Source organism: Daucus carota, chromosome 7, assembly GCF_001625215.2.
Source record: "Daucus carota subsp. sativus chromosome 7, DH1 v3.0, whole genome shotgun sequence".
Taxonomy (NCBI): Eukaryota; Viridiplantae; Streptophyta; class Magnoliopsida; order Apiales; family Apiaceae; genus Daucus; species Daucus carota.
The window spans coordinates 13,077,491-13,149,579 of record NC_030387.2 but is presented as its reverse complement, the minus strand read 5'-3'; the positions used below and the strand labels follow the sequence as shown (position 1 = coordinate 13,149,579).

The 72,089-nt window shown below is 35.9% G+C and overlaps 5 protein-coding genes across 5 annotated transcripts; 2 read left to right on the top strand and 3 right to left on the bottom strand.

Annotated features, from left to right (window-relative positions):
• Window positions 1-23,732: 23,732 nt before the first annotated feature.
• On the top strand, window positions 23,733-25,421 carry LOC135147857 (uncharacterized). Its single transcript, XM_064081841.1, has 5 exons — window positions 23,733-24,012; window positions 24,110-24,313; window positions 24,401-24,493; window positions 24,643-24,738; window positions 24,829-25,421. Exons 1-5 carry the CDS (start codon window positions 23,809-23,811, stop codon window positions 25,198-25,200), a joined length of 969 nt encoding a protein of 322 aa, XP_063937911.1. The 5' UTR covers window positions 23,733-23,808; the 3' UTR covers window positions 25,201-25,421.
• A 2,315-nt stretch (window positions 25,422-27,736) lies between these two features.
• Window positions 27,737-33,907, top strand: LOC108195170 (sulfate transporter 3.1). The gene is made up of 12 exons (XM_017362124.2): window positions 27,737-28,159; window positions 28,237-28,444; window positions 29,972-30,143; window positions 30,370-30,435; window positions 30,562-30,675; window positions 30,777-30,893; window positions 32,150-32,276; window positions 32,368-32,654; window positions 32,789-32,979; window positions 33,074-33,159; window positions 33,250-33,326; window positions 33,461-33,907. The coding sequence occupies exons 1-12, from the start codon at window positions 27,844-27,846 to the stop codon at window positions 33,647-33,649; spliced, it is 1,950 nt and encodes a 649-aa protein (XP_017217613.1). The 5' UTR covers window positions 27,737-27,843; the 3' UTR covers window positions 33,650-33,907.
• A 10,152-nt stretch (window positions 33,908-44,059) lies between these two features.
• On the bottom strand, window positions 44,060-44,935 carry LOC135147903 (leucine-rich repeat extensin-like protein 6). The gene has a single exon (XM_064081946.1). The coding sequence runs from the start codon at window positions 44,933-44,935 to the stop codon at window positions 44,060-44,062; it is 876 nt and encodes a 291-aa protein (XP_063938016.1).
• Window positions 44,936-46,786: 1,851 nt separating this feature from the next.
• On the bottom strand, window positions 46,787-55,341 carry LOC108195168 (protein NETWORKED 1A). The gene is made up of 4 exons (XM_017362122.2): window positions 55,119-55,341; window positions 54,382-54,573; window positions 48,633-52,831; window positions 46,787-48,225 (listed from the first exon to the last, which is right to left on the bottom strand). Exons 2-4 carry the CDS (start codon window positions 54,482-54,484, stop codon window positions 47,032-47,034), a joined length of 5,496 nt encoding a protein of 1,831 aa, XP_017217611.1. The 5' UTR covers window positions 54,485-54,573; window positions 55,119-55,341; the 3' UTR covers window positions 46,787-47,031.
• A 6,918-nt stretch (window positions 55,342-62,259) lies between these two features.
• Window positions 62,260-67,644, bottom strand: LOC108195169 (protein tesmin/TSO1-like CXC 3). Its single transcript, XM_017362123.2, has 10 exons — window positions 67,295-67,644; window positions 66,047-66,207; window positions 65,275-65,965; window positions 64,472-64,950; window positions 64,311-64,385; window positions 63,531-63,711; window positions 63,347-63,442; window positions 63,202-63,268; window positions 62,866-63,010; window positions 62,260-62,780 (listed from the first exon to the last, which is right to left on the bottom strand). The coding sequence occupies exons 1-10, from the start codon at window positions 67,391-67,393 to the stop codon at window positions 62,450-62,452; spliced, it is 2,325 nt and encodes a 774-aa protein (XP_017217612.1). The 5' UTR covers window positions 67,394-67,644; the 3' UTR covers window positions 62,260-62,449.
• Window positions 67,645-72,089: the final 4,445 nt, after the last annotated feature.

The window sequence follows — 72,089 nt, the reverse complement described above, 5'->3', positions numbered from 1 at the left end:
TTTGGACAGCAGGGTCTCTAAGGTTGAGTGTCAGCTCAATCAAGTTCTCCTTAATCAACACACTCAACAAAGATTACTTCTTACTCTCCTGGAAGCTCAAAACATTCCAATTCCCAGTGATGTGCTTGCTGATTCCAAAAAGGGGGAGAAGTCTTCAAAGTCTTCATCAAAAGCAATTACTTCTGTCTCTGCAACTGCTACCATCACACCTGCAACTGCTACCATCACACCTGCAACTGCTACCATCACACCTACAACTGCTGCTGCTATCTCCACTTCACCACCATCAACCACCATCTCTGAACATCCACCTGCTCTACCTTCCAAAGAACAACTGCCTACATCTAAGGGGGAGCCACTAACTAAGGGGGAGCCTCCTCCAGTTGAAAAGAAGAAGCCTCCAAAGAAAACCAGGACTGTCAAAGTCAAAAGCATAAAGTGTCAGGGTGAGGCATCCTCTGTAAATGAGTTCAAACCTTACCTGATTAATCCTCCATCCCCAACAAAGCCACATGGTAAGAACAAGCTAGCTCTAGACTTTCCCATGCCAAACTCAGATAAAGCTAAGCTACTTGGTCTTGCCATTCATATTGGTAAATTTGGCAAGAAGTGGGATGAAACTGAAGAAGAAAAGAAAGAAAGAGAAAGAGATGAAAAGGAGAGAGCTGAGCAAGAAGAGAAGGATCTTGCAGAAGGAAAGCCTATCAAGCCAAAGCAAGTTGTTGGCAGATTAGATCAAGACCCTGTGTGGAGATCTGAATTTGCTTACATTACAAGGAATAATCAAGTTATCTGTGTGCCCCCTGGACACCCCTTGTATGCTAAGGCCAAAGAAGAGCAAGTAAGAACTCAAGGGCCTTCTGCAGATGAAGATGCAGATATTGAAAGATTTGCTGCAGAATTACTGCAAGAATTTGGTGAAGAAGCTGGTGACTTGGCTGATGAATCCAACATTGCTATTCAGCAACAAATCCTGGATGAAGCCAAAAAGAACTTGGAGAAAAAGGCTAAAAAGAAGTCTAGGGCTGGTGTAAAGAAGAATGTACTAAACTTAACTGTGGTGCATGAAGAAGAAAAGACCAAATCTACAAGACAGGATTCACTCCCTACTTCAACTTCTCAGCCAGATCCACTATTCAATCCTGAAGAGCTGAAAGAGGAACCTATAGAGCTTGATCTCTCATCCATGGTCTTTCCAAAAATCTATGTGACTAAAGAGGATGAGCTGGCAGACTCTCTAAGGCCAAAGAGAACCAGAACTGGAGGAAAATCCAAGCACATGCCTAGTAATATCAAAAAGAAAGGAGGAAATCCAAAAAGGCATGATCCAGTTGGACCTGTCCAAATTAAGCCTCCCTCAAGAGAAGTGGTGATTCCTCCTGTGCCAGAAATTGTCAAGGTTCCTAAAACCTCTTATGCTTATGCATTTCATATCAGTGAACAGCCTCCTATCAATCTTTATCTGGATGAATTGCTAAGTGTGAAGGCCTTGACAAGAACCAAGAAGCTTCCAGAAAGGTTGGAATTCCACTACTCATCTCAAGCAAAAATTGCATGGCCACTGGAAAGGATCTTGGATCAGGATTACAATGATTTGAAGACAGTGTACATGAAGCTGGACAACAGAACCTCTTACTCAATGGGAATCAGAAGTGAAATTCTCAAAAGAATTGAAGATATAAGGAGAGAATGGAATAAACCTTCTGATCTTCCCTTAAGATTGTCTCTTCCTAATACTGGCAGCTGTATTCATGATCATCCCTCAAGACTGATGACTTTTAGAGATGATCAAGGCATTAAAAGATTCTTCAGACTAAAAGATCATAAAAGAAATGCTGATATAGATATCTTGAGGGCAATGCAGAACAAACTGAATCCCAAAATCACAGAAGAAGCCAAGTTCATTGAAGATCTAGAGAGGGAGATCAACAAGAAATTGTCTAGACAGAAGAAAAGGAATCATTGAATATCTGCTCAGTCTAGAGGAGCAAAAATCCAATCCTTGTAAAACTCTTATCTTTCAGCAACTTAATTTCTTCTCTTTAATGCAAAGATATATTTGTTTTCTTTACTTGTGTTTTGTAATCATCAAGCACCTCAAATTTATATCTGAAATTCCTACAGATATAAATAGGGGGAGATTGTTAGGAATATGTGATGCTTGATGATACAGGGTATTTTATTCTTACTTAGAATAAAATTAAATGTAGCTGATCAATTGATAGTATGCTAAGGCAGTATCAATTGATCAGATTAACCCATCAACGGATGATGAGGTACTGTAACAAAGCTGGAGCATTTTAGCAGTTGATGTAGAAATAATGCATACTTTTATATTAGTAGTTGATCTATCAATGGATGTTTAGATAGGGTGACATAATTGTAAATATGAGAAGTCATGTAATCTATTCAAGTGAAGTGAAGATCAATTGATGACATAAAGTATCAATGGCTGTTTGGAAAGAAGATTATCAATCGCTACATCAAAATCATGATCATCCCATAACTCAAAGGAGACAGTCGACTGCTATTTCAGTGCATCATCAATTGATGAAATTAGCAATTGATAATCAGCAATTGACAACTGAAAGTCAGGCAAAAGACAAAGGTCACATGGGTTGATGTGACAGGTGCTGCACCAGCTTTGGAAGCTAAACCAAAAGGAGTTTAGTCAAATATTGAGAACCTCGAAGCCTACCATTTCTGGCAAAGCAACAAGAATTTCAAGCTGCCAAATGCTGTATCAAGTCCAAGAAATTCTATATTTGTACCAGCTAGAAAATGTGTAGGAAAATACTTTTACAGACTAGTTTTGTTTGTAGTAGTATATATTCACTTTGTGATCTCACATTGCAAAGTATCAAACACCAAGAACTGAAGAGCAAAGCATTTTAGAGAAAATTAGCAAGCAACTGTAAGCTTCTGCTCTTCATTCTTTTGTAAGCAGCCAAGTATTCTTACTTGGAAGGTTCTTGATATAAAAATCTCTCAGGTGGATCAAACAATCCACCTGAAATTTTTAAGATCCTTGTTCTTTGGAATTTCTGTTTTAGTTTTTATATTCTCTTGTATTTTGAATATGATCTGTCATACAAAAAGAGTTTGAATTTTTGTAGATTGTATTCAACCCCCCCCTTCTACAATCTAACTTATTGTTTGAATTGTCTGATTAACAGTTTGGATCAAGAAATGATTGATAGTGTTATCAGCTGCACAAGTGCCAAAGAAGTTTGGGACACCATCAGGACCATCTGTGAAGGGAATGAGCAAGTGAGAGAGAACAAAATGCAGCTTCTGATTCAACAATATGAGTCATTCCATTTCAAGGCTGGTGAAAGTTTGAGTGATACATTTAACAGATTTCAAAAACTGTTAAATGGTCTAAAGCTCTTTGGAAGAGTATATCAAGTTAAGGATTCAAACTTGAAATTCTTAAGAGCTCTTCCCAAAGAATGGAAACCCATGACAGTTTCTCTCAGAAATACACAAGAATTTAAAGACTACACTCTAGAGAGACTGTATGGAACCTTAAAAACTTATGAGCTTGAAATGGAGCAAGATGAAGAAATTGAGAAAAGCCAAAAGAAAGGGCATTCATCTGTGGCTCTAGTTGCATCTCTAGAGGATACTGTCAAGGACAAGGGAAAGTCTCAAGTTGAAGAAACTGAGAAGTTGGTCAAAGAGCAGAGCTCAGAGTCAAGCAAAGGAAAAAGAAAAGAGAAAGATGTAGTTGATTCTGGTGAAGAAAGTGATGGAATTGATGAGCATCTAGCCTTCCTGTCAAGAAGATTCTCCAAACTAAAATTCAAAAAGAATTTTAATTCTGCAAAATCATTTAAAGGCAATCCCAAGTCTGATAGAAGCATGGTAGACAGATCAAAATTCAAGTGCTTCAACTGTGGGAATGCAGGTCACTTTGCAAATGAGTGCAGAAAGCCTAAAGTTGAGAAGAAGTCAAGTGAAAACATTGACTACAAAAAGAAATATTATGAACTTCTCAAACAAAAGGAAAGAGCATTCATCACAAAGGATGATTGGGCAGCTGGAGATGATTCTGATGAAGAAGAGGAGTTTGTCAATCTAGCTCTAATGGCCAACTCCACAGATCAAGAAGAAAACACTGGAAGCAGTAGTCAGGTATTCACTACAAACCTAATTGAGTTAACTAAAGATGAATGCAATGCTACCATAAATGAAATGTCTACAGAACTGTATCATTTGCATGTTTCTTTAAAATCTCTCACTAAGGAAAATAGTAGGATTAAGGAAGCTAACACCTTTCTTAGTGATAGAAACAGTGTCTTAGAAGCTCAATTTATTGAGTTTGAGAAGCTGAAAATTGAGTGTCAGACAGCCAAGGATGATCTCTTGGTTGTTCTGAAAAGAGAAGAGATCATAAGAAAGCAGCTTGATAAGGAACAAGAGATTATTGCCAAATGGAAATCTGGAAGAGATGCTTCCACCAATATCATTAACATGCAAGGTAGAGAGACTTTTGTAGAGAATGAATGGAAGAGGAATAAGAAAGTGCTTGAGGTATCTGAGAACAGTTCAAGTGATGAGAATACTGATGATGATTATCAGTTGAAAAGCAAAGTCTCAACTGATGAGAGTCATCAGTTGAACAAAAACTCATAAGTTGACAAGAATGTTCTCAAGAAGCTTAACAAGAAATATGGTCCTGTTAAAAAGAATTTTGTTAAAGGTGAGAATAGTTATTCTGAGACCAGTGATAGTGTTAATAACACTCTCAATTCCAGTAACAAGAACAAGAAGAAGTTGGATAATAGTGAGCATAAATCTGAGGAGACTAAAAAGAAGAAAGGAAATAGAAATGGCAAAATAGGAGTTAACAAGCACACCAATTACACTCCCAATGCTAGTGCTCTTAGGAAAACCTGCAGTAAGTGTGGTAGTGTAAATCATTTATCTGCTAATTGTAAAACTGTGATTGCTCCTAATTTATCTTTGCCTATTCCTATGACATCTGTCCCTCACATGAATTTATCTGCTATGAATATGATGCCTGGTTTATTGCCTCACAATCCTTATTCTCAGCCTAACATGCCATATATGTTCAATCCTTATTTTAATGCCTTTAACATGCCTCAATTTCATTCAAATTTGCATGGAATGAACAATGTATGCATGCCTCAAAGGCCTGTGTTTGAAAACAGAGTTGATATTCCAATTTCTCAACCAAAACCAAAGATTGAGCCAATTCAATCTAAGGAAAAGGTTGAGAAAGTGGAAAAGGCTGCTAAGACTAACAAATCTAGACCCAAAGCAATTTGGGTACCAAAATCAACTTGATCTGTTTGTGAAATGTGTGCAGGGAAACCACAAGAAGAATTTGTGGTACTTGGATAGTGGATGTTCCAGGCACATGACTGGTGATTCCTCCCTGCTCACAAAGTTTGTGGAGAAAGCTGGCCCTAGCATTACCTTTGGAGATGACAGCAAAGGATATACTATGGGATATGGCTTGATTGCAAAAGAGAATGTCATCATTGATGAAGTTACATTGGTGTCTGGTCTTAAGCAGAACTTGCTTAGCATCAGTCAGCTCTGTGACAAAGGTTACAAAGTTAATTTCACCCCTGCAGCCTGTGTTGTCACCAAAGGAGATGACAACAATGTGGTTCTGATTGGACAAAGGAAAGGAAATGTGTATGTAGCTGACTTCAATTCTGTAAAGTCTGAATCTATCACTTGCCTTCTCAGCAAAGCAAGCTCAGATGACAGTTGGCTATGGCATAAGAGATTGTCTCATCTAAATTTCAAAACCTTGAATGAGTTAGTAAAGAAGAACTTGGTAAGAGGTCTACCTAAGTTGGAATTCTCCAAAGATGGACTATGTGGAGCTTGTCAGCTAGGAAAGCAAAAGAGAAGCTCTTTCAAAAGCAAATCTCTTTCATCAATTGTGAAGCCCCATCAGCTCTTGCATATGGATTTATTTGGACCAGTCAACATAATGTCCATTTCAAAGAAGAAATATTGCTTAGTGATTGTTGATGATTTTTCAAAATTTACTTGGACTTTCTTCCTGCATTCTAAGGATGAAGCTGGGAAAATCATCATCAATCATATCAAGGCATTAAACAACAATCCAGATGTCAAAGTTGGAAGGATAATAAGTGACAATGGAACAGAATTCAAGAACTCTGTGATGAAAGAATTTTGTGAAGAAGAGGGAATTATTCATGAGTTCTCTGCACCAAGAACTCCACAACAAAATGGTGTTGTTGAAAGGAAGAATAGAACTCTTATTGAGGATGCAAGAACCATGATTAATGAAGCTCAACTTCCAACCTATTTTTGGGCTGAAGCTGTGAACACTGCTTGTTTCACTCAAAACATTTCACTAATTACCAAACCTCATAATCTAACTCCCTTCCAACTCTTCAAAGGAAAGAAGCCAACAATTAGCTTTCTTCATGTATTTGGATGCAGATGTTATGTTCTAAGAAATCAAGGTGAAAATCTTGGAAAATTTGAGGCCAAGGCAGATGAAGCTATTTTTGTTGGATACTCTGATGGAAAATCATTTAGAGTATATAATCTGAGAACCAACATTGTTATGGAATCAATCCATGTAGTTTTTGATGATAAGAAGATTCAAGGATTCTCAGATGAAGGATTTCATGATAATCTCAGATTTGAGAATGAAGGTGAAGGTGATCTGTATGATAGTGATGATGATTGTGATGACATTATTCAAAATGTTGGAATTAATCCTGGAATTAATGTTCCAACTGATGACTCTCTGGTGCAAGAAACAACTGCAATTGGAAATTCAACTGAAGCATCAGTTGAAACTACATTGGAGGGATTAGTTGAAACACCTCAAGGATCATCAGTTGAAAGAATGTCTCAAAGTTTCAATCAGTCTAGAAATAATGAGATGTCAAATTTAGGGGGAGCTTTCCAACATGGAAACCTGAACTTCAATAATGAAGCCACATCATCAAGACAATCACTTCCACCACAAAGAAAGTGGACAAGGGATCACCCTTTTGAGCTAATTATTGGAAATGCAAATGCATCTGTACAAACAAGAAGAGCAACTCAAGATGAGTGTTTGTACAGTGCATTCCTTTCACAGGATGAACCTAAAGTCATAGAAGATGCTCTCAAAGATGCTGATTGGGTTCTTGCTATGCAAGAAGAATTAAATCAATTTGAGAGAAACAATGTATGGAAGCTGGTACCCAAACCTAAAAACAGAACAATTGTAGGAACAAGGTGGGTATTCAGAAACAAGGTGGATGAGAATGGAGTTGTCACCAGAAACAAGGCAAGGCTTGTTGCTAAAGGATACTCTCAATCTGAAGGAATTGATTTTGATGAGACCTTTGCACCAGTTGCAAGACTGGAAGCAATAAGAATCTTCCTGGCCTATGCTGCTCATGCAAACTTTAAAGTTTATCAAATGGATGTCAAGAGTGCTTTTCTAAATGGTGAACTGGAAGAGGAGGTATATGTCAGTCAGCCTCCTGGTTTTGAAGATCCAGAATTTCCAGAGTATGTTTACTTCTTATTAAAAGCACTCTATGGACTAAAGCAAGCACCAAGGGCATGGTATGACACTCTGTCTCAATTCTTGTTAGATAATCATTTTTCCAGAGGAACTGTGGATAAAACACTATTTTACAGAAATGTAAATGGTGCCTTTATTCTGGTTCAAATTTATGTAGATGATATAATTTTTGGTTCTACAGATGAGAAACTTTGCAAGAAGTTTGCTAATCTAATGAAAAGTCAGTATGAAATGAGCATGATGGGAGAGCTCACCTACTTTCTTGGTTTACAAGTTAAACAAGTAAAGGAAGGTATATTCATAAATCAAACTAAGTACATCTATGATCTACTTAAAAAGTTTGATTTATTGGATTGCAAAGAAGCTAAGACTCCCATGCCAACAGCCACCAAATTAGAGTTAAGTTCTAATGAGAAATCTGTGGACATCTCTAATTATAGAGGCATGGTTGGTTCTCTTTTATATTTGACAGCTAGTAGACCAGATATTATGTTTTCTACATGCCTCTGTGCTAGATTTCAATCTGATCCTAAAGAATCACATCTTATTGCTATAAAAAGAATATTCAGATATCTTAAGGGAACACCAAATCTTGGTATTTGGTACCCTAAAGACTCTGGATTTGATCTAATTGGATATTCAGATGCTGATTTTGCAGGATGCAAAATTGATAGAAAAAGTACAACAGGCACCTGTCAATTTCTTGGTGACAGATTGATTTCTTGGTTTAGCAAAAAGCAAAATTCTGTATCAACCTCTACAGCTGAGGCTGAGTACATTGCAGCTGGAAGCTGTTGTGCACAATTATTGTGGATGAGAAATCAATTACTTGATTATGGATTAAATCTCTCAAAAATCCCAATATTTTGTGACAACACCAGTGCTATTGCTATAACTGAAAATCCAGTACAACACTCAAGAACTAAGCACATTGACATCAAATACCACTTCATAAGAGAACATGTGATGGCTGGTACTGTTGAAATGCATATTGTTCCAAGTGAAGAACAGATTGCAGATATTTTCACAAAGCCTCTTGATGAATCCACATTCACAAGGTTGGTAAGTAAATTAGGTATGTTAAATTTCTCCTAATTTAGAGTGAATTTTTCTGTAATTTGGCAGCCAGAATTTGATTAATTTTGATTTATCAAAATTGAATTAGTTATAATTCTGGATAAAGTCTATAATATTTCAACTGATGAACTAGTGAAATTGTTTTAACTGATGTTTGAAACAATATCCTCTTGTTTTGTTTTTCATTCAACTGATGACACCAGTTGAAGACGCTTTCAACTGATCTTCATCAGTTGAATAGGAAGTTTAAAGAGGTGCTTATTCCATCCGTTGAAAGCATTATCAGATCTGAGCCGTTGAAATTTCTTTTGTCTCTCTCCTACTTTATACACACGATCGTGTGTGTAATTTTTGTAGAGTTCAATAAGAGTAATTTCTTCTCAACGGTAATTTCTCAGCCAATCACAGCAATTTTCTGAGAAAGTATTTAAGTGTTTTAATTTATTTTCATTTCTTTTCATCTCACTCTTTCGAATTCTTAAAGCTCTCTTCTCTCTCTGTGCAAAAGCAAGCTCTAACCTTCCTTCAAGTTTTCTCTGTAACTGCAATGGCACCAATGAAGAAGTATATTGCGCCAAGTGGGTTCATTTATGAGAAGAACAACTTCGCATCATTTGTGGATACCAAGGCAGTAGAAGAGAAGGAGTATCACAAGATGATGGAGTTCATCAAGTCAAGCCAGCTCTCTTATGCTATGCTTGAAGCTCCTACCATCTACCATGAAATAGTGGAGGAGATGTGGACCTCTGCAGAGTTTAATAGTGAGAATGAAACTCTAACCTTCTCTATTAATAATGAAACTCATTCTGTTAATGCTGATGTTATGAAAGCATGCTTTAAGATTCCTGAAGACACTGTTTTATCTTTGCCTAGTGATGTTCAGTTGGTTAATTTACTTTATGCCATGAATTATGTTTTGCCAACTGATGCCTTAGGTAAAATAGAAAGAAGAGGTCTTAGGAGAGAATGGAGTTATTTGTGTGATGCATTTATTAAGGCATTCTCTGGTAAAATTAGTAATTTCAATGCTCTTACTTCCCAGATTCTACAAATGCTTTATATGTACCTGACTAATGAATATTTCAACTTTGGTGGTTTGATGATCCAAGAAATTGGGGAGAAACTAGGTGATAAAACTGGTAGACCTAGGAATATTTATTATGTTAGATTTCTCATGATGCTAGCTAATCATCTTAATGAAAAGCTAGTTATCACTAACAAGGAAGCCAAGCTTCCCAGTTTTGTGCAGGAAAAGAGAGTCTTTAAAGACCTCTTTAGGATGAATCTATACCCCTCCTTGGAGGTGGTGTACCTGCCAATAATGGAGGCTGGAAAGGAAAAAGAGGTACATGGCTTTCCTACTACTCTTTCTCAACCCTCAACTTCTTTGCTTTCTGCCATCAGGGCTGTTGAAGAGGCCCATCAACAGTCCACACAAGTGGCAAAACCTTCTAAAACCAAGTCTTCTAAATCAACCTCAGATGCCTCCCAAAAGGCATCTGTTGTAAAATCCAAGAAACACAAACCTGAGGGGAGTGTGATTGGAGGTTGTGAGGGGGAGGGAAAGGGTGAACATAAAAGAAGCCCTAAGAATAAGGATGGAGAGGTGTGTGTTGACCAGCCTTGCCACTCTGCAGTCTCCCAAAAGACTGTAGATGTTAATATGGAATTAAACACATCCCTAGCAGCATCCTCCCAAAAGGATGTTGCTATTGAAAATAGTCCCCAACCAGGGACACAGATAAAAAGGGGGAGGGACACCACTTCTTCACCAATCAAAGCTTATGGGAGAAAGAAGATGAGAAGTGATAAACTTAAGCACTCTGCACACACACAGGCATCCATTCTGGATTTTATGCCTGTAATTTCTCAAAGTCAGATTGATGTGACTCCAATAAATGTGGAGTCACAGCCCCCTTCTTCATCTCAACAAATCACACATATTTATGATCTTACCATCTCTACTACTCAAACACAATCCCCAACCTCTTCTGTGGATGTGGAATTAATTCACACCACACTTGTAAATTCTCCATCTTTGGATTTCATGGAGAAGCCCCCCTCTGAGATTGATCATCATCATTTTGATGATTTGTTGGATCTTTCTCTTCCACTTCCTTCTTCTGTGACAGTGTGTTCTGTGGATTTTCCTTTAAAATCAATCACCACAGACTCAACTATCACAGCCTCTAAACCTATTTCTTCATTTTCTTCAACTGATCTCCCTCATCAGTTGAATAGTGTTTGTCCTTCAACTGATCTGCTTAACAGCTCTCATCAATTGAATGCCTCCTCTACTCATGTTTCAACTGATGTCCCTCATCAGTTGACAACTGCTGCTACTTCAATTAATTTACCTCTTTCTACAGCAGTTGATCACATGGTAGCACAAACACTTCTAGGATTGAGTGGAGTGAGCTATGGAGTGGAGAGGCAGCCTAGTGAGCTGGCAAAAGGAGAGGGTGTGGAGAGTCTGGCATTTTCTTCTAGCCAGGAAAAAGGAGAGGATAAGAGTGACCCTTTAGTAAGGGTAAGTGAGGGAGAGGTAAGTGGTGTGGTGAGCCAAGGGTAGCCCTTGATGCAAGAAAAGAGAGAAATTGAGAGAAATGCAGGTGTCAATGAAGGGTTTAGTGGACAAGATTTTCAAGCTGAATACAGATCCATATTGGATAGTGTTTCACTAGACCCTGAGACTTTCACTCATGGGATGTCTTCTATTCAAGACTTTGCCAGATTGGATAATCAAGCAGCTGAGAGGCACCTCAATCTGATTCACACTACATCTTCTATGCTTAGAGCAAAGGAGGCATTTACAGCTCTGCCTGCCAATGCTGGAGATGATTTTCATTATGATGATAGTGATGAAGACCTCAATGATGCTCTTGAGGAATCTCTTGTTGAACAACCTACAACTTCTCTACCCTCCTGGCTCTCCATGCAGTCTGCCAATGCAATTGTTGTTAGCATGGAGCTGCAAAGGCAAGCTTCCACCATTCTTCAACCACAATCTGGAAGCTCATCCTCCTCTCCAGCCATCTCTGCCACTATTGCCAGTCAGGCTTTAGACAACCTCAAGCTTCACAAATATCAATCTCTCCATTTTCAGCATGAAATAGAGCATCTAAATTCTCTCATTGCCTCTGTTAAGACTGATCTGACCAAGCACATTGATGAAAAGCTTCCAGCTAAGGTCAAATCAGCTCTTTCTGAATCTGAGCAAAAGCAACTCCAATTGGAAAAGCAAGTGGAAGTTCTGGAAGGAAATGTCTATATCTTAAACTCAAGAATGGAAGAGATGGTGCAGCATCAAAGAATTCAGACTGGACTTCTTCAACATCTTCTTCTTGCCTCTGGTGTCTCACTTCCCAGTCCATCCCCTACACTTGCTGCTAACAAAAAGGGGGAGAAAGAATTACCAACTCCTGCAGAATTGATCAGCCAAATTCCTCCTCCTTTCCACACTGAAAGGGAAAAGCAAAAGATTGAAAGGATGAAAGAATTAGACTCTATTGCAAAGAGAGTGGCTCAGTTGGGCAAGAAATCTTCTACAGCCACCACAGCTCAAATCTCTTTTCCAACCACAACTACAATTCTCAGGGTGATTACACCTGAGATTGTTATTCCTTCCAAGATAGAAAAGGGTGAGCCATCATTTTTGAATGAGTTCAAGGCCATTCTATTTCCAAACAATTGTGGCTACTCCAAGCCTGGAAAAGACTCAATCTCAATCTATTTTCCACTAGCCAGGCCTGACAAAAATGAATACAAGCTTTTGGGCCAAGAGATCAAAAGTTACAAAGACTGTACAGATGTGGCTTTAAAAGCTCATTTTGCCATCATCTACAGAGAAGGCCAGAAGCTGTTTATTGGAACTGGCCATCCTCACTACTCATTTGCAAAAGCTGAAGAGGTGGCCAGAGAATGTGAAAAAGAGGAGTTTGAATCTCAACTCTCTTTGAATCAAGAAATAGAGGTTGATGAAAGGTATGCTATTGAGCTGGAAGAGGAGTTGGCAGCTGAGCTTCTAAATGAGAAAAGATTGCCTCTTGAATCTTCTCCATAGAAAAAGAGAGTCAAATCTAAAACTAAGATGCCTGAGGCAGCCAAGAGAAGAGAAGAAGTGCCAGAAAAGCCTATCTCAAAGCCTTCCTATCCAATCAAGGACACCACAGTGGTACATCCAGATGTCAACTTCCATGATGAGCCAATAATGCCAAAGGAGGAGCCAATTGACTTGGAAGATATCCCAATTCCAGCTTTTCTTGTTCAAGAAACTTCCAAGCCTAAGAAGAAAGTCAAATCTGTGGCCAAGAGGATGGCTAACCCTCCTAAACCTCCAAAAGAACCTGAAAATCCTAATGACTATCTCATTATTGCTAACATTGAAGAAATTTCTGAGTTGGAGCTGGAGCTGGATGATCTTCAAGAAGTAAGAAGAATAGAAGCAACTTCAAAATTACCTGAAAGATTGGTATTCTCTTACAAAAACAAAGGTGATGTCATCTGGCCTCTTCACAGAGTTCTGAATTCTGAGGGATTCAGCTCTTTAACAAAAATATATGGATCTATGAAGAGGACAGGAGGATTTACACCACCTGCAAAGCAAATGGTACTAAAGAGAATCCTTGAGATCAGGAAGGAATGGAACTCAGATGCTAGTCTGCAAAGAAGGCTGAAAATTCCCTACACTGGAAAGAAAATTCACCATGAACCTACTCCAGTCATGGAATTTAGGGACAATCAAGGTGTTAGGAGATTTTTCAGACCTAAAGATCAACTCAAGGTTGCTAGCTTGAATACTCTGAAGACTCTCCAATCCAAGCTCAACAGAAAAGATAGTGATGAAGAATGGTTCTACAGGATCTTTCAGAAACAGATTAATATTCTTGAAGAAAAACTTAAGTCCAGAAGAAGAAGATCTTCTAGGAACAAGTAACTGCTCAGTCTAGAGGAGCATAATCATCTGTAAACTTTTCTAACTCTTGTATTTAAATTCTGCATTTCATTTTGTTAATGTTTTGTTATCATCAAGTGTAGAATTTATGTCTACATCTTCTCCAGTCATAAATTGGGGGAGATTGTTAGGAATCAATAATTTTGATGATAACATAAACATTTTGTAACATGTCTTACTTAGAATCTTTATCAAATTTCAGTTGTAATTGTTATATTTCTTATCTTTGGGAATTATCAACGGATGGGTAGAATAGGATGGCTAATTGTAAATATCCAATGCCATGTAATTTTATCTAAGTGAAGGATATTCAACTGATGAGATGTAACTATTCAACTGATGAAGACTGGATGATGTTTCTACTGATGAAAATCAAGCATTCAACTGAAGGCAAAGTATTCAACTGATGATGCTGAGGAATTCAACTGATGAGACTGGAACAACATTGAACTGATGAAGTTTGTAATTCATTCAACTGATGAGTCTAGCATTCAACTGATAAAGTCAAGAGCAGTTGAAAGCAACCAGAACTTTCAACTGATGAAGCAAAGAGCAGTTGAAAGTGACTAGAGCTTAAGTCTGACAAATCACATGGATCGAATTACACTAAAATAGACATGGAAGCCTAATTAGGAAAATAAAGAAGAAGCAGAAACATACTTATCTCATGCAGTGCAATCTGGATCAAATCAAGATGATGGTCAAAGATGAAGACATCTCAGGAAGCATGCATAAGACAAAGTTGTGCAGCATTGTTTTTAGATTAGAGTGCATTTTGTAATCTAGCTAAAAGCTTTGTAAAACTTGGAGTATATAACCAAGTTAGAAGCATCAGTTGAACTTGTTCAAATTACTTGAGAGAAAAATCTGAGAGTTAGAACTTGTTTTTGAGTGATGAACCAGCAGCTGTGCGAATTGTAATCAATCCACAGATTCTTCTATATAAAATCTCACGGGTGGATCATTCAATCCACCCGTATTTTTAAATACTTGGTGTTTTTCTGTTTTACTGTGATTAAGTGTATTGTTCCTTGAATCTTTTAATTTGTAAAAGATTGTATTCAACCCCCCCCCCTTTCTACAATCTTTCTTATAGTTGGTGTAAAATAACACTAACTCATATTTACTCTCTTTTTACTATTTGAAATTCCAGAAAATCATTTGTTTGGGATCTAGTTTATAACGATTACATAAAAAATCATTAAAAATCTTAATCGACAAGCTTAAAAATTTTATAATGAGATAATGTTATAACATACTGTATCAAAGTAATAATCATCTAATAATTTTAAATTAACAATAAAAATATAATACGTTGAAATACTATATAATAGATATGAGATATAAAAAGATCAGACACATCAAAGGTGTCAGAAAATTTTTTGGCTGCAATTATATGGTTAGTAGTTCAATTGATGCTTTAATAATAAAATAAGGTATGTGTCTTTTTACATACAACATATGGTTCAATTTCTACTTATACAAAACGTGTGCAACATATGTTAATAAGAATGTGTTGATGATCTGCTCCATCATGTATCACTTTAACAATTATGCAAAGGTACGCTCAGAAAAGAAGAAATTAATGTAAGGCAACACGGACCACACATCTTCATTTAATCATGATTTAGGATATCGTAATTCACATATCAAGAACAAGTTTTTATCAAAATCATGGTATATTGGTTGAAATAATTTAATAATTTCAACAATAAATTACAGATACTTTTAATGAGGTATAATATATTTAAAATCTAAATTTCATTATTAATTTCAAATATAGAACATAGATAATATGATAATGGTCTCTATATCCTAACGAATTTGAATATAGAAATATCAGTTCAAATGTAGTTTTTGATCCATAATTTTTTTTAAAAATATACTCCCTTCGTTCCATTTTAGGTGATCTTATTTGACTTTTACAGAGATTAAGAAAAATGTAGTAAAAAAGGAGTAAATTTAGTTGGAAAGTGGGTAAAGTTGTAAGTCTAAATGTAAAGACAACCTTATCTGTTACATAGGGATGATAACTCAACAATAGAACAGGACAAGTAAATAACACTACGCCTACACCGGAATCGGAAGATACGAAGACAAAGGTTGAAGAAGCCATCTACAGTCTTGAAGGAATAAGTTCACTGGAAGAAGTTCATTAATATGTTCATGCCTCAGTGAAGAATAAGGATTGAAGTATTCAAGATTGTGGAAGCAATGAAGATGTTGTCCAAGTACTCGAAAGATTTCAGTGCAACCCCTGAAACAAGATATTTCTATATATCTTGGTTGGTTATTTATAATCAACAAACTGAAGCATAAACTAACCCGGAACCGACTGATCAATGTTTGCTGACAAAGACGGTACAATGTTTAACTTCAGTGTTAGTCGCTTGTGAACCAGACCAGTGCACTAAGCGTCAGCACGTACGGAGCTTTGCAAAGTATTTATCGATCGAAGAATTGATCCAGTCATATCAAGTCATTTGTTCCAAAGCCAAGTCAAGCCAAATGCCAGCTATGCCAAAGCTTCCACAGAAAGCCATATCAGGAAGTGACATTTTATATATGTGTGCACTTATATATTTGTATATGTACAAATATAATTATATATGTATATATGTATATTTAATTAAATATAATATATATAATATATATGTATATATGTTTTTAAACATATGTATATGTATATTTATATGTATATATATTTCATTAAATATATATGTATATAGTATATGTATTTATATTTTACATAAACATTTATATATTTAAGTGTATATATATATATATTATATTATGTGCATAAATATGTGTATATTTATATCTATAGGTAATTATATATATATATCCCTATATATATTTATATTTATATTTACATATAATTTTATGTATATTATATATATTTAAATATATGAGAATATATTTAAATATATGTATATATATATATTACTATATGTTTATATAAATATTATTTATATATATTTATATATATATCTTTATTTATACATATATTTATATAATATTCTGAATATAATATAATATAAATATATGGATGGAGCAAACTCAAGTCAAGGGCACTTGGGGCAGTCAAAGGAGAGACAACAGAGGAGTCCCTCACTGTATGGCGCAAGTTTGTTACTTAGGAAATATTTTCTAAGTCACAAATACTCTCACGAGATGTACTAGGCGCAAGATTTGACTAAGGAGAAGTCAAAGTCAAATTATCTTGGTCAGAGGAGAGATAACAGTGAAGCATATAACTGTACAAGGCGCAAGTTCAAAGTGACTTAGAATTTCTCTAAGTCACCATACTCTCTGTGGCGCAACTCTTGACTTAATCAAGGCGCATCCTTTGACTCTAAGTCAAGGCGCAGCCTTTGACTAAGTCAAAGCACAAGCCCGTTTTTCACTTAGATTATTTCTAAGTTACTTACACACAGGGATGTACTGTATGGCGCAGCTTTTGACTTCAAGGCGCAAGGTTTGACCACCTCTGGTCAACTGGCGCAAACTCCGCTTCAACACTTGAATTTATTCTAAGTAATGTTCACATACAGTGAAACACTGGAAGCGCAAGTTTGTTCCTGGCGCAAGTTTTGACCGGCGTAACCTTTGACTTTCATATTGGCGCAAGTTTAGTTGCTTGGAGTTAGATATATTTTGTTAAATCGAATCCGTCCAGGACGAACTCAAGTCGTCCAGGACGAACTCGTTAACCATGGTTAGTTTATGAAAGCCTATAAATATGTGATTGTGGTTCTCAAAATTTAAATATCATCCTTCGGGATGGATGACCAAGTGCTATGCACAAACTCTCTCAAATATACACACACCCTAGCATAGTTTTGTACCGTAAATATTTGTAGTGGATAGGGCTTGTAATATTTAGAGGAGTGGTCATTGTAGCCAACCTTCGGGTTTGGATTTGTAGCACCCTTCGAGGTATTTATCAATATACAGATATACCTTGGAAAATATTGTGTGTTGGTTTAATATTTTCATATCCTCAGAAACCGACCCGATAAATATCCGGAACACGAAACCCATTACAGGACTGCAATTTATTTATCCGCAAGATTCGAAAGAATTTTAAATTGTAGTGAGTATCGTATTCAACCCCCCCTTCTACGATACTTTGGACCTAACAAAAGTGGTGAAACATATCAAATTTTAATAATAGATTTGAGATAGTGGAGTTAAGTAGTGAGTGTAATAGTGTTTATTTCATATAAAAGAGCGTAAAATAAAGAAGTAGTGGGTGTAATAGTGAAAAGTAGTGTTTAAAAATAGTAAGTATAATAAGTTCATTATTTTAGAGATGTCCCGGAACGGAATAAGGGTCATATAAAATGGGACGAAGGGAATAGTACTTATTATTACTATTAATACTATTAGGTTGCAAATATTACATTTTTCATATTTACATATTTTGTCAAAAAATAAAATGTAATATTTACGCTCGAAACAATATGATGACACACAGATATTATTTAAAACGCAATACAAACTCAAGGCCCGTAAGAGAACAATATAATGACACATGAATATTATTTTAAACACAGCAAAAACTAGAGGCCCGTGCCTCGCAGGCATGGGCTTTTATGCTAGTTACTTTATTATCGGTCGTTTGCATGCACTTAAAAAAAAAAAAATCTTACTTAAATTAAAAATGTGGAATAGAAGTGAGAAGTAAAAGTGTTTGGGAAAGAAGTGGAAGCCTTGAAACAAAAGTTAGTATTCTCAGCTTCTGTTGGAGGACAGGCCCAAGAGGTCCAGCCCATCATTTTAACTACTCCATCACTATCTTTGTAACGGTCGGAGGCGGGGATCACGTCGCATTAAAACCCCATTACTCTCCTACCACATCAGGCGGAGACGTTACAAAACGGAAATCACCCCCTTTAAATACCCCGGTAATATGAGATAATGATTCACTTGATCTCTACAACACACACAAACACTTGCAGTTTCCATTAAACCTCACCTGGAACCACTGACTTATTCTCACACCGGAGGTGAATCGGGGGGACAATCCCTCGCATTCTTCTCCTTTGCAGGTCCTATCGGGATATCCGCATCCGGCAGAATCTTGGTTCCAACAGCTTCTTATAAGTGTTTTTCACTTTTTATACAAACGGGTGAAGAAAAGTAGAAGCCGGTTTCTTATATAAAAAAGCGGAAGTTCGTTTCCGGTTATAGATTTGAACGGATCCGAAAAACTCGAATCGGTCTGATTTTAAAAATAAATTATTATATACATATATATAATTATTTATAATTTATACTCCCTCCGTCCCTCATATTTCTTATCAAATGTATTATGTATTGGAGACGGAGGTTAAGAAGTATGTATAAAGTGGTGGAAAATAGAAAGAAAAGTGAATGAAGTGGTGGATCCATTGATTTTTGATGTATAAAAAGAAGATAGTTGTGTAAAAGTAGTGTGAAAATGGAAGAAAAGTGGAGAAGTAGTTGGACTCATCAATTTTTTTGATAAATTTTGAAATGTTAAGAATTGGATGAGAAGTGACCCGAAAATCACCCGATTGACCCGAAATGGACCCGAAATTAGAATTTCATTTCTAATAATTTCAATTTTCAAATTTTAGTCAATTTTATATGATTTTATCTTGACCCAATGATATAAATCATAATTTCATTATATGATTTTAAATTAAGGTATATAAAATGATAAATGCGGAATTCATTGGATGAAATGGAGTAGACTGAGTAAGCACAAGTCGACTGGTGGAATGGGATTCAGAGATTTTTGGGAGTTCAATCTAGCTCTTCTTGGAAAGCAGGCTTGGAGATTGGCTACTCAAACGAAGACATTGGCCAGTAAGGTTTATAATGCTAGATATTTTGCAGACTGACATTTTTTCGACTCAAAACTGGGAGATAATCCTAGTCTAATATGGAGGAGTATATGGGAAGCTAAGAATGTGGTGATGGCTGGGGCGAGATGGAAGGTAGGGGATGGGAGTCAGATCAAAATTTGAGGACATCCTTGGCTGCAGGGAGTTTCTAATCCATGTGTAACGAGTGAATTACAGGGGTTAGAAAATGCTATGGTGATGTCTTTAATGGATATGGAAGGGCAACATTGGGATATAGATATTATAAAGGACTTATTCAATCAGAGAGATCGGCAATGTATTTTAAGCACGAATATAGGGGGGGAAATGAGTCAGATAAGCTGTATTGGAATGAAGATTTCAGTGGTGAATATACGGTGAAAAGTGCATATAAATTACTTCAGTTGCAAAAAGGGCAGTGGCATTCTTCGGATAACAGCAGCTTGTGGAAGTTGTTATGGAGGGTTAAGGCTCCACCAAAGAGTATAAATATGGTTTGGCGTGCTCTTTCTCAGTGCTTACCAACGAAGACAATTCTGCATGCAAAACGGGTTCCTATTAATTTGTTGTGCCCAGTTTGTGATGGTGCAGAGGAGTCAATTGTTCATGCATTAGTAAGTTGTCCTTTTGCAGATCAATGCTGGAGAAGAAGAGGTGGAATGTATTTGAATTGCCAAGGTCTTAATTTTAATGAATGGTTACAGCGGATGTTTGATCGAACTGGGAGGGAGGAGCAGGGGAAAATTGTCAATTTGTGTTGGACTATATGGCAGGCTAGGAATAATATGGTGTGGAACCAGAAAAAGAGTGAAGTGAATGGTGTAGTGTTCTCGACGAAGCGGTATCTTGTAGATTGGATAAGTGCCCAGGGTAATTCAACAAAAGTTCTGTACCAGAATGTTATGATCGGGGATGGAGCAGTCTCCTTAATTAAGCCTAATAAGGACTCAGTCAAGATAACAGTCGACGCTGCAACGTTTGTGGATCATTCTAAGCATGGGATTGGTTTGCTGGCTCGAGACGATAGGGGGGAGGTTATTCAGGGACGGTCAGAGGTGTATGATGGAGCTGTTAGACCAGAAATTGCAGAAGCTATAGCAATGAAGGAAGCGTTAAGTTGGCTGAAGTTGAAAGAATGGAGGGAGGTTGTTATTGAGTCGGACTGTTTGACTGTGGTGCAGGCGTTGAGAAGTAATGTTACCATGAGCTCTCAGTTTGGCAGTATCATTATGGAGTGTCGTAGAATGCTCCTTGATTTAAACATTGAGTTGTTATTTATTAGACGATCTGCTAACATGGTCGCTCACTATTTAGCGAGGGAGTCACGTTCTTTTCCAGGTCGAGTTTTCGATAGGAGGTCTGTTCCTATTGATTTGCAGTCCATTTTGATGGCTGATAAGCTTGAGTAATATATCCTATTTTTTTTTCGTCAAAAAAACAACATATATTCTCCTTCGTCATTATCATACCAAGAAAAATCACTGATTAACCATGCTCCATCTTTTGTTAGCTTTATTTGTTATGTCATTTTAGTGTGTTCACTTTAGTCATATATTCTCCTTCGTCATTATCATACCAAGAAAAATCACTGATTAACCATGCTCCATCTTTTGTTAGCTTTATTTGTTATGTCATTTTAGTGTGTTCACTTTAGTTTATCAAGCATGGTACTGTGGTTGTTTATCTAGGAGAAGAACCATAGATCGAAATTTGAATCATCAAATGATCTAAATTTAAGACGGGATCCAAATCATATTCCAACTATGTGATCCAAATATAAATCCAAATTCATTCATTCATTATTATATTCATATACCTTAATTTAAAATATTTTGAAAAAGATTAATTATTTCATCATCAATTATAATAATAAGATCAACAACTAGACAAAGATATAATATTTCAAAATAATTCAAAAAAGATAAATTTTTACATAAAAATAAATCAAAACTATTAAAATATTACATAAAAATACTAATTTTCAGAATTAATATATTCTTTTCACAAATTCTCAATTAAGTGCATTTCAAAGTTCAAGATGAGCAATCCCGCAAGGGTTGAGGGAACTTGTATCCTCTTGGTCACAGATTTGACTTCCCCTACCTTGGGTAGCGGCTGCGCTTTAAAAAAATTCAAGATGAGCATTTTATCTAATTATCTTTGGTTTTTCTGTAGCTATGGATAAATGGTTGAAATCGCTCATTTTAATTATTCGGAAATTTTCATGTGTTTTGGACGCACTACACCATAACTAGCCTTCTGCAACAATTTTCCCTAGCGTTGCCGTAGATGCTGTTGCCGTAGCTATCTATTTATCGAGCATGTTACAACGATTTTTAATTATGTTAGCATTGGTATGAATAAACTGTTGCCAAAAAGTTGTATAAGAAAAAAAAATTATTTTTAAATACAAATTATTTGAAATCAGTATTTTTTATATATGCGGGTCCCACATGGGTGTCCCACTACTGCTTATGTGGCATATGAGTCACACATAGGGGACCCACTATTGCTGATGTGGCGTATATGAGTCACCCATAGGGGACCCACCATTGCTGATGTGGCATATGAGTCACCCATAGGGACCCACTAGAGCTGATGTGGCATGCTGTGACTTCACATGTAAAAACTTAATTAAATGTTAGAAGGCCATGGGAGTCGAACCCATGACCTCCAACATATGAGTGAATGGTGCGAACCACTACACCACTGATGTGGTTGTTTATTTTTTCACAAAACTTACATATATTCATATATCGTATTTTTAGTTAAACAAAAGATAAGTTTTAACAATTTTCGTTTCTAATATGCCCGCGCTGTCTGAAAATTGTGGCTCCAAGTCACAGTCCTCACTCATAGCTACCTCACTGAACCTCATTTCTCAATGTCGAGCTGAAAACTAGGGTTTGTATATAAGAGCTGAAAACTTAGGCTATTCGAAGGCTGCAAAGGGAAAGTTGAGAAAGGGAATAGCTAATTAGGGTTCTTCAAACTCAAAGCGAAGGGAGGGTTAGAGCTAATTAGGGTTCTTCGATCAATTAGGGCTGAATTGAATCTTCATCTTTAATTTAAGGTACATTCTTACTCGATTTTGTATCTTGTATGTGTATATGTATATGCCTGTGTATATGTATATCTTGCTTTATTTGTTAATTTTGATTTGTTACTCTCTCTCTCTCTCTGCCTGTGTATGTATATATCTTCCTAGATTTGTTAATTTTGTATGTATGCATCTGTTACTCTCTCTCTCTCTCTCTCTCTCTCTCTCTCTCTCTGTCTCTCAGTCTCTCTCTCCCCTCCCCCATCTCTCTCCCTCTCTCTGTATCTCTCTCTCCCCCTCTCGATCTCTCCGTCTCTCACGTTTGTTTCGTATTTATATAGTTAAATTACTTGATGTGGAGATTTCTTGATTAGTCATTTTTTATTTATATGTAATTTATTTTAATATTTAATTTTGACTCTTTATCGTTTTAGATGATATGCACTGGATAATATACATGGATGCTGATTTTAAAATATTTTTTGTGGACATAATATACATGGATGCACTGGATAATATACATGGATAGTTTTTTGTGTCATGAGTAGTATAAAATTAAAGTCCAAGTATTTGGGGACTTGGGGTTGTCTGATTTTGATGCCCTGTAACTTGTTAGTTTCCTGGAAGTAATTATTTATATGGTAGTAGTGTGATTAAAGGACTATAAGAGATCCTCTGAGAGTCATTTTTTTTGCAAATTATTGTATTCTCGGTCTTTGATATTTTTGAATGAATTAGGAACGTCTTGATATTTACTGTTCTGTTATGGATGACGAGGGGGAAATGTGGACAGAACTACCGAAATTTAGCGAGGGATATATGAGTGGTGTAAGAGATTTTATTCGAAATGCGTTTTCTAGATTTAGCATAGGGGATGAAATTACTTGTCCTTGCAAAAATTGTAAGAATTACAAGTGGCGTCGTCAAGATACAATATATGACCATCTCGTCTACAATGGTCCGTGTCCAATGTATGCGAAATGGATGTTTGAGATTTCTCGCCAACATCTCGGTATGAATGAAGATATGGATGACACTGGTACAAATGTTGGAGACAATCTTGATGAGTTATTTCACCGGACAGTTGGAAATATGCAAAACCTTGAAGATAAGCAGTCTGATGGACCAAGTGTCCATGCTGAGAAATTGTACCGTCGGTTTGAAGAGGGTAAACAACCATTATTGTTTTTTTGTCATCTGCCTTTGTTGTGCCTTTTATTAATAAGTTGTCATCTTAATTGTAAATAATTCACATAATAACTATCCTTGTTATTATTATTTTCTATATGTCATAATTGTAGACGAAGACGAAGCTCCGATAAGACGCAGGGGAAAGACTACGATGGAGAAAGTCCATACGAGGTCAGTACTCAAAAGAGTTGTCATTGGAATGAATGACAAGCTCCAACCAGTAGCAGATGATGATAAAACTAGAGCTGAGCTAGGTAGTTTTTTGGGAACATTACGGAGGTGTGTTCCACTATCTTACACAAATTGGTCTAAAGTTCCTAAAAGCTTGAAGACTAATTTATGGAGTTATGTGCAGGTACTATATTACTTAGTCTAAAGTTTAGTTAAATAAATAAAAATTCTCGTACACTATCCTGCATATTAATTCTTTTTTTGTTTGATGTTCATTTAAGCAACGATACATTATTCCCGACGAATTGGAAAGGTATTGTCTCGAGTCAATTCGTGATTCCTGGAGGGGGTGCAAGAGTCGCATTAAAACGAATCATTATAAGAAATATGAGACTGATGAGGAGAGGCTAGCAAACAGGCCAGAGGATATTCCATTGGAGGAATTCAAACAGCTATTGGTGCATTGGGCAGATCCAAAAGAACAGGTGTTTAATTTACGATATAAATTTGTCCATTATATGGTATGAATTTATGTGAGATAATGGAGTGATTTTTCTTTCTTGTTTTTGTAGAAAAAGTCTGTGACAAATACGGAAAATCGTAAATGCTATACGGACACACACACTGCTGGTCCCGTATCGTTTGCCCAAATTCGGAAGAAACTGGTACACATAATATATACCTTTGTTTGTCATTATATGTTCCCATCAGATCTAGACGGTCTTATTATTTTTAAATAAAGATATCTTATCTTATTTAGAATTCAATTCAATAATTATAATTGAATGTGTGCTGAAATTATCACACTTGGCAGCCCGAAGCATCAGATGCAGAAGTTTTTTTAAAAACTCGCAAGAGAAATTCCAAAAACGAGTACAAGTCCAATACTGCTGTGATGAACTACAGACTTGTAAGTAACTAATTTGTTAATTAGTCAAACTCAGTAAAAACATGTTAATTGGTATCTAATGTGAGTATCTCATCATGGCGTTTTTTTCAGGAGAAAATTGAAAAAGCAGTGAATACAGGGGAAGGTAGTTCTAACATTGATGATCTTGTCACTAATGGTAAAACACATGGCCCGTCTTGGCTTATTGGACGAACAATCAAGTCTGCCGAGGTTCCAACCCCTCCTGCCACGAACACTTACATCCAGGAGTTGACATCTCAGATCAGGCAAAATCTCGAAGTGGAAATTGAAGCCAAGGTAAAAAAAGATGTCCAGGAAGAAGTAGATTCAAAGCTCGCTATGGTTCTGAAAAAGTTAAGCGAGGCAAATCCAAATTTACAAATTAATTTAGGAGATCTTTGTGCCACCATTTCTAGTGACAATGACAATGGTACTCCGTTGACCAGGGATGCAAGCTCTTAGGTTATAACGAAGTTATCATAGTACACTAAGTGATCTTTTGGTACTAATTATATATTAGATGTCGCTGTTTATCTAGGACAACTATGGATATTTACTTTTGTTGAAAATGATAGTCTGATGAACTTGCCTATGTATGTCTAGCAGTTGAACATTTGCGACTGTGATATATATATATTCTGGTACTTCGAATTATCTAGATGGTGATTTCATCTTTGGTGTTATTCTGTTGTGTTTGATGATTTGGATTGGAAAAGAAGTTGGATTGGAAAAGAAGTACTATAATGTACTGGGCTGTCATATAAATAAATAGTACATTTCAAATTGGCCATTACAAAACTGTTGCAGTAGCTATAAAAAACGTTGCAAACAATATAAAAAAACAGTTGTCATCATTATATAAACTGTTGCCAAAACTGTTGCCAAAAATATGAGTCAGCAGTGGACCCCACGTGGCAGCAGGACACGTGGCAACGGGGCCACATGGCAGTGTCCAACGTGGCCGGAGAGCCACGTGGCAGTGCTGCCACGTGGCAGTGGGACCCACCAAGCAGTGCTTGGTGGGTCCCTTTTTTCAAAATCGTGCCTTTTTGGCAACGGAATTAAAATGTTGCACAAACTGTTGCCTTTTCTGGCTATGGCAACGCCAAAAATACTAACAGTCGAAAACCGTTGCCATTGCACATTTTCAGCCTGCTGCAACAATTTATGGGCCTCTGGCAACGTATTTGTAATGTTGCTGAAAGCCATCTATGGTGTAGTGACGAGTACTATTCACAAATCACTTTTTAGTCCACGGTTGAATTGGTTTGGGGCAAAACTGCTCCAAATTTGGATTTTTGGATCACGGTTGGAGATTCCTTGCAAACTGGTCGGACTTAGTTCACTGAGAAATCTGGTTTGGAATATAGCAATCACAAGGTCAAGGTGCAGTGAATTTTAGGTGGTAGCTAAATGATCACTACTTTACATGTACGAAGAATGGAGGATTGCATTTAGCATTAGCAACTTTTTTGGAGTAAGGTCCAAGTCCTACCAAATATAAAAGGTCGAGACCACACCTTACAGAATCTTAAAATTAAAGTTGATGAAGCACTTAATAATTTCATGGGACAAAGGAATTTCTCACAGTACATCATAGTGGTGGAAGATATCATTACATATTTACATGATGTATAACGTTCATCAGCCGTTGAGCTGATGAGCACCATAACTTTTAAACATAGTTAGCAGACTTATCTTTTGTATTGCATGTCCTAATTCAGTACAGAATCTGATTTACAATGTTGTAGATTTTGATAACACGATATTTTTGTCCATGTACGTGTTTATTACCGACCAGTGTTTATTATGGACCAGTGTTTTCGAGTGATTCAACCATAATGAAAGAAGGACAAGTTTTAAACAGGGTATGGAAATGCAGGTTCTATGCTCTCTCTCTCTAATTCTTACAAACCCGTGGTTCCAAATTCTGTACATACCGAGGACACGTAAATAACATGTGATTCTTGGCCGTTGAATGAATATCTGGCGACCAGGATTATAACAAAGTCTTAATATGTCCGGCGTTTTTTAACCACCGGACGGGAAATGTTATAATCCTGGCTGCATATTCGTCCAACGACGAGGAACTAGTGTGCTATATAACATGTCCCAGACAGTTGACTGCCTGGACCGTTACCCATATATGATTTAGGAAGATAAATTCCAGGAATGGGTAAAAGTTGATCTGGGAGTGCTGAAACTTGAAATCGTCGTAGAAAAGAAGGATAATGGATGGTGTATATTCTTGATCCTGACCAATGCTTTTAGATTTAACAGCTGCAATCAAGTTTGATATATCATGATGGCTAGATTCTACAGAATGGTTGTGGTGGTAACATTTATATTGTGATTGTCAAAGAGTCATTTTCAAAATAGCGTGAATTCTAATTTCAAATTCGTAAAAAAATTGAATTATATTGTGTCAAATACAATAACTTGTATAAAACTATGGTGTTTCTACTGTGTGCTCCAAACATTTATTTTTTTTATTTAGGTGAAAGAATTTGATTGATAAAGATTTTTGTATACACAATGGATTATTTAAAGGAGTTGGAGCTAATAAAAATCTGTCACCTAACCGAATAATCGAAAAGTGGATGTTAGTGAGCTCAGGACACACATTAGAAAATCCATAAGACTATAATATTACTCCAAGTTTGTATCAATAACATAGGAATTTTAATTGAATTATGGCGTGTTTGGGAATTTAGATTTCATTTGAAATCTTAAATTTGATCAAATGACATGTTTGAATACATAAACAAACCGTTGGATCTGAATTTCATTTGAGATCCACGACATTGAAATGCTAGTATAAAGCTCACAATTTGATATAACATCTCAAATCATGTCATTTAATATCCAAAATTTGAAATGAAATACATATTTTCAAAACAAAACTTGTGATGTTACAAATTTTTAAGTGTGCATGTTCCTTGAAAATAATTGCTGCACCGGACTTATCTACCTCTATATATAGATGTTCTGCTGAATCCAATTCTAAATATTCTCAATCATGCACTACAAAAACTTCTGTTAGCACTATACAGCTTCTTACAAGTCATTCTCTCGCAAATTTACATAGTTTCAAAAAAGTGCTAAATGGGTGAAGGAAAATATGAATCCCGTAAGCATGTAGAAATGCCTCCATCAAAACCATTCTCCAACTCACTACAATCGTCACTGAAGGAGACATTCTTTCCTGATGATCCATTCAGACGATTCAGAAACCAGCCTATTTCCCGAAAGATTGTACTAGGACTACAATACTTCGTGCCAGTCCTCGAATGGGCTCCTCGTTATAGTTTTGATTTCTTTAAATCTGATCTCCTAGCCGGAATCACTATTGCCAGTCTTGCTGTTCCACAAGGCATCAGCTATGCCAACTTGGCCAACTTACCACCAGTCATCGGACTTTGTAAGCTAGTATAACTAATATCATCTATATTAATTTTTTCGCGGTAACTGATAAAGAGTATGTGATGGGCTATGCAGATTCAAGTTTTGTTCCACCTTTAGTATACGCCATGCTGGGAAGTTCGAAAGATGTTGCAGTTGGTCCAGTTGCAGTTGGATCACTTCTCATAGCTTCGATGTTGGGGAAGGAAGTCAGCCCTATCGACAATCCGAAGCTCTACGTGGACTTGGTTTTTACTGCTACCTTCTTTGCTGGAGTTTTTGAAGCTGCACTAGGTTTCTTAAGGTTATTTATCTGATTCTCATAGCCAGAACTTCAAAATTTATTCAAAATATTTTAATATCAACTATATAGCTTGTTTGTCCCGGCTTCGGCTTAAAGTTGTGTCCAACTTTAAGCTGAAAAATGTATGTTTGTGTAATAAGTCGGCTAAAGTCAGAAATAAGCAGAAACTGACTTAAAGCCGGAAGTTAGTTTGAGGTTTTTTTTCAATGACTTAATTTTTTTGATAAAAAATACCCCCAAGTCATAAGTTACCCATAAATCAATTTTTTTTATATAATCTTTAAGTTATTAATAAGTCAAAATTACCCAAACATGCATTTTAAACTCTCAGTTTAACACATAGGTCCGGTTAAGTCATAATTTACGTTAGGTCATAAGTCATAAGCTCAGACAAACAAGCTCATGCCTCATAGTCTGCATATCATTCAAAATGAATAATGAGACAAGCTGCCAGGGCTATTGCGAAACAGAGAGACTGTTTGGTGTGTTACATAGTGCTGTCCTATATAACATTATGCTAGACTGCTAGCTAGCAGCGACATAAGTATGCACTAGTGGAATTCGGCCCTTAGTTTCCTTTTCACATAAACTTTTAATGGTAAAAGTTGATTCTTTCATATCTTCTGCATGCTTCTGATATTTTGTTTTAATTTGTTTGCTTCTGCCGAGTATTCAGACCACAAGTGGCTCTAGATTGGTTCGACAAAAGTATTGCCTCGAACATTCAGACTAAGCACAGTAAGAGCCAGATCAAGTGATTAACCATATGATGTCCTAAATTGTAATTTTGTAAAATATACTACAAAACATTATTTCAGTAAAGCCCTGACTATTTCTTAAAAAGTTATTTAAATATAATAAATATAATTATTCGAGTTGTTATTCAATACAGTACCGTAACTTACTAGCTAGAAATTAAAGTATTAATTACATATCTAGAAAACGCAGTAGGATACTCTTGGAGATGCTGGGCAGCTATGAACAGTGGCGGAACCAGGAGATCAAATCACCCGGGGCTCAAAAAATATTCGGCACTCAAATATTTAACAACATTTGATTGAAGGAAAAATATCAGTTAATACAAAGATTTTTGAAACTTACCCGGGGCTCAAAAAATTTCTTTATATCATTTTTAGAGAACATTCGGGGCTGGGAAAAAAAAATTCTACTGGTTTTTTTTTGCTAGCCAGGGCTCCAGCCCTCCTTCGCCCCCTCTGGTTCCGCCCCTGGCTATGAAACGACCACAACATGAAATAATGAAATTAAGTAAGCTTTCCTTGATAATATATGTAGCAGCCACAATCACACACACATGCATAATGAAGCTGTTGTATGCGCGGTGAATGTTTGTTATCGATCAAGTTAGGACAACCTTATCCAATTAGGTGATCAAGATCAGTCTAAGATTTCACGACAACTAAATATTACAATTAGATGTATATGTAAATAGGTACAAGTATTATGATTGCAATAATTGAATAATTGACATGCTTGATAATGTTATGGTTGTTTGTGGAGTTGGTGCAGGCTTGGATTTATAGTGGACTATCTGTCTCATGCAACAATAATAGGGTTTATGGGTGGAGCAGCCACGGTGGTGTGCCTGCAACAGCTCAAAGGGATTTTAGGACTCGTTCATTTCACTCATTCTACAGATCTTCTGTCTGTCACTCGATCTATTTTCACCCAGACGCGTCAGGTGCATTATTATGGATCGCTTTTGTTTTTATTCCATAAATAAATTAGTAAACTATTTTCGTGTGTACACTGATTCGGCTAAAAACAGGTTTTTGTATGAGAATAATTTTTCAGAAAATAAATATGCGGCATAACTTGAGACCTGCACTTTTTTAAGACAAATTTGGTAATAATAATAGAAATCCGAGACGAGAAATGTTTGGTAAATAGCTGGTGTTTGATTGCAGTGGAGATGGGAAAGTGGAGTCCTGGGTTGCTGCTTCCTTTTCTTCCTCGTCTTAACAAGATACATGGTAATTGCTCATCCTTCATCAATTACTTGTGCACAACCCTTGAACATTTTTCGCATGCATGTCTCCGCTGAACCCTTGAAATTGTTATCAACATTTTAAATAAAATCACGTGAAATGTTATTTCAGAGCAAGAGAAAGGCGTCCTTCTTTTGGATAAACGCTATGGCGCCGCTGGCTTCTGTGATTCTGGGAAGCATTCTTGTGTATTTCACCCACGCTGAACAGCATGGAGTTCAAGTGGTAATTTTCGCTATCTTGAAATTATTTATTATTTACAACTTAATGAGTTAAATTATGTTTAATTGCATCTTAAGAAATTAAATAAACATATGTTTGTGTAGATTGGACATCTAAAGAAAGGATTGAATCCAGTGTCTGGGTCGGAATTGGCATTTGGATCTCCACACATGGGTTTGGCCATTAAGACAGGAATCATCACTGGTATTATTGTACTGGCTGTACGTATCCTCCCCTATTCCATTTCCCCCAATTAGGTGAATTGGTGAATTGTGATTCTGTCGTATTGTATATATTGGTATGGCCCATGTTACACATGCTAAGAATCAATTCACATTATTGTGCTATGCTTTTCCTGCAACTGGTATGGGGAGGTTCAGACAGTGAGACTTGTGGTAGAGTTGGATTTTAGTTGTACGCAAATGTGAAATAATTGCATATGTTTTGTTGAATCTTAAGCATCGGCCAAGTTTCTTGAATCTTTTACATGTAAATGTATGAAATAAACGGAGTATGTATCTATTAGGACCCTGAAAACTGATTTTGACTAGGGTCTCGCAACTCCCTGACTCTATCCATACAAGTTCTAGTTAAACTTTAAGGTTATTCTAGTTAATTTTGGACAAATCTAGGATCATAGAAACATATCTAGTGACTCTTCAACCAACAAAAAAAAAATTATAAATTTGTGCAATCTTTATGTATTAACTTACTATGTGGAATGTGGATATTGTTCCATCAGAAGAGTGGATGCTGCTGAAAGAATAAGTTTTACTAGTAAGGATTAGGATGAGGCTGATAATAATCAGAATTGGCATATGGATGACCATGGATTGTGGTTGCTTTTAGTAATGTACATTATCATTCCTTAAATAACTTTTAAAACAAAGAATATATACGTAAAGGGATAAATATCAAGTTGGTGACTCGTTTCGTCCAAATGTATCAATTGAGTGACTGATTTCCAAATTGACTCATATTAGACACTCATTAGAAAAATTTGTATAAAAAATATTACTCTATCATTAGTCGAAATTTTGAAAATATTATATATTGAGTTTCATACATTTTTTATGAATGGTATTACATCTAAATGAAAGATTCTGAGTCCCACTATTTTTGCTAATATTTTTAGATTTTTAAAATTTCATCAACTATTTATTTTTAATTTTTTGATTGTTTTATTTTATTTAAATAAAAATAAATAGGAGATAAATTTTTAAAAATCTAAAAATATTATCTAAAATACTAGCACTCGGAATCTTTCATTTAGATGTAATACCATTCATAAAAAATGTGCGAAACTCAATATATAGTACTTTCAAAATTTCGACTAACGATAGAGTGATATTTTTGATACAAATTTTTTTAATGAGTAGCTCATTTGAGTCAATTTAGGAATCAGTCACTCAATTGATATATTTGGACGAAACGAGTCACCAACTTGATATTTATCCCTATACGTAAATGAATGCAGGAAGGTATTGCAGTGGGAAGAAGCTTTGCGATGTTCAAGAACTATCACATTGATGGTAATAAAGAGATGATTGCTTTTGGAGTTATGAACATTGCAGGCTCTTTCACTTCTTGCTATCTGACTTCTGGTACTGACTTACGTATATTATCTCCATTTCAATAGGCTAGATCCAATTGTGTACTAATAGGATTTCAAAATTTAAAATTTCTTAATAACAGGAACATTTTCAAGAACAGCAGTGAATTATAACGCGGGATGCAAATCTGCAGTCTCTAATATTGTGATGGCAACAGCGGTGATGATAACGTTGCTGTTTCTAATGCCATTGTTTCACTACACTCCTCTCGTGGTGCTCTCCTCCATTATCATGGCAGCAATGTTAGGTCTCATAGACTATAACGGAGCTATTCACCTCTGGAATGTCGACAAATTTGATTTTGTCATCTGTATGAGCGCATATGTTGGAGTGGTTTTTGGCAGTGTTGAAATTGGATTAGTGATTGCGGTATGTCAAATGCTAATATTCATACTATTAGACACAAAACTCGAATATTGCATTCTTGATCACAATTTTTTTACTAGTTTTATAGAGAACTGTCATAATTTTTCAAAGTACTTACATTGTTAATGTTTGACAAGGTGGTGATATCTCTGCTTCGTGTTCTGTTATTCCTTACGAGGCCAAGAACTTTACTGCTTGGCAAAGTTCCAGGGTCCATGGCATACAGAAGTACAGAACAGTACCCCGAGGCTAATAATGTTCCTGGAATCCTCATTCTTCGAATTGAAAGCCCCATCTATTTCACCAATTCCAACTACTTAAGGGAAAGGTATCCTACATATTGTGTTTACGATCCACATGATTGCTCAACTTGTGATGCATATGCTCAGGAAATTTTGTTATGATAAAATGCTTTTTCATAGGATCTGGAGATGGATTAATGAAGAGGAAGATAAGCTAAAAGATTCCTCAGCAACTGAATTACAGTATGTTGTTTTAGATTTAAGCGGTAAGTTGTGAAAATGAATATATATTTGGTTCGATATAGGAATTGTTTACTTGATGGTGCTAATGAAACATAACACAAAACGAAATGCAGCTGTTGGTAGTGTAGATACGAGTGGAATTAGCATGCTCGACGAAGTGGAGAAAAGTACAAGCAGAAGAGGCATTAAGGTCAGTACATGAACTACTTCCGGATTACTCCTACAACCATTGATTACTTATCTTCCAACTGTTTATGCAATATACTATTTCGGATCAAGTTTCAGAGATTATAACACTTTGTTCACCGCTTGTTGAAACTATAGCTAGTGTTGGTTAACCCGGGAAGCGAGGTGATGAGGAAGCTGGGCAAGTCCGGGTTTACAGAAAGGATTGGGAGAGAATGCATGTATCTTACAGTCGGAGATGCAGTTGATGGAATCAGTTTCGTGCTTCACTCGCATAAATCCAAAGCAGTTGAAGCAGAGGATGTCAACATTAACAACATTGTATGATCGCAAATGATGCCTGCAGCAGAAATAATCTCAGACATGGTTTCATCATCTCAACATATCTGAATCATCATGAGAGTCACTTGTGATATTCTCCTTCCATGTTGAAATAAATTAGTATATATGCGCCCTCAAACTCATTAAAACTTTGTTAAGCGCTAAATTGTCGTCGCAAATGTTCTCAAATTAGTTCATAAATTATGCAGAACACATGATTAAAATAAAACAAGAAGATATATAGTCAAAAATCCTTCTGCATAACCATAATGTTCCCTAAAAGTACTTAAGTGCAGGCCATTATCAACAATTTAACACAAATAATGACAAAACATGCATGCCAAGGCTGCTTATTACATATCTGCCCTATGATGTACAAAGAAATCAATGTGGAGGTGGCGCATATGCATGCCGCGGTGGAGGAGGTGGTGACGCATATGCATGCCACGGTGGAGGAGGTGGTGACGCATATGCATGCCGCGGTGGAGGAGGAGGTGGACTTCTGGCAGGACAAGTACCAGAAGCCCCACAATCCACAGGATGAGAATAAAAAGCCTTACACTCATAAGCTGACCTCTGCAAAGGTCTGTCAAACAAACAATTCATCCTATCATCTTTATCTGCCAACCTCAAGCAAGCCTTAGGTTCACCACAGAAATAATTATACGAATAAGTAAAATTCTCCAACCGTGGCAATGAGCATATACTCGCAGGAATGTCACCCGAAAAGTTGTTATGAGCAACATTAAGTTGCTCCAGGCTCTTCATTCCTCCCATTGATTCCGGTAAAGCTCCACTAAGCATGTTATGAAATTAGACACCTAGAGGGGGGGTGAATAGGTGTTATGGCTAATATACCCGATTTTTATAAGTTACCGAATAATTAATCTGTCAAAGACAGCCTGCTGTTAATTTTGAGTAAACTGTTAGCCTGCTAATAAGATAAATGCAATGCAGATAATGTAAAGCAGTATGCTAGCCACACCAAGAATTTTAGCCAGGTTCGACCCCTAACCCTAATGGTCTACGTCCTGGTCCCCTACCAACTGGTAAGAGATTATATTATTAATCAAGAAATGTCAACGATTACAAGATTCAATAATATAACTCCCTTTCTCCCTTGTTCCTGTTATCAGCCTGCTGAAACCCCTGAACCACGAACCAAAAGCCTACCAAGACCTATACTTCCCAAGTATACTCTCCAAGCTAACTAGTTCCCTTGTTCCCTTGTTTCACAAGCTCGATACACAGCAACAAAACATTACACCTTGAACAATACAATGAATAAGTGTAATACAACCGAAACTATGAACTCTCAATATAGATATATATGCAAATATAAGTACTAGAGCTCAATAAAAGATTTAGCAATGTAAAGAGTTGTATTTCAGAAAGCTTGGTGTGTTCTCCTTGTTCTCTACCGAAAATGAAAGCACACTCAAGTATATATACATCACACTAACGGTCATACTCCAACAAATTTCCCAACGATCTTGGTAACAACCTCACGTTTAAATTTGAATTGAATGATGAACGTTTGAATGAAGTAAGATTACTGAGTAAAAGATAAAATTCACGTTTGAAATCATCTCAGTAAAGTATTTAAAATAAAACCCGTTTGAAACAAAATAGGAGTTTGTTAAAGATAAGATTCTTTTGAGATAAAATCTCCTATTTGTTAGGAAAACGTTTTTGAATGAAACTCTTTATAAAACTGAGCTCTAATATTTATATAAGATATATACAAATATTAGAATCCTTACAAAGTCGTTTCCTATTAATTCTCCTTGAAAATAGACTTTGATCTTTATCCGATTGTTTCTCTGTTCACGCTGTAAGCCTGCTGATAGCTTGTAAATATCCCTGTAAGCTTGCTGACAGCTATAATCATGCTAACATCCTGAAATACTGTTAGTCCGCATAAACAACCTTTGATAGCATGCTTACACATAAACTTAGGGCCAATGTACTTAAGCAGATAACACAAACTTAAGTAAAGTATTATTAATTTCCTAATTTCCTCCCCCTTAATCATTAAAAAGGTTAGAAAATCAGGTTCCAGCCTTGTCCTGCGCGTCCTTCTCCAGACCATACTTCTTTGCAAGTTCTGCCGCAACCGCGTTCCTAGCCAGCATCACTTCTCCTGCAGCAGCATACTTGGAGTCTGTGCCAGCAGCTTCCTTGAGCGCATCCATACATGTTCTCTGCCGTGGGCTATCAGTAGCATCATCCTCTGAAGTGAAAGTAGTCTTCACATCTGATGAACCCCCAGAGCCATACATCCTTTTGCAGAACTCGTAAGCGAAGCTCCCAGAACTGCACTTTTCAGACGCAGTAGACGTGCGAGCACCAAACATCATATCCTTCCAAAAACCAACCTGAGAAACCAACTCAGCCATCTGCTCAGACAGCTGTTTCTGCCCATCCACCACTTCCTTGTGATTTGATCGAAGTTCATTCATGTAATCATGAATCTCCTGTGCAGAGATTCCCAAATCCACAACATTCACAGATTGAGCAGGGGGTGAGGGTGAAGGTACTTCAACAACCAATAAACCATCTTTATCCAACTTGAGATTTGACTGAGCCAAGAATTTGACATCAAGAAATTCTTTGGCCGTCACACTCTCCTCATCAGCAAACGAAACCCCAAACCATTCAAACACTCTCGTCAACAATAACCCATAAGGCAAGCCACCAGAAGACTTCCCTTCCACAGAATCAATCATATTTTTCAGAATCAAGTCTGGCAAATCAAACTTTCTCCCAGCCAGAATCATGGAAACAACAACAATATCCTGTGATGACAAATTTGACCTAGTACCTAACCTAGGACTCACATTTTCAATTGACAGCTTGAACAGGGCTTGTGCTAGTGGTACTAACTGTGTAGTAGATGGAAAAACACCCTCAGAAACACTTTCAAGACCAGTGATTATCTTCAACTGATCCTGATGAGAGAAACCCTCAATATTTTTCGGACCGCGTTTGGTGTGAATAGACACAGTAGATGGTGGAACTCGCAAAATAGCACCCAAAAACATGGAAGATAAGCATATCTTGACATCAGACACATATGACACATATTGATCAGACCTAGTAGATTGAAGATTTGCATAAAATTCTCGCACTAAAGCAGGGTAACACAACTTAGGCAAATCAACCAGAAAAGATTGAAACCCTAGATCCTCAAACAACTTGACAATCCCACAATTATAAAAGGCTTTTCCAGAAAGGGGCTTACCCAAGAGAACCTTTCGGCCGGCGAGACCGCGAACAGCTAACATCTCGGACTTGGGTTTCTTCTGAGTAGACTCGATTCCAATCTCATCTCGATTTACCCCAGAAATCTCATCACCGCTCTCAACAGTCACGAACTCTTCATCTTCCTCATCAACCAGCTTGCGCTTTTGAGAGACAGAGGATGGCTGAGGAGTGTGTGCCTTCACATTTGCTCTAGTTTTCTTCCTCATCGCGAGCCGTAAGCCGATTGTTGCTATGGTGATGATAAAACCTTTTCGGAGATAGTGTGAGAAAACCCTAGCTTCTCGGGGAGGGTTGAATAAGTAGTTGAAGAGGCGTGGAGAGAGTAGAGTTTTTAACACTCTTTTAACAATTATCAGGGGAGGATTTTTAGGAATAAAATTAATCGAAGTAAAATTCCTAAAATAACTCATGTTAATCTCCAAAAAAAATCTAGTTATCACTTATCACTTATCACATCTATATATATCTCTTGCAACTAATTTGAATTTTAAACTTATCATCAATTACATAGATCATCACAAAATCACGTATCAAAAATTCAACACAAAATCTCAAATTACTAAACGTACAACGGCAATATCATTTAAGAGCACAGATTTCAAATAAACACTTAGATTGACCAGCATGCAAAATAAATAAAAATTATGTAAGATGCTAGGAGTAAGCTGATAGTACCCGGACCATGCTTAAGAGCCTGCTGACTGCACATCACACATACCCAATTCCCTTCTCAGCACAACATATCGTTCTTCAGGTAAAGGTTTTGTGAAGATGTCAGCTAGCTGATCTGCTGTAGCCACAAATATTAATTTGACAGCACCCTTTGCAACATTGTCTCTCAGAAAATGATGTCGAACATCAATATGCTTTGTCCTTGAATGATTGACTGGATTTTCTGAAATGTTGATTGTACTTGTGTTGTCACAAAAGATAGGAGTTTGCTTGCATTTGATTCCAAAGTCCTTCAATTGTTGTCTCATCCATAGCATTTGAGAGCAACAGCTACCAGCTGCTAAATACTCCCCCTCAGCCGTAGATAGAGCAACTGAAGTTTGCTTCTTGCTTAACCAAGAAACTAAGCTTTGACCCAAAAATGCACAAACACCACTTGTACTTTTTCTATCAGTTTGACTACCTGCATAATCTGCATCACTATACCCAACAAGATCAAAAGCATTTGTGATAGGATAGAATAAGCCCAAAGTAATGGTTCCACTTAAATATTTAAATATTCTTTTAACAGCTTGTAAGTGAGAATCCTTTGGTTTTGCTTGAAATCTAGCACAAACACAAACACTATACATAATATCAGGTCTAGAGGCTGTAAGATAAAGTAAACTTCCAATCATACCTCTATACATTCGAATATCAACATCTTTACCATTTTCGTCTGCTGTCAGCTTGCTGACAACGCTCATTGGTGTTGATTTCGCCTTGATATTCTCATATCCAAATCTTTTGAGTAGATTCTTGATATACTTGGATTGATGCACATAAATTCCCTCTGGAGTTTGCTTAATTTGGAGCCCCAAGAAATAATTGAGCTCTCCCATCATGCTCATGTCAAACTCACTATGCATGCACTTTGAAAACCACTTACACAAAGAATCATTAGTAGATCCAAATATAATATCATCTACATATATTTGAACAACTAATATATCTTGACCTTTAATAATGGTAAACAAAGTAGGATCAATTTTACCTCTAATGAAACCATTTTTGATCAAAAATTCACTTAACCTTTCATACCATGACCGAGGTGCTTGCCTTAACCCATATAGTGCCTTCTTGAGCTTGTAGACACGGTTAGGATATTTCTCATCCTCGAATCCTGGTGGTTGCTTGACATAGACTTCTTCCTTTAGATATCCATTTAAGAATGCACTTTTGACGTCCATTTGATGTAGCTTAAACTTCTTGTAGCATGCAAATGATAATAGCATCCTAATAGATTCCAATCTTGCAACCGGAGCATATGTTTGATCAAAATCAATTCCTTCTTGTTGATTGTATCCTTGTGCAACAAGTCTAGCTTTGTTCCGAGTGATAGTACCAAATTCATCAACTTTATTCTTGAACACCCATTTGGTTCCAACAATTGAAGCATCCTCTGGTGGATCTACAAGTTCCCAAACATCACATCTTTCGAATTGATTGAGTTCTTCTTGCATTGCCATGATCCAATTTTCATCTTGTAAAGCTTCTTGAACATTCTTTGGTTCCTCTTGAGCTATGAAGGCAGCATAAGCACAAATGTTGGCTTGAGCTTTCCTTGTCCTGATTCCAGCTGATTTATCTCCAATGATCAACTGAGGAGGATGATTCTTCACTGTTCTAGTTGATTTTGGTAGATTATGTTGAGCTATGACCTCTTCATTCCTTGTAGTCTGCCTAGGAGGAGTCTGATCAACCACATTTTGGCTTGCTGATGAAGTTTGACCTCTGGATTCATCCAATGTGAGCTTAGACATCTTATCCAAAGTTTCCTCAAGAGATGGAGTGGATTCAGTAGCTTTATTTCCTTCTGAAGTTGTGGCAGTTGACTTGTCAGCTTGCTGATTTCCAGTTTCCTGCACTGTCAGCTTGCTGCTAGTACCTGTACCTGCACATTCTTCCTCATCCCTTGCAAGATCATCAGTAGACTCTTGAAATGAAACATCAATAGATTCTTCAACAGTATGTTTAGCAAGATTATACACTCTATAAGCACGACTTGTTAAAGAATAACCCAAAAATATCGCTTCATAAGATTTAGAGTCGAATTTACCATCCCTATCAATGGTTTTGAGTACGAAGCACTTAGATCCAAAAACCTTGAAATAACTGATATTAGGCTTCTTTTTCCTTAGCAATTCATAAGGAGTCTTGTTGAGAATTGGCCTGATAAGCACTCTGTTAAGAACATAGCATGCTGTGTTGACAGCTTCTGCCCAAAAACTTCTTGGCAGCTTGCTCTCCTGCAGCAATGTCCTAGCTGTTTCTTGTAAGGACCTGTTCTTACGCTCTACAACTCCATTTTGCTGAGGTGTACGAGGTGCTGAGAACTCATGTGAGATTCCTCTTTCTTCACAATAAGTAATGAAGTCTTTTTGGAATTCCCCACCATGATCACTTCGAATACCTACAAGTCTTGTATCTAGTTTGTTCTCAAGCAACTTGATTAGTTTCTCAAATTCACTAAAAGCACAATCTTTAGTACGCAAGAATAATACCCAAGTGAATCTAGAATAATCATCAACAATAACAAAGGCATATTGTTTACCTCCAATACTCTTATAAGCTTCGGGACCAAATAGATCCAAGTGAAGAAGCTCTAAAGGTTTAGAAGTAGATACCATTTTCTTTGCCTTATGTGGAGTCCTTGTTTGCTTTCCCAATTGACAAGCAGAACATGTCTCCATCTTGACATACTTAAGCTTTGGTAGTCCTCGAACAAGCTTCTTTGCTGACAGCTTGCTGAGATGATCCATATGAGCATGTCCAAGCCTCCTATGCCAAATTTCTGGATTATTATCCACAGCTGCTAAACAAACACCTGCCTCCTGTTCTTCAAAGTTCAAAACATATATATTTCCTTCTCGTTTTGCAACTAGAGGAGTTTTGTTAGCACCAACAAGTATAGTACATTCATCCTTACCAAAGTTAACAATATGACCATCATTAAATAACTGACTTATACTAAGCAAGTTATAAGTAAGACCTTTAACATATTGTACCTTGTTGATAGAAATGATACTATTACCTATAGTTCCTTTGCCAAGAATAGGAAGAGTTTTGCTATCACCAATTGTGACACGTCCACCCTTCTTCATCTTCAAGCTTAGAAACTGAGATTTGTCTCCACTCATGTGCCTAGTGCATCCACTATCCAATATCCATTGATTTGGCTTTACTTTAGACACGAGACAAACCTACAAAACAAACACAAACAACTCAACGTTTTGGTACCCAAATTTTGTTGGGTCCAGCAGTGTTAGTTGATAAAACATATAGAACATTTAGATCAGATTTCTTGATCCACATTTGGACCACTTTAGAACCCTGCTTCCATGTTCTGCTAGTCTTATCAGCATACTGTCTTGGAGCTGTCTTCTGTCTGTTTCTGTTGTCAGCATATTGCCTGTGAGCTGACTTCCTTTTCCAGCTTGCTGATTGAGTTTTCTTCATTGGACAATTATTAGCAAGATGGCCCTTCTTTCCACACTTGTGACAAGTCACCCAAGGCATGGCATAATTGTATGGAATGCCATTTTTCCCTTCATATCTCATTGATGATGTGGATGTAGAAGCTGCACCAATGCCTCCTTTATCATGAGAACCTTTAGCTTGTTTCATCATAGATTTGAGACTTTCTTCTCCTTGAACAAACTTTCCCATGGCTTTCTGAAGATCTTTGACTTCTTGCTCCAATGACTTGATCTTTTCAGCTTGAATAGAGATTTCGGCTAAGCTTTGGGATTTGCTTAACTCGAACGCCTCCAAGCTTGCATTCTTAGCTTTAAGATCTGCTCTCAGCGAGCTGAGTTCCTTCATGAGTGTATCATTCCTTCTTTGGATTTGCATGTTGTTCCCTTCAAGTTGTGAGATTTGTTCCTTGAGAGTAGCAATGATTCCACTGCTTGCCTTGGCACTCTTTTCATTCAAGAAATCACCTATGACTTTCTTCAAATGAACATTTTCTTTCTCGAGCTCATAGTTCTCATTCTTTAGATCAATGAGTTCCATAATTGATAGACAACTCTTATCCTGCATGGTTAGTTCACAAGATGTTGTATCAATAGAATGTAATTCAGAATTAATAGAATGTACCTCACTATTAGTCTCTGAATCTGAATCAGTTGTCTCTATTGAACCATCGAGACCAACAAGAGCCAAGTTAACCATCTCATCACTTGAAACATCAGAAGCTGACTCATCTTCATCATCACTCCATGTGAGAAGTGCCTTTGATTTCTTTTTGTTCTTGTAATCAGCTTGCTGTTTAGGCGGCTTAGACTTGTTTTTCAGCTTGTAGCAATCCCTTTTGAAATGTCCTTTCTTGCCACATTCGAAGCATGCATCATCTTTTAGATCTTTCTTTGCACCAAAAGCTTTCCCCTTTTCTCTTTTCATCTTATTCTTCTTTTCGATCATTCTCTTGATTTTTCTGGACATAAGAGCTAGATCCTCATCTGATTCTGTTTCCTCATCTGATTCCAGCCTGCTGGTAGTGGAGTGAAGTGCAAGATTCTTCAATTTCTCTGTTGGCAGCTTGCTGCTTTCTGAGCTGTTAGCTTCAATCTTAGCTTCAAATTGTTCTAACTCAGCAAATATAGCCAGGTGATCCATAGTATCAATGTTGAGAGCTGATTCTAATGCTGTGACCTTGGCACCATATTCGAATGGAACTGCATTTAGAATATTCATGTTGATTTCCGATTGAGGAATCTTTTTGCCAAGTCGTTCAAGGCTGTTGAGAGTGACTTGGAATCTAGCTTGGCTTTCTCGAATGGATTCTCCCTTCTTGATAGCAAAGCTTCCAAATTCTTTCATAAGCTTTCCGAGCTTGACTTTCTTTAATGCCTTTGAGCCTTCGTGATATGTCTCCAATGCATCCCAAATTTCTTTTGCAGATTTGAGAGAAGAGACCTTGTCATATTCAGCTTGATTCAGCCCATTGATTAATGTACTCCTTGCTTTTCCATTGGCAGCAACCTTTGATAGCTCGTCCGCTGTGAGAACATCAACGTCCTTGACTTTGCCATCGCTATCACGATATTCATAAGGACCTCTTTGCACAACTCTTTGCATTAGGGGATCTCTGGATAGATGAGCCTCCATTTGGCCTTTCCACCAGTTGTAGTTGTCAGAACCCGTGAGGAGGGGAGCTCTAAAATCGGACTTTCCCTGAAAGTTATCAGCCATATCGATCGATACTATTCCTGTTACAGAAGTATTAGTACAAACACAGCTCTGATACCAAGTGAAATTAGACACCTAGAGGGGGGGTGAATAGGTGTTATGGCTAATATACCCGATTTTTATAAGTTACCGAATAATTAATCTGTCAAAGACAGCCTGCTGTTAATTTTCAGAGTAAACTGTTAGCCTGCTAATAAGATAAATGCAATGCAGATAATGTAAAGCAGTATGCTAGCCACACCAAGAATTTTAGCCAGGTTCGACCCCTAACCCTAATGGTCTACGTCCTGGTCCCCTACCAACTGGTAAGAGATTATATTATTAATCAAGAAATGTCAACGATTACAAGATTCAATAATATAACTCCCTTTCTCCCTTGTTCCTGTTATCAGCCTGCTGAAACCCCTGAACCACGAACCAAAAGCCTACCAAGACCTATACTTCCCAAGTATACTCTCCAAGCTAACTAGTTCCCTTGTTCCCTTGTTTCACAAGCTCGATACACAGCAACAAAACATTACACCTTGAACAATACAATGAATAAGTGTAATACAACCGAAACTATGAACTCTCAATATAGATATATATGCAAATATAAGTACTAGAGCTCAATAAAAGATTTAGCAATGTAAAGAGTTGTATTTCAGAAAGCTTGGTGTGTTCTCCTTGTTCTCTACCGAAAATGAAAGCACACTCAAGTATATATACATCACACTAACGGTCATACTCCAACAAATTTCCCAACGATCTTGGTAACAACCTCACGTTTAAATTTGAATTGAATGATGAACGTTTGAATGAAGTAAGATTACTGAGTAAAAGATAAAATTCACGTTTGAAATCATCTCAGTAAAGTATTTAAAATAAAACCCGTTTGAAACAAAATAGGAGTTTGTTAAAGATAAGATTCTTTTGAGATAAAATCTCCTATTTGTTAGGAAAACGTTTTTGAATGAAACTCTTTATAAAACTGAGCTCTAATATTTATATAAGATATATACAAATATTAGAATCCTTACAAAGTCGTTTCCTATTAATTCTCCTTGAAAATAGACTTTGATCTTTATCCGATTGTTTCTCTGTTCACGCTGTAAGCCTGCTGATAGCTTGTAAATATCCCTGTAAGCTTGCTGACAGCTATAATCATGCTAACATCCTGAAATACTGTTAGTCCGCATAAACAACCTTTGATAGCATGCTTACACATATCAGTTTCATGTTATTAGCTTGCTGTTAGTGTCATCATCAAAACCTTGAGAGTATCATGTTATTACTCACATCAAACACTGTTAAACTAGTCAATGACCCTATCTCTGGAGGTAAACAACCAACTAAATTCGAGTTTGAGATGATCAACTCGTTTAAGGTTTTCTTCATTTTCACTATACTCTCCGGGAAACAGCCATTGATCTTATTATTGGCTAAAACCACCACAGACACCGGAGAGTTCCCAAAGTTCTTGGGAATAGAGAACTGGAAGTTGTTGTTATTTATAAACAATGCATCGAGTTTAAGATCGTAGAGTCTTGAAGGAACCTCGCCCTTGAAGTTATTGTACCGAATATCAAGAAATTTGAGCGAAGGAAGTGACAGAACAACATTAGGGAAGCTCCCCGAAAACAGGTTGTTACTAACATCTAGCTCATAAAGAAGGCCAAGAGATTTATAAGTTTCCGGTAAGCTCCCGCAAAACCTGTTGGAATTGATGTGAAAGAGAGCAAGATCAGTGAGGAGGCAGAGAGCTTCTGGCAACACACCAGAAATGTCACCATGGTTGAGGTCAATCCCTGCAACAGTTCGGATTTTCGGGTTGTCCAGTGCAGGTGCACAGTAAACTCCAGTGTAGTTGCACACATTTGGTCCACACCAATCTGATGTAATGTTCTTAGGGTCTGAAGTGATGGCATGTTTTAATGCCTGCAGAGCTATGTAGGCTTTTTCGAGTCTCGGGTTGGGGAAAATAGGCGACACTTGAGGCCGTGGTGAGGGAGGCGACGAGACAATAGGCGACACTAGAGGTGGCAGGATTGAGCCTATTGGCAACTCTATGGATAACTGGTGGGAAGGTGTGAAGATGAAGAGAGCAGACAGAGAGACAAAGAGCCAGAGAAATGTGTTCATTTTCATTTTGATGTCAAGAATTTGCAACACTATTGTTTGGTATTTTATACAGGCGTGTACAATATATCAAAGCAAGGTGAATTATTTAGTAGTTATCAAACCTCAGGAAGAAGAGTGCATAGCTAGTGGTAATATTTATATACTTATATAATATAAACTAGGTACACTTGAATTATAAATAAAAAATTGGTAAAAGAATAATTTTGTTTTGTTGGGAAGATGCGAAATGATTAGATGGGTTAAAAAGACCTCTGTTTGGAACTTATCTAATACGTAGAAGTTTATGCTTAAAGGTGTAGTTTATAGAATATTCATAGCTGTTAGAGGTGAAGACGTGAAATGGTTGTTAATCAGTGCTCTCGCCGTCTCGTGTATGTTTGGGACGGATGGCTCGATACGTATTTAAGACTCTTATAAAATATTATTATTTCATAAATTATTAAAAATACCTGCTATTGAAAACTGTATAAAAATGAGTGGGACGGAAGGAATAGTATAATACATGAATGGGCTACATTGGCAGGAGAGTCTTGTAGAGCTGGTTAAGCCAGAGAGATGGTGCTGAATGATGATACATACATAAGTTGTGTGTACTGTGTAGTATTTCAACCAAATACACGGCTTACAAGTTACAAGTTAATAATATTAAGTGAATGCATTCAAAGAGATGACAAGAGTCTGGTATATCATAAAAAGTAAGAGGTTTGGTGAGGAAGTTGAGATAAACAAATGCACACTAGCCATGGCAGAAAGGTCTTTAAGTAAAAATTTATGAAATAGTCAGAAATTTGAACTCCCAACACGGTGAAATAATTAATATACTTAGGTGCCTCATGGTTTAAACAAGTGGTGAAAACATAATCTAGGTTATAATGTAAGAAGTCCTGAGTCTGCCTTGGGTTGGAGATGCTCTTAAAACCGCGCAAACTCAATCATGAATTATACAAAGTGAAGAGAATAATAGGAATTAGCAAAGAATCCTGAGATTAAACATAAAGCATCAAGTTTCAAAAGTTCTGGAATGTAGGAATTTCACAAGTCAACTACCTAACACTGGAGAACTAATCATAGTTGACACCAACAAATTCTTTACTCAAATGTATTCCTCACGAGATAATCCTAACAGATCCTCATATCAGAAAAAGGGACAAAAGCTATGCATATATATAAAAGGCATATCAGAATATGTAGATAATAATCCTAATGTAAGTATCTTAATGCTATACATAATTGGTATATTGTTCTGTTGTCAATTTTTCCACCTAAAGCTGTTGGTTTGAAGAAACTTTCCCGTGAGTAAATATACTCAACTCCAATATAAAATTGAAAATCAAACATGCATCAGCATAGTTGAAGTTTACTATCTTAGCTGCGGTGGTTCAAAGAGGCCTAGCAAGCTCTTTCTTTATCTTGCAGAACAGAACAAAAGATTTTTGGATATATTAGGTTTTGTTCCCTGTTGGTGATTTTAAAAGTGTTGTTCTAATATAATCAGACCATTTAGGACAAGTTAGAATTCCAAGTATTGTTTTTCATTCATCAACTTGGCTGTAAACAACTGAGTTCTGCAGGTAAGAAATTACACCCAACTGAGCTAACCTTCGAGCATTGTTTTTCATTTATCCTAATGTAAGAATTGACTTGTTGGGAAGTTTCTGCCCAACACCTAACCTTCGAGCAGTCTTACGGCAAAAAAATTTGATACCATCTTACATTAAACCCTACATATATTTGTTCTGTGATTGACCTTTACCAAAGACAATCTTGATGAACGAAAGGGATAACATTTCAAGTCCTATACTGCAAACATTTTTAATGCCAGATCATGAACATATATACTAACACGAAACAGAAAGTTAAAATTATACCAAGAGCACAGGAGCATATTATTTGAAGTTCAGATTTCATGAAAGTATCTTATTTATATTACACAGAATTCTTAATTAGTTCTTAATACTGGTTGCGCCTACACCTCAAAGATAACGGACTCTTCTAACTATAAATGAGACTGATCATGTATAACATGATATATCTACAACGGGACCTATCTCAAGGAATCATAACTTACCATTGATTAGAAATGATGCTTCCAATAGTTACATGCTACCTCCTGCATTGGTCGAAGAAGGTTTGAAACACCCACAGAGACGACCCTTCTTTTTCCTAACGCTGCTTCGCCTGCCACTGTGAATAAAGTCTCGTAGAATAACTGTTGTTCTGCTCTTTGTCCTGGAAAATCTGTTAGTCACTTTATTTTTCTTCCCGTCATCCAGTTGCAGCACGGCATAGTGGATTTTTTGAACCTCCAGCTGCAATCTTCCAATCTTCTCGGACTCTTTTCGCGCCTGTTCAGAAACTTTCTTTTTTTGAAAACTAGCTGCTTTCTCCAAGTCTATAGATCGTTGCCCGTCTTTAGAAACTGGAATGTCTTCAATCTTTCTAGTCATTTGACCATTCAAATTTATCAGTTGCATAGTGGTCTCCTCAGCTTCTAACAACTGTTCCTTAACGGTCTCCAAATCAACGTTCTTACTGTTTCTGCCCTTCTTGTTTGTTTCCAGTTTTCTTCTCAGATCCTGCACATTTGTCTGGATATTTGCCAGTTTCTGACCATCTGAAGCAAGTCTCTCTAATATTTTTTTCTTGTTCCCTCCTCGATTAGGCACAGACGTAGTAGTCGAGACCTGTAATTTATCAACACCCAATTCCTTCTCCATGTCTAACTCTGAAGAAGGATTTTCACTACTCTGCTCCACAGATTCGTAGTCCTTGTAAACAACATTCTTTGTTGGTTCATAAACCTGGTTTTGTAGCTCAATCAAATTTTGATCAACGCGGTGGTTAGCGTCATTTGTTTCCCAACGTATCTGCTCAGCTGGCAGACTATTTCGTCTCCTGCTTCTTCCGCATAGTGAGCCACCTGAAACTTGATCGAGCGGAATACCTTTCATGAGGATTACATTCTTGACTTCAAGAATTTCGGGCATAGTTTTATGGAACGTGATATTATCCCTGGACTCATCCTCAAGTCTTCCCTCCTCCTTTTGTTTACTTTTCTGTCGAACTAACCTGCAACGAGATTTCAAGTCTACAATATCTCGCCCTGCAGTTTCTATTTTCAGGTTGAACCTTGAACTCTCCTGCCTCTTCAGCCTCTTCATTTCTTCAATGACAACTTTTTCAACCTCTTTGATCCGGTTCTGCAACTTCTGCAATTCCAAAATTTCATCTAATACATACAAATCTTGATCTTCCCCTTTTTCATGAGCATGAAATCCCAACTCCATATCCTACAAATTTGTGAATGCAATTTAATGACATAATCAAACAATATATCAAATACTAGACCAATCAAGTATTACAAATATAAATGATCTTTTAATCAAGTACTACAAAACATCATTTTAGACTAACTAAAGCAAATGTAGACAAAAGATTACCACAACTAAATTGATATTTTAAATAAGTACACAAAAAGAAGAAACAGATATTCTCTAATTTGGATCTGAAGCAATTCTATTGTGTATATGCATGCCACTTGATAACTAGTAAATTTGACATATACTAATTTAAATTAATATTCAAGCAATGATAATAGTCCAGTCTAGAAGAAAAAGACTATGAACATCGAGTAGAACTTGTGAAATCCAGCAAAATGAAAAATTAATTAAATCAATTTCATGACAAGATGTATAACCTTCGGTATTTGACAGTTAGCTACATCAAGATTTGCCCAGGCGAGGAAATTGTGCTCTATAGAATCCACGTCCTCCTTTAGAGAACCCACAGCAAGGGAATGTGGACATAGATGGGATTTCAGACCTCGGATTTCACCTGACTGGGAGCTGACTTTTTCTTTTAACAACTTAATTTCCTGTGTTTTTGAAGCATTTTCATCTTGAAGACTCCCACAAACTCCACAAAGTTCATACACCTTATCTTCAAAAAACAATTCACGAATGGCAGAAACTTGAAGATCAAAACAAAATGTTGCAGCCTCGGCATCCCAGAGCTCAAACTCATTCTGTTTTTCTTGCAGTTCCGAATTCAAGTACTCCTCTCTAGTTCTTCTTTCCTGAATTTCTTCGCTTAACATAGCCAGCTCAGATTCTAACTTTACTTTCACTTCAAGCATATCTTGAATATTCTTATTCTGATTTGCATTGTCTTCCGACATTTTTTGCATTAAAATCTCTTGATTTTCTCTTATGGATTCCGATTGTTTATATTCTCTCTTCAGCCTATCCACTTCTCTGCGCAATTCTGAGTTCAAATTCTCCACCACTACAAGCTTCATTTCTGCATCAAAAAGCTCTTCTTCCCCTTCGCTCAAGTAGTCATTTGCACTTAATAATTCTAGCTTGAGTCTGCAGTTCAAATTTTTAAGCTCAAAGAGATCCCTCTCTAACTTCTCAAGTGAATCTTCCATAAATAATTTTTCAATTTCATGCATGCCTAACTCTTCCCTCAATGTACTCACCTCATTCACAAGTTCACAGTTAACTTCATAGAGTTTGGATATATCTTCTGAAAGTAATGCCAATTCCCCTGCATTCTTTGTCCTCAAACTACTGAAAATTGTTGAAAGCTTACCATGTGATAAGGTATTCTTGAGAACATTATCTTCCCTATTTACTTCCCGTAAACTCTGCACCATATTTGGGAATGATTTCGATGAAGGTCTGTTTCCTTCAAATGTATGAGAATATTCTTCCTCTGACTGGAGGTAAGAACTCTGCATGCCAGCCTGCTTAATGGTAGGATACTGCCCTTCAGCATTAAGTGTGGTCACAGATTTCAATTTTCTGTTCATTTCAAGAATTTTGTGCCACTCATTTTGCATAATCAAATACTCATGTGACATAGTTTTGGAAACCTGGTCTATGTGGTTTTTCTCTGATTCAACTTCTAGGCCCTCTAATCTCAGTTGCCCAAAAAAAGTTAAGAGAACTGAGTTCTCAATAACTAGCCGTTGCATGTCGTCATTGTATTTTAAGAGAGAATGCTTCATTATCGCAATATCTTCTAATATATGATGCACTGATATATGATCATTTTCGGACAATTTATCAGAGCCACTACTTGCACCATTTTCTAGAGCCTTCCGAACTTGATGCAATCCCGATCTCAGCTTCTCAATTTCAGCCAACATGAATTCTTCTTCCACCTGTTGCTCGAGACTTTCATTCTCCAGCTCTGAAATTAATTGATCTGCCAATTTCGAGGCTTCAATTTGTTTCTGACACTCCGCCAATAGCAGATAATTTTTTTCTTCCATATCTGCCACAAATTTCTGCAAGATGTAAATCTCGAACTGGGAAACCACAGATTTTTCAAATTCATCTTGAAAATCTCTCTTACTCTGCCTACTTTCTTCTTGGAGGCGGCAAATTCGCTCCTCAACACTAGCCAACCTGGATTCTGTCAACTGTTTTAGACTTTCATGCTCATGTTTCCCCGCTTTCAGGGAAACAATCAAATCCTCTAGTGGAGGAGAGTCCAGTGATTCTTTCGCCATCTTCATAACAGAGTAGTTTCCTTCAAATTCTGTGAATCTCTTTTCCAAGTTGATTATTTTTTTTTCAACAACTTCTAACTGTGCAGCAAGTGTACTTCTTTCATTAAGAAGATTAGCTTTCTCATCACCAAGGAACTGGCATAGCTCTTCTAAGCTCTCTGATTTTTTTCTCATACTTTGCAATTCACTATTTGCACTACACAGTGAACTTTCAAGAACATTGTTTTTCTCTGATAGTTCCTGCATAGTCGTGGTGATAAGTTTTAACTGGGATATTAGAGCATCTTTCTCAGCAACAAGGGCACATTTTTCACCATGCAGGATATTGCAAGACTCTTGCAGTACTTTCGCTTGCTCCTGCGATCCTTCCAAATCATTAGTAACATCTGATAGGGAGCCCTGAAGTGCAGTGTTTTTCTCCATAAGTTCCACCATGTTTACTAACTTCTTGTAAAGACTTTCTTTTTCATCTTTTTCCTTATCATTCAATTGTTTTAACTGTGAGTTCTCATCCTTCAACTCCCTTACTGAAGTGCCAAAGCATTTCGGATCTAAACCAACCATCTCTACTTGTTTTACCAATGTTTGGTAGTTCCTGTTCAAGTAGACTATTTCCTCTTTTAAACATGAAATTTCTTTCTGAAGTGCGTTACTTTTACCCAATTGCATTTCTACTTCTTCATCAAATCTCTCCTTCATCCTGGTCAAGCCAAGTATTTCATTTTGCAAATCCATCATAGACGTTGTAGAAGATGAATTTTGTTCCTTTAAGCTACAATTTTCATCCTTAATCTGCTGAATGTCTTCTTCCAGACCATGTTTGCATAAATTAATGTCCTTCAACAACTCAAGCCCACTTTTAAGCTCCAATGTCAAATTCCTCTGCTCCTCTTGAGATTGGCAGTGCATATTTTGCAATTTAACGAGAGAGGCTTCAACATGAGCATACCTTAAACGCTCATCTTGTAGGGCCGCCTGAAGTTTCTCTAAGTCTCCATGCTTCTCAGTAAGTTCTTTATCTTTCAGAGCGATCTTCTTGAATAGGTTATCTGCCTCAAGTCGTAGAGTTTGATTTGACATCTCCAACATATCACATTTGTCTTCAGCAGTTCTAAGTTTAGTATCCCCTGACAGAATCTCAGTTTTCAGGCATTTGATTTCCGCTTGGAAATAGGAGATTTCACTTTCCAAATTAGATATTTTCTCTAAGCAAGCCTTATACTGAAGAGCTGTAGCCTCTTTCTGTGCAGTAACTTCTGCAAGAATTACCTTAAGCCTCACAACTTCAGTTTCAGCAATTTCAGCTTTCTGTTTAAGATATCTTGCATCCCCTTCTGCGACAAATACCTTTTTCTCCAAATCAGATATTTTCTCTAGACACTGTTTGTACTGAAGAAGACCTGCTTCCTTTTCAGCCTCTAGTCTGGAAAGATCTTTCTTTAAGATTTGAGTTTCAACTTCTGCTTTAAGTGTTCTCTCCTCAAGTTCTTTCCTATCTGCTTGGGTGTGCAAAATCGTGGCCTCCAGGTCAGATATCCTTTCCAAGCAATCCTTGTTTTTATAAGAAACAGCATCCCTTTCTTCTTCCAATTTAACAATGGCATTCTTTAATGAAAGAAATTCAGATTCAGCTTTGCTCGCTTGTTCATTCAGCTTCTTGGAATCCATTTCCGCAGATATAAGTTCACCCTTCAAACTTGATAACTTATCAACATTCTGTTGATATTGAAATTGAACAGCTTCTTTTACAGCCTGCATGTCAGTCAGTGCCTTCTTTAGGTATTGAACTTCACTTTCAGCTTTACTAGCACGCTCAGACTCAAATAGAAGCTTGGCATTCAATTCCTCATTTTCATTCAATAATATAGAGACTTTGTTCGGCAGACTTTTCTCTATTCTCCCTTCTGCAGACTTTACATTACCCGGCACCACTTCCATGCCAATCATCTGATCGTGCTGTTGCAGCTCCTGTTTGCTAACGATGGCATCAGAACTTTCAGAACGAAACTGAACAGCCTTAACAGAATGTTGATCAGATGCAGGAAACATCAATGCATTCTTATCCAAGTCATCAATGTCAAAAAATGAACTACTGACAAGTGGAATTTCTGTCACATTGGAAGAGGCTGAAGTTGACTCATCAGACAGTACAAAAGGCACTTGGTCAGGAAATGCTTTTGCGATGGTTCGATGAGCTTGGCGAAGCTCCCCTGTTGCATAATCATACCTTTCAGCTAGTGCACGGTATGCGCGGTAAAACTCCTCGACCAGTTTTATGAGTTCAGGCCGCTTTTTATAATACATCTCTGCTCTTCTTGCAAAGGAATCAGCATCTTCTTCAATAAGCTTAATCATTGATTTTACTTTAGCATCCATATCTGTTTTAAGAATATGCATTACACTCAGACCTCAAGTATGATACAGCAGAGGCATAGAAAGTCAGATGCTAATATGCTTTAGACACCCAGGTCCTAAAGATTCTCTGTGTATAGTAGCTAATGCTGTATTGTATATTACATGATATGGGCTGAGATGAAATGCTCTTTAGATCAGCTAAGCTATCGATAAGGTGACATTGTTTCATAATAAAGGTGAACATTGCGGGGACCCATTTAACTTAATGGTCCTAGATATAAAATGACATTGATCAGAAACAGACACATACTTTGATCAAAGCAATGTTGATGAGAGTAGACATTTATATAGCTTGTGACTACTGTCACTAAGCATACTGCCAAGGGTTGAGGAAAGCTAAGAGACAAGGAAATTATTCACTTATACTATATAATTCAACATATAATGTTCACGGTTAAACTCTAAAAAGTACACATATGATAGTTGATATCATGTGAGAACCAACGACTAAAATGTAAAAATAGTAGCTTGCAGAACGATTAAATGCAAGTACTAATTACTTTGGTGCATACAAGATATCACATATTTATTCACACATTAAATCACTACAAACAACAATATGAAAGATTTATTCTCCAGGAGAAAGCCATAATTAGGGGAGACTGGACTAACAAGAAGGTATTTAGTGGAGGATGTTTTGTGGCAGCGTCTTTTATAAGAGCCAATACCGGATGCACGGGTTACAAAACACTCATATGAAAAAAAATACAGAGACACCACTTCGAAACAAAATTTGATAATATGAATCATTAATATTACAAACTAAACGATAAAAAGTTCAAAACTGATTCTTTGATAGTCCAACTGCAGTGATGAGACAAAGCTCCATTTTACGGATATATTTGTCCTACCACAGCAGCATAAAAGTACATTTGCAAGGTGAAAAATTGTATGCATCTTGATCGGTGCCTTTTTACGAATATAACTAGTTAATCTCAACAAGGCAATCAGGGTTCAGCAAAGCAACAAAGGACCAAGCGGCGTTTTTGGTGCACCAATATACAGTTTTCTGTATGTGCACAGGAAAGCTATTTGATGCTACTGTTCTGATGATTTATAATGGATATCCTTAAGCTCTGCTGAAAATTATTTGTATCAAAACATTGGGGTCCGATTTTCTTTAAGGCTAACAATTTGGATGTTATTACATAAATGAACATATGTTAAGTGTATTTATCCGTTAAATGCTGTAACGGGTGGATTGAGAGAAATGAAAACATTATCAGAGGTATTGAAATAACAATCCCCTTTTGTCCAGGTATTATACTCGTTTCACACGGATACTTTTAAGGCATGTCAAAATACATTTATTATGTTCATCCCTTATCATACACTAAAATCTCAAATTCATATTGCTTGAATATCCTTTTAGATGGCTTTATTACTCTTGAGAAGATCAACACATAAATTTGCAGAAAACAATAATATATAAAATGCATTGAGAAGGTAGTAGCTGCAAGAAGAGAAACTCATTCTTAAAGCAACAAACAGCAATACAAGGAGAAATGAACACCTGTAAGATTATCATGTAGCCATTTGGAATTCTTCGGGCTAATGTGGCTGTCCCACCACCAAGAATACAAGCGACTTGACTCGGAGTGTGACAATGTCGCCATGGCTCCAACAAAACCTCCCAGAAATCTTTTCTATATACTATAGCTACTGATGGATCAAGGCAGATGACAAACTCCCTCACACCTAAATACTAGATCAATTAACAGTTGAGATCAGCTTCCAAAGTTAATACATTTAACGAGATAAACAAGCTGATCAAAGACACATTCACTGATTCACAGGAAAACAATTAGATAGAAAATGCAACTCAAAGATTCAACATCGAAGCGACCAAATACAACAAAATTCTGATCATTATATTGAGGAATTTGATCAAGATCATAAACCTTGATAATTCAGCAAGCTGCTATGTACTCCAATTGGTACTAACCTGGCCATTTTAATTACTAAGAAAATGGTACGCAAATTACAGAAACCACACCACAAATCTAAAATACCGGGACTTGAATCATAATCAGCAAAGTGACTAAACAAGAAACCCCATTTCAAAAACCATCAAGAAAAATCTTTCTACAACATACTAACACATTACACACATATAGCTCAAATAAAGAACAATATCAGCAAAGAAACCAAAACCAAACACAACAAAGAAATGATCTTTACACCAAACAGCCAAAAGGGTATCCAAAAAACTATAAAAATCATCAAATTCAAGACTTTAAAAAAACTAACCAAAGCAGTAAAATTTCAGCAAATGTGTATAATCTGATGAGTGATCACAAGCAAAAAGGCCCTCATCTGAATATCTCCAATCACCCCATTTCTTCTCACCAACCAACTAAATTCTCTAAATCACTCTTGGGTAGTTCTTAAAATTTATTATAGGATTGGTAGTCTGTAAGTATCAGTGTGTGTATGTGTGAAAATGTTGACAAACTGTAAAGAAAAGGACAGCTTGAGTATAAAAAAGAAAGAAAAGTGAAAAACAACAGTATTTTTTTTCTCAAAAAGGTACAATTATTTGGGCAAAGAAGAAAAAACAGTATCATCCTAAATATACGCGTAATTGATTATGGACATTTATTACTGTATACACGGATTGTCAAGAAGATAATACAGAATCTTGGATATTATGTAAATGCAGAAACGGTATTTAATAAAAATCATGCCTAAATTGCCGTTACTAGTTTTAATCTGTTGAATAATAGGAATATTATTAGATATCGATCAATGTGGGATTTCGATACATGCATACAGCTACACATTCTTGTGACTCGTCAATCTTTAATAAATTACTTAAAAATGGAACAAATATCCTTAGTTGGATTGCCCGAGTGGGTTATATATTTATATTTTATGTATATTGATTATAATAAATATAAATATTAAAGGATGCTGATATATGCACACTCTAAATTTATTTGTGCACACCCCCTGTTTTATACTTAATTATCCTTGTCTCTTATCATTTCAACCAAATATTTTATTAATTTAAAAGGTTAATTTAGTAGAAACTAGATGAAAATGTGCATAAATAAATTTAGTGTGGGCATATATCAGCACTGATGTTAAGTTATGCTAAACTTTGGTTATGTATGAGAAGAATTTCAATTTTTGGAAAGGTTTAAAAGTAATTAGTAATTAGATAATTAACTAAGTTTTAATTAAGACCTTCAAATTTTTAAATAAATTTAATTATAATCAACAATGTTGAATTTGACAAAATGATAATTTTGATGAAATCGAGATCCTATAGTATATGAATATATGAGAAGTTTTCTTCAATTCGGAACAAAAATCAAACTTTCTTATTATTCAATCATCATTATCTTATAAATTCTTATATTTTTATAGAAAAAACGTTTGTTCATTCTATCCCCGTTTCATTAGACGTGATCTTGAAATTCTAAAGTTAATTAGTGACTCACACGTTAGTTTTTCAACTCAGCGATGGGCTTAAATTTTCGGTACCGTCACACATGATGATAATATCGTCGGCACCACCGGCATTTGTTTGTTTCATGTGTGTACGTATGGCTGATTGTGAATGCCTCCTTAAATAATTGAGTTCCTACTATCGGACCCTCTCAACGAATTGAGAGATCATGTGACAAAGTCGTACACTAGATTACCTAGATTCCAAGTCGTTAGAGCATCTCCAACCATGAAGACTCCTTAGCTAAAAGGTGAGTTGTCATGCCAAAAATAAAAAATTTAGCCAACCACTTCAAAAGTTCACACTCCAACCATGGTGACCTGTTGTCTATAAATTTAGCCAACCTCCTATGGATGGCTAAATTTGTCGAACCTCTACAGGTCTGTAAGAAATCTGTAGGAATATTGCACATCATTTATTACCATATTGAACTAATATATTCTATTTTAACAATCTAAAATATTAATAACATACTATTTTTAAATTATAGCCAACCAATATAGCCAATACCATTGAAGCGAAATGTCTTACAGGTTCAGCAAATTTTACATAACATTTTACAAGTCCAATTTAGCCAACGATTATAGCCAACACCGTTGGAGATGCTCTTAAGCTATTTATATACTCCCTCTGTCACTCTCATTTCTTTACAGTTAGGGGCCGTTTGGTTAGGGGTATTCAGGAAAGGGAAAGGTAATCGATCTGATTGATTCTCTTTGTACGTGTTTGTTTTGTAAAAATCATCATTCCTTTTCCTTTTTTAGTAGTGGGTTTACCCGATATTGCTCCTAACTCATTCCCCACCCCCAACTAGGTATTTAGATTCCCTTTCCTCACCTTTTTTCTATTTTGAGTTATAATTCATATTTTAAACAATTAAAATAAAAGATTATCATATAAAGTATTTTTAAGAATTAAAAATAATTTTTAATTTAATTTTTTAATTAAATATAATTGTGACATAATTCACATGTTAATTTATTTTAAAAAATTAATAGTATGGTTAAATAAATTATATTAATTTATTAGAATGTAAATAAATTATCTTGTTATAGATATAAATACATTTAACTCTTTTGAAATTGTATAATATTAAAAAAATTGAATAAAAATTAATCACACAAATTTTCATTCCGTTTCTGCCACAAAACCAAACAGGTAAAACAATTCAGGATCATTCATTTCCTTTCTCCGCGTTTCCCTTTCTCGATTCCATTCCGTTTCCTCGAAACGAACCAAACGGCCCCTTACTATATTGGGATGTCCCTCTCATTTCTTTACGTTACCATAAATAGTAAGTTTTTCCATCATTACATCCACTATCTTCCCCAACTATCTCATATTTAACAATAAAAACTACTATTACACCCACTACTTACCCACTACTTTCCTCCACTATCTCAAATCTATTATTAAATATTGGTAGGTCCCGCCACTTTACCTACTTTTCATCTAACTTTAATCATTTTTCATACATTGTCTTGGTCTCCGTGTCCCCCTCCAATGTAAACAATTGAGGGGGACGGAGGGAGTAAGTAGGCAAGTGATCAAATAGAAATTAATGTTATTCTAGAAACTAGAAACCACTCCCACGATCACTGTTTATAACCACAAATATCACTCGTTTATACGCTATTTATCACTATTTTATGCAGTTAAATTAGCAATTTTTATTATTGATAACTGAGAAAATTTACTTATGTTTGCTATTGGTTATCGATTATTGATGATCAACTATAGTTATAGGAGGTCTATGATGGTAAAAAAATGATGAGATGAGGTGTGTGGTGGTGGTAAATAATCACTAGTAATGACAAGTTATGGTGACAAGCGGTGATAGGTCAATCGTGGGTATGGGTGACCGCGTTAGTGGTGCAATGGGTTGATAATGATGCCTGAAGTTTCGTCAATGTGGTATGAGTGAAGCTGATGATTATATATGTTGTATATATGTATATTTATATATCTATATTTCTGAGATTTCTTGTATATGAAATAGTGATTTGTGATGTACAAACGAGTGATATTTGCAGTTAAAATAAGTGATAAAAAATTGATCAGATACTAGTTTCTAGTTTCTAGGCTAATTTAGTTTCTAGCGGAGTAAGCCCCTATATAAGTATATAGTCATATAATAAAACATTATATACTTTCAATTTTTTTTAAGATGGCTCAGATACTCCCTGGGCAGGACAGTCTTAGAGATATGGGTGTCCAAGACGATTTTTGAAAATGAAACCAATTTTTCAAGATCGTAATTTTTTTTTAAATACATTAAAATTAATATACAAAAAACATTATCAAAAATATTGTTTTAAGATTTGCTCGTACTAATAATAACAAATTTGACCATATTATTATTCTTCAAAATTTGAATTTATAGAAAAACTGACCGAATTTAAGATTTAATAAATCTGAATATAAATTTTACCATAAAAACTAAAATTATCTAAATTTCACAGCACTTTATCCAAATCGGACATGTATCTTTCCAACTCTCTCGTTTGAAGCGTGTGAGCAATGTATGTATGGACAGGGTGAGCAAAAAACCGATATGAAACCGAACCGAAATCGAAACCGGGAAAAACCGGCTAAAACCGAACCGTCAAAAACCGAAACCGAAACCGAAAAAATTAAACCGAACCCGAACCGTTTTAATTGGTTCGGTTCCGGTTATATTTCCAAACCGAACCGGAAAAAACCGAACCGAACCGATTATTAAAATAAATAATTAAATATAATTTTATATAATTATTTATAATCTATATAATTTTATATAATGTAATTCTAACTTTAATTTATAAGTCACATGAATTCTTATATGCAGCTCTTTTGTGTTCTGTCAGAAATCTTTATCTTCTGCTGTTGCTAATATTACCCAAGTCATGATGCTTGGCACACTACACATTAGAGAGGTCATAATCACAGGACAAAGATTGCCCTGAAAATTCTTAAACTGGAGCACTCTCTGATTATATGGTGTGAAATCCTAAAATAATTCTTTCGACTGATGTCTGGGCAATAAGTACCAAGTGAATTTTGTAGTCGGTTTTGTAACCGAAACCGAGCCGATTATAACCGAACCGGGATTTTTAAACCGAAACCGAAATCGAATCCGAACCGGCGGTTGCGGTTTTCGATTTCAAAAACCGAGGATATATGGTTGCGGTTCCGGTTTTATCGGAAAACCGAGCCGAACCGGCCCACGCTCTCCCCTAATGGACATGCGAACGTATGTTGATCTTTCTCTGAATTCTTTTCCTCCGTAATCATGTTTCTTAAATAAATCTTAATTTTAATTCTTTAATTTAGAGGTTGTTATTGACTTTTTGATTAGTGATAAATGTCTTCTTCTCTCTTTTCTTGTACATCTTCTAATAATGTTTCCTTTTTATTGTGAGTATTTATATCTTATTATTGGGATATCTTAACTCATATATTAAATTTTATTGTCTCTGAGTTCATTTTTGTTTGTTTTTTTTTTTGTTTTTTTTTTGAAACTGAGTTCATTTTTGTTAGTCAGGGACTTGTAGGAGTTGCCAGTTCAGAATATGAAAACAATAATAATTTAACATGTTCGTAGATCAGAACAAATAATTGTCACGGCAAGGGTTATGTATATTATAAGTGAAACACAACAGGATCTACTTTAGTGTAGCTTACTCTGTTGTTTAATATAATTAATTCTTCTAATGATGAACATTCTACAAAGATGAATGTTCCATTTGACACAATTATTAGCGACCAACGTTCCCACTGACTCACTCAGTGCCTTTGTATTTCCGCTTTTCTCCGAGGTTATGGTAAGCAGTACTATCACCAAAACAAATGGGATACACGACATTTCATGAAATAAAAATGCTTTATATACATATTATTACTATAAATTATGATTACTTAAATGTAAAAGGGGTTATTTGTCCACTGCTCACATCTGTATGAGTATTCATAAATTACATGGGTGTTCCGGAATCAAGAATGCTGTTGAGGTCCCAAAATACATGTTTATGATATTGAGTGCGGGCATCAACTTTATTTCTGATATTTATTTAAGTAATTAAATATAAATATTTAATATAAAATTATATCAATATAAAATACTTCTTATTTTATAATAATAATTTTATTAATTTTTTGGAAAAAAATAAAATTAATAATTCAATTTTTTTAATTAACCATATTTATTCCAACACTCAACCAAAGGGTCACGGGTTCGAATCTCACCAGCTCTCGAGCGTTCACCCGAGTTGAAGAGATAGTGGGATAGTGGGATGATTTGAAGAAAAGGGATTGCGTTCCAATCCGTGCGCATCGCGGGGAAGTTCCCACCCACTGGGTCTTACTGCACGATTAGTTCGATTTACTTACGTGTTGGTTATGGAACTAGTCGGCAGGTTCACAGAGGAACAAACGAACCAACCAAGGAGTATTACAACTATCGAGATCCCTTCTCTGAAAATAGTGATTTAAATTCTGCGTTACAGTTAAAGCTAAAATGTCTTTCTTTACATTTAGCTAAAATGTCCAATTCACGTTGAAATACTATCAAATATACATATTTTCTAAAAAATTTATCACTTAGAGGACACATTTCGTTAGTTATAATTTTAGCTAATCAATTTAGCAATACGCTTGAAAATGCTCTTAAGAACGTATTTATATTTAGGACTACGCCACTACGAAAATATATTTATCATTTCGGAGGACTAGTATGAAACTGAGATCATAACTTCAACTTGAGAAACAAAGGCAGCATAATTAGATGGATGGTAATGTACAAAAGTGGTTATTACTTGTTCATTCTTCAAGTAATGTGTGATGCAAACACATCACCATTATTGATGCCAGACTTGTAACAGACTTCACCTACACTTGATTTCACCCTCTATTTTCCTCTCAATATTAATGTGTCAAAAAGTAGGTCAAAATTAAACCAATTCAGAGTACACCTTTTATCTTATCTGCCCCACCATAAATTTCACACACATTAACAAGGGAATTGCATCCCTCAACATTAAAATGAATTATTAATTTTTTTAGGTAAACTAGGCCCTCTATATCATGTACAATGATAAGATCTTTTTGTAATCTACTACTGCACTGGCCTATGGTATCTCATGTTCCCTTGAATGAAGAATCTGGACAAAAGTTGGATGGACTGTGTTATCACTATCTTTCGGTGTAGTTTGTGAGAGCAAATGAGGTCAAATGCTTAGCCCACATTCTGAAAACTCATGGCCTCATGGGTCCTGCCCCACTATACCCTTCTGTTTAGGCTTTTCAGATTGCACCACTTTTTCATGGTTTGTATATTTTTGGATTCTAGTATTATTATCATCCTATGAATTATTGAGTGAAGTAGTTTGTCATAGTGTACAAGGCTAGAATATTGAAAACCTGTGTAAAGCATAAATAGAGACTATTGAATTGCCTTTTTTACCTATTCATACTGTTTTCAATGGTAAAAAGATGTGAACACTAACACGCCCCTAAAGCTACCTATGTAACTTGGTTGTTGTCCATTGTAAAGGCTCAATTATTTTGATAACTTTTCTGTGTGCATACATAATGGCTTGTCACACAGTTTCATGTGGAAGGTGAGGACAAGAAATAGAGTAATGCAAGTAGTATTAAAGTAAATCTTAAATCTCATGAGTGATTACATAGGACTAATATGTTCCACCCTTCCTGCAATCTATTGCACAAGACTCCTGCATCACAAGTAAAAGATCCCGGGGTATAAGATGTAACTTACGAATTTGATGTACATTGTTTTAAGTTAATATGGTATGGTTACTTGATACGGGCGTTGTTTGTGGTAGCATCTATATTTCGGAATCTATGGCAAGCACCAGCAGCATCTACGTTAAAATAGTAGCTCCTTGTTCGGTACACGCACAATAACTGGACACAAAACTATGAATGTGAACAACATAATAACTGATAAACAAAGATTTTCTTGATTACTATTATTATACATCCACATAAGTAAGCTTGAATTGCATACCTTTGACGACATAGCTAACATTTTGGACAAAGAACAAACAGAAATAGCAATAACTACAAAGAAGTTTTAAAGAACAAAACTCCATCTCAAGTTCATGGAACAAAACTACATTTTCAGTGTTTAGGGGAGTGCAGGAAATGAGGGAATAGATTGCAGTATCAACTTACGGCTGCTTCTTTGTCCTTGGGATTGTCCAATGTTGCCGTGAGGTGGAGAAACTCTCTTACTGTTTGGAGAAGACAACTTAACCCTGCTGTTTGGAGAAGCATTTTTTTGGAGTATTTCTGGTATTTCATCTTTCTGGTCATTTTGAATCTTGCTTAAAGGGCGAAGAGGATTCAGCTTTCCAAATGCTGGGGTACCATATATTGCAGAGGAAGATCCTCCAATGGAAAGAAATGAAGATCGCGGTGGCCTCTTGCTCTTTGAGGAAATGGGCTGAATTGATTGGCTGACACAAAAAGAATATCACTGTGATATCTTAATAAGACTAGAACCATTAAACAGAACCGGTCAGAACTGCTAAAGGTATTTACCTGCCAAACTGTGAAGGTGTTGCAGGAATTGCAAAACTTGGATTCTGCTCTGCATCATTCTGGATTGTACTTATCTGTAAGCTTCTATTGACAGCGTTATTTTCGTGTTCGGCTTCTTCTTCTTCTCCTAGTTCAACTTCAGTTCCTGTTGAAGCAACAACTATTTAGTATCAGACACAAAATTACAGGCATATCACTGATGTAAGTCAACTGAATTCACATAAAAAAGAAAATTATCAATTTAATTAAGATAATAAAGGTGACAAACTTCAGAGAGGGCAAGGAAAACACAAGAAAAACTATAAATTATATATTTGGGCCTAGAAGCAAACTCACCATCCTTTCTACCAAATGCATTCTTGCAACCTTCACATCTGCAATTGATGGAACATCCAACACCACCCTATACATAAAAACTGCCATGTCAGAGTTAGCTCAGAATAATAATCAAAACACAAGGATGAACCATAAGGCAAAAGACCTGATAGCATTCACAATATTTCTTTAGGCAACCAGATTTCTTGCAGTTGCATCCTCTTTTATGCCTAGCTGAAGCAGGAGTCTTGCTGGTTTCCTCCTGTAAGATCAAGACATCAGATTGATAATTAGAAGAGTTCATAAAAACCACAATGTACACAAATTTATAGCTGTCACTCATTTCTCACCCCAATTTCAATGATAGAATCAGAGTTTCTGATCACTTTGGGAGCAAAAGCAAGCGGATTCCGGGATTCAATCTGCTTTCGTGTTGCAAGGACAGTATCTTCATATATAGGTTTGTTGAAGCATTCTTGGCATGAACATGGTTCCACACAGTAGACACCAGCAGCGAAGCATTCACAGTAACTGCGAAGAGAGCAGCATGTTTATTATTAACACATCTTGCAGCACTTTAAAACAGGTAACAAGTTGCTGCGTCAGACCATGGAAAAATATCACAGTGCTACATAACTTTTCATATTACAGCAATTTCCCTCACATTTATGAACACTCTTCTATATTTAGTTAATTTTATTACATCATGATTTTTAAACCGAATGGAGAATAATGAATTTTTTTTTAACCAGTGTGCATCCAACCATTGCATTGCATTGAGAAGAACGTACAATGTTCATAAGAGCACATTTATCAAGTTTATAGAACTAAAAATAGTCTAGCTTTTAGAAAAGCTTAAAGTTGAGGGTTATTAGAGCTATAAGTAGGAAGTAGCTGCCTTATAGCAGACACAATCAGCTATATTTCATTTTCCGCTAACTTCACATTTGAAACCAACCGCTTTCAAGATTGGATAGAGCAAGCTTGAAATTGATACACAAAAGAAAGAGTTCAAAAATATATGCAGAGACCGTAAAACATATTCTCAGGAATAATGATCAAAATCCTAAACCATAAATCCTAAAGTAAAGTGCTCAAGGAAGTAACTCCCATATCAGTTAAAAACTTACAGCTTTAAACACTTCGATTTCTTACAGTTACAACGCTTACAAGCATCACTTTCTCCATCGCTGTCCGATTTACGCCTGAGTTGTATTTTACAGTGTCAGATGCATACAAATATGAAAACCAAAATCTTGAAATAACAAATGTGCAAGTAAGATACACATACCTCTTCTTTTTAGGGCTATTGTGATTTAAACTTTCATTGACCATGTATCCTGATCCTTGAGCAGCATCTTCTGCCATTGGTGTTCCATCTCCAATAGGACACATGTCTCTATCAGAAGAGTACATAACCAAAGCACTGTCTAAAATTTGTTGACTGTTCGACGAATTGATATAAGCAGCCGAGCCAGACACACTTATTGGTTGTCCTCCAGGGACCAATGCTTCATGTTTCACAACTTTGTGGTCCACTGATGTTGCCGCAAGAGTATTCAAGTGCAAGCCAATTCCTGGTAGTCTGCGTCTTGGGATATTAGATACAGGCTGTAGAGGAACTACACATTTGTCACTGGAAGCAGGATTCTCGTGACATTGCAATAACACAGAAGTACTAGAACCGTCATCTAAACGCTTCCTGCGAGAACCCACCATCTCAAATACCAGACAGCGTCTTCTCATACCACGTTGAAGATTAGATGCAATCTATGCAGAAAAATAAAAATTGATGTGTTATTGACTTGAAAGGATTCCTTTAAATAACATATAAAGGAGCCCATTTTAAATTGATTTCTGTGATATTATAACATAATTGACAAATCCTATTTCCAAATATAACAGCTGTTTTAGGGGAATGTAAGACAAAAACCTTTAAATACATCTTTGGGATTTCCAAATTTATTAAAGGGTATTTGTATTGTATGATGGATTCCACGCAATGCTCGGTGGAAGAAAGCATAAATAAAAAAAATATATAAAGGAACAGATTCAGCATTCATTCTAAAGAGAGATGCAATTAGCTAAGCTCACCTCATTGTCCACTTTCTCACTTGTGTCACCAGCTACAGACTGGCTTCCTGAAGCAGGGATGTCTTGATCAATAACTGCTTTTATATTTTGACCGCATTCGAGGAGAGAAGAATGGTTATCAGGGCCAAGACCAACAGCATTCACAGCTTCAGAAATTTGCATGTTATCAGTCAGAGAGGTACAGAAACTCATTCCAGGTAATAATGATCTCTGACCAGGATCGACTAATGACTTTGAATCATTAGGTGTATCAAACAGTAATAGGTCACCTTCATCAGAAAACAAGTTATCCCAATCACATCCTGCAGCTTCTTTATTTGCATCGATATGGCTGGGCCCCTCTAGATGTATTTCTCTCTCAATATTTTCTTTTCCTGAGCCAATTTCAGCATATGGAATGACTTCTGTAGAAGAGCCACCCAATTCTGATACACATCTGATGCCCATGCCACAATTAGAGGTTCCATCACAATCAGGGCTAACACATTCACCATTTAAGTTTTGTGGAAGCTCCACCACAACACTTGTATCGTAGAGTGGCTCAGCGGATGATTCGCTAGCTAAGCTCCCTTGATTAAAATGTTGTTGTTGCGCACTATTATGAGCATTTTCAGTAGCTTCTTCATTTTTAGCAACTTTTTCTTCACTATTACCAGAGAAATCGGGTTTTGATGGATCAGAGAACTGATGCCTGAAGTAAAAATTTAGTCAACAGAAACCTTTGGTAGCTTATTAAATTTCAAAAAGCAGAGAGTAACAATATTCAGATTACCTCCTTAAAAATCTAGAATCCCTCTGAGAACTGACATGAGGCGATGTAAAAACAGATGGAGGAGATGAGAAAGTAAGCGAGTTGAACGTCTGAGTAATATGGATAGACTTAAATGGCTTGATAGGAGAAAGGCTGTTGAGGTAGTTAAAGACAGGTGAGTCCTGCATTTTCAAATGTTAACTTGTTAGGATAAACAAAGATATCAGATATATAGCATGCAAAAGTAATTTATTATCCATAAGTAACTTCATTTGGAAGCAAATATATGAAAACCACATAAAATAGATGACTGACAAAGCAAATCTCTATGGTAGAAAGCCATATCTGGCATTGTGAATACATAACTTATATCCCAACATAAATTGTTAGATCCAGGTAGCATTTGAATGAACTATAACAATAAGATACTCAGACTGAACTTAAGAAAGAGTCGCTATATAACCAAATACACTCATAAACAAAATGACAATAATATAATGCTAAAAGAGATGTCTCTGAATGTGACGCTGCTTCGAGAAGAATATCACAACTTCTAGTAGAGAAAAAACTAATTGTAATAAGATCCTGCATCCCAAAATACATAACTATCTTAACTGTCATAGACATAACATGAAGCAGGCAACACCAATCCTCAATATGCTGGCAAACTCACAGTGAGAAATAAAATGCTCTTTGGACTCTTGAATTGGCTGCGACAAGTGACAACATATCTCCCTTTCCCCAGTCTAACCCTTTCCAATTAGTAATCACATTGTAAATCACAATTCACTCTTTCAACACAAAAGTGAGTGAATTGTGTTTGTGTTTGGGGGGAATTGAAGTGAATTTGCAGAATAAAAACTCCAATTAACACTAATCTCAAATTTAACATCACTAAACAACCAAAAATCACCCAAATGTATAGAAAAAAAATCCTTAATTTCACAGAGAACAAAACAGATCCACCAACATATAACCAAAATCAAACACATGCAATTCACTCACACTGTCAGACAACTAAGTCAAACCATAGATCATCAAATCAATACTAACAACATCACAAAGCAAACACCAAACACACACACAAACACACAAACATCCCCAACATCCAAAATCAGCCAACCAAAAGACACAAAACCAAACCATTCATCAAAATTAACAAAACCCCATATCCCAAAACACCCAAATCCCTCAAATCAAACACAATTTCACAACCCCACAAACCAAATCCCATAAAAATTCAATCTTTACCATGAAAACCAAAAATACCTCAATTTTAGAGACAGGAGAAGTGAATTGCTTCCTCTCAGGAGTATCCATCACAACCCCCTCACCTTCTTTCTCTAAATTCACCCCATCTTTACCCATCTAGACCAACCCCACAAGAACACACACACAAAGACCCTATCTATCTGTGTGTATATATTTTCAAGACAAAAGAGGCAAGGCGGGAGAATAATAAATGGAATATGGATTGTCTCGTGGTGAGGGCAACCCCTCAAGCCCCACACTACACACACACACACACTTTTTTACACACAGTGATAAAAGAAGTAAAGAACTATAGACACAGTCACACAGAGTTACTTACATTTACACACAGTGAAGTGAGTGTGTGTGTGTGTTTATAAAGGCGGAAATATACATGATATGAAAAAAGTAACGTCCCGTGTTTTTAACCGGGAGGGAGAGTTTTACTTTTACTGAAACTGGTCCGTTTAGTTTTTGTTTTTACAGCTGTTAATTTTTTTATTTTTACTATATGGTATTGACGAAGTCAATATTGTTCTTTATCAAGTTAAGATTTTGCTGGCGTTAAGTTATCTCTGTCTATCACCTGACTTGAGGATTATCACGTTTTTAATAAATTATAGTGGTCTTGTAAATATTTCCAAAATCAAAATTATTCTATATTTATTTTGGAAGTTATAGCCTGATGAGAATGGGTCTACCGTCTACGTTATGACAGCTCGGGTAACAGTTTTAGTGACAAAGTAATTGAGAAGCCGCGCGTTGCGGCGGCCTATAAAAATTATATTAATTATGCAATATTAATATTTTTAGAATAAAATAATTTTGTGGTTGTCTGTAAAATGTATATTAATGTTTTCAAGTTAATATTTGTAGGATAAAATAAGTTTTATATTATAAAAATCTTGATGTAATACCAATACTAATATATAAATTTGCAAATTCAAATATAATTCATGGTAAAAAAATTGAAAATAAATTCATACACGTACTAACAATTTAATGCACGACGAATCTTAATTTTATTTGTGTTTTTTTAAAAGTAATCATGTTCCTACATTGTCACCTTCCTCCAGTTTTTTTGATTGATTGTGCACAAAAACATCTAACCTAAATCCGCGAGATAGCTATCTATAACTACCCTTACTTGTAAAAATCTTTATTTTTAATACTGTATAAACAACCTTCACTTAAAAGTTGCTTGAACGGAGCAAACAGATTATGCATGAATAATTTTTTTCTGTATGCAAAGTAAATCATATAAAAATTAAAAACAACAAACATGTTCGATGAACAAAACAAATATTATAAAAAAAATAACCAACAAACGTACATCACTAATAATTAATTTATTGATATCATCCATCAATATCATGTCATGAATATATTTTTTTCCCGTGTTTGGATTTGTCGACTCCCATATAGCGGTCTATAACTACCTTTGTTTGCAACAAACAAAATCAAATTGAAATTGAGGAGGTCGTGTTTAGATGATCCAAAACCCTACAATCTATATGGGTACTTATAGGTGCAGTTTCCCATAATTAAATAATCTGAAACAAAATCAAATTAAAATTTTCATGTTACTATATTCCATAAATAATCTGAAACAAAATCAGATTTTGAAACTTACTTCTAATATACCTGAAACAAAAAAAGGTAATTCTAATTTTTGATATTTTTCATTCAAAAATTCCAGAAAATTAGAAAAATAGATCGGAGCGATGTGAGAGGAGCCACCTACACGCCCCTCGCTTATCCTTTATATAAATAGCATGTCAAGACTATATTCTTTCTCATGTTTGAATTTGTCGGTGCCGAGTTAGAAATCAAGCAAAAGAACTATCACCAGAGAGAGGTGGAGTTGTGGCATTGAGAGAGGGGAGGTTGTGTTTAGATGATCCAAAACCGTACGATCTATAGGGGTATTTCACGCCCCTCACTTCTCGACCATATTTTCCTGTATACAAAGTAAATCATATAAAAATTAACAACAAACATGTTCGATGAACAAACAAATATTATAAAAGAATAACCAACAAACGTACATCTCTAATAGTTAATTTATGGATATCATCCATCAATATCATGTCAAGACTATATTCTTTCCCATGTTTGAATTTGTCAGTGCCGAGTTGGAAATCAGGCAAGAGAACTATCACCAGAGAGAGGTAGAGTTGTGGCATTGAGAGAGAGGAGGTTGTGTTTAGATGATCCAAAAGCCTACGATCTATAGGGGTATTTATATGTGCAGAGAGGTTGTGTTTAGATGATCCAAAACCCTACGATCTATAGGGATATTTATAGGTGCAGAGAGACTTGTGTGTTGCTCTTTCTCATAATTAGATAATCTGAAACAAAATCAGATTAAAACTTTCAAAATACTATATTCCATAAATAATTTGAAACAAAATCAAATTCTGAAACGTGCTTCTAATATACCCGAAACTAAAAAGGTAGTTCTAATTTTTGATATTTTTCATCCAAAAATTCCAGAAAATTAGAAAAATAGAACGGAGCGATATGAGATGCGCCACATACACGCCCCTCGCTTCTCCTTTATATAAGTATACTAGTTGAGAAGTCGCGTGTTGCGATGGCCTATAAAAATTATATTAATAATTCAAAATTAATATTTGTAGAATATAAAATCAATTTGCGGCGACTTATAAAAATTATATTAATGATTCAAAATTAATATTTGTACAAATAAAGTAAATTTTATATTATAAACATCTCGATGCAATACCAATATTAATATTTAAAATTGCAAAATTGGACTATAATTCATGAGTGAAAAAATGATAATAAATTTTTACATGTAGTTAACGATTTATAGCACAACCAGTTCAAAAAAAAGATTTAAAGCACGACAAATTTTAATTTTAATTTTTTTTTTAAAGTAATCATGTTCTTGACTAACATTGTCATTAACTTTTCCAAACACCGCTTCTTAGGGGTATTTATAGGTGCAGAGAGACTTGTGTGCTACTCTTTTCCATAATTAAATAATCTGAAACAGAATCAGATTCAAAAACTTGCAAACTACTTTATTCCATAAATAATCTGAAACAGAAGCAGTTTAATACTTGCAAGCTATTATATTTCATAAATAATCTGAAACAGAATCAGATTAATTTATTTCAAGATATATACCATATCAATTAATCTGAAACAAAAAAAAATAGTTTTTATTTTTGATATCTTTCATCCAAAAATTCTAGAAAATTAGAAAAATAGAACGGAGTTATCTGAGAGGCGCCACCTACACGCCCCATGCTTCTCCATTAACTTTTCCAAACACTGCTTCTAAGACATATACACCACTCTCTGCATATAAAAAAGCATGCGGCTCTTTAAAACTGATTGATGACATCTAGTCATATACATTGATCGCCCAATAAAAGAGACAATAAGCTTGCAAACAACAACAAATATGTCCGATGAAAGGAGAGTGTAGGTTGTGTTTAGATGATCCAAAACCCTACAACCTATAGGGTATTTATAGGTACAGAGAGACTTGTGTGCTACTCTTTTCCATAATTAAATAATCTGAAACAGAATCAGATTCAAGAACTTGCAAGCTACTATATTCCATAAATAATCTGAAACAGAATCAGATTAATACTTGCAAGCTATTATATTCCATAAATAATCTGAAACAGAATCAGATTAATTTATGCCAAGATCTATACCATATCAATTAATTTGAAACAAATTTTATTTTTGATATCTTTCATCCAAAAATCTCAAGAAAATTAGAAAAAATAGAACGGAACTATCTGAGAGGCGCCACCTGCACGCCCCTCGCTTCTCCTTTATACAAGTATATTGATGATTGATTATTGCATAAATACGGCAGAAAACGTAATAGGAAATTAAGAATTAAATAATATACATATTAGGCAGGTCTGTAAATTCTTATAAATAATTAGAAATCCCCCGTTCGTCCCTTCTTTTCGGGGCACATGATTTTAATTAACTACATACGACAGAGAGGAGAGAACAGTCATTCAAATGATCCAAAAATAAGATTTACAAGAACATCTCGGACTTGGCTAAATTGAATAATCAAAAATTGTTAAACATGTAAAACACTGTAGGTTGATATTATTGTCTAAATTAGTTAATTATATTTTTAAATTAGTATGTTATTAATATTTGAATTTGTTATGAATTATTATATCAATATGGTAATAATTGATATGAAATTTTTTTATAGATTTCTTACGAGTGATTCGACGAAGATAGCAAAGATGAGGAGGTTGACTACATGTATTGATAAACGAATGTTTCATCCAAGTTTACATACTTTTTTATAATTAGTATGAATAATTTTTAGTTAAAGACTGTGCATGGGAGATACTCTAACGCGGACTAAACCAATTTCACACTTTTTTTTTTTTTTTACAAAACATGGCTTATAGCTTTCGAAGAAAGTATGTGTTCTAACTAATTCTCAGAGTTGGGGTGAGCCAGGGTCGAATTCAGAACCTGAATTCTTTGACCACTTGAGTTATTCCACCGTGCTCGACGAAACCAATTTTCACATATCTTTATTAATTATAAAAGTTGACTAGCACAACGTCTAAAACCATCTCCAACAAGATTGGTTATAATTATTGGTTAAATGAGAAATATAAGACATTATGTAAAATTTGCTGAAACTGTAAGACATTGTGTTTTAATGATATTGACATTATTGGTGATTATAATTTAAAAATAGTAAGTTAGTATTTTAAATTATTACAAATAGAATATATTAATCAATATGTTAATCAATGGTGTATAATCTTTCTATAGATTTTTTGAA

What these genes read in the sequence shown, in the direction of transcription:
- LOC108195170 (XM_017362124.2), top strand. Translation starts at nt 27,844, where the DNA reads ATGGGTGAAGGAAAATATGAATCCCGTAAGCATGTAGAAATGCCTCCA. An exon ending in AACAGCATGGAGTTCAAGTG is followed by an intron (nt 30,676 to 30,776) that starts GTAATTTTCGCT and finishes ATGTTTGTGTAG; the next exon opens with ATTGGACATCTAAAGAAAGG. An exon ending in TGTTGTTTTAGATTTAAGCG is followed by an intron (nt 33,160 to 33,249) that starts GTAAGTTGTGAA and finishes AACGAAATGCAG; the next exon opens with CTGTTGGTAGTGTAGATACG.
- LOC135147903 (XM_064081946.1), bottom strand. Translation starts at nt 44,935, where the DNA reads ATGAACACATTTCTCTGGCTCTTTGTCTCTCTGTCTGCTCTCTTCATC.
- LOC135147857 (XM_064081841.1), top strand. Translation starts at nt 23,809, where the DNA reads ATGGAGAAAGTCCATACGAGGTCAGTACTCAAAAGAGTTGTCATTGGA. An exon ending in ATTTATGGAGTTATGTGCAG is followed by an intron (nt 24,013 to 24,109) that starts GTACTATATTAC and finishes TGTTCATTTAAG; the next exon opens with CAACGATACATTATTCCCGA. An exon ending in CCCAAATTCGGAAGAAACTG is followed by an intron (nt 24,494 to 24,642) that starts GTACACATAATA and finishes CACACTTGGCAG; the next exon opens with CCCGAAGCATCAGATGCAGA.
- LOC108195169 (XM_017362123.2), bottom strand. Translation starts at nt 67,393, where the DNA reads ATGGGTAAAGATGGGGTGAATTTAGAGAAAGAAGGTGAGGGGGTTGTG. An exon ending in GATTCTAGATTTTTAAGGAG is followed by an intron (nt 65,966 to 66,046) that starts GTAATCTGAATA and finishes TTTTTACTTCAG; the next exon opens with GCATCAGTTCTCTGATCCAT. An exon ending in AATATTGTGAATGCTATCAG is followed by an intron (nt 63,269 to 63,346) that starts GTCTTTTGCCTT and finishes TTTTATGTATAG; the next exon opens with GGTGGTGTTGGATGTTCCAT.
- LOC108195168 (XM_017362122.2), bottom strand. Translation starts at nt 54,484, where the DNA reads ATGGCGACATTGTCACACTCCGAGTCAAGTCGCTTGTATTCTTGGTGG. An exon ending in GCTACATGATAATCTTACAG is followed by an intron (nt 52,832 to 54,381) that starts GTGTTCATTTCT and finishes TTCTTAAAACAG; the next exon opens with ATATGGATGCTAAAGTAAAA. An exon ending in CTAACTGTCAAATACCGAAG is followed by an intron (nt 48,226 to 48,632) that starts GTTATACATCTT and finishes ACAAATTTGTAG; the next exon opens with GATATGGAGTTGGGATTTCA.